The sequence below is a fragment of the Anastrepha obliqua genome, chromosome 6, assembly GCF_027943255.1.
Source record: "Anastrepha obliqua isolate idAnaObli1 chromosome 6, idAnaObli1_1.0, whole genome shotgun sequence".
NCBI lineage: Eukaryota > Metazoa > Arthropoda > Insecta > Diptera > Tephritidae > Anastrepha > Anastrepha obliqua.
In genome coordinates, this window is record NC_072897.1 from 34,094,333 (window position 1) to 34,166,421 (window position 72,089).

Here is a 72,089-nt window from a genome sequence, read left to right on the forward strand (position 1 = left end):
CGGAAGAGATAGTAATCGGATGGCGCAAGGTCTGGACTATACGGCGGGTGGGGTAGGACATCCCATTTTAGCGTTTCTAAGTATGTTTTGACCACTTGTGCAACATGTGGCCGAGCATTGTCATGTTGCAAAATAACTTTGTCGTGTCTATCGGCGTATTGCGGCCGTTTTTCTCGCAGTGCTCGGCTCAAACGCATCAATTGTCGTCGGTAGACATCCCCCGTAATCGTTTCATTCGGTTTCAGTAGCTCATAATACACAACACCCAGCTGGTCCCACCAGATACACAGCATAACCTTCAGGCCATGAATATTCTGCGCCGACGTCGATGTTGAAGCATGGCCAGGGTATCCATACGTTGCCCGACGTTTTGGATTGTCGTAATGGACCCACTTTTCATAGCCAGTCACAATTCGATGCAAAAAACCCTTTCTTTTGTGCCGTTGAAGCAGTTGTTCGCATGCCATAAAACGGCGTTCAACGTCTCTTGGCTTCAATTCATACGGCACCCAATGGCCTACCTTTCGGATCCCATGGCTTTTAAACGTTTGGAAATGGTTGATTGATCAACTCCCAAAGTTTTTGCAACCTCTTCTTGCGTTTGAACCGGATCTTGATCGAGCAATTCCTCCAATTCGGTATCCATGAACTTTGGCGGCGCACCCTCGCGTTCTTCGTCTTCCAAGCCAAAATCACCACTTTTAAAGCGTGCAAACCACTTCTGGCACGTTCGCTCAGCTAGAGCATGCTCACCATAAACTTCCACCAAGATACGATGACTTTCGGCTGCTTTTTTCTTCATATTAAAATAATGAAGAAGAATTCCCCGCAAAAACACATTATTTGGCACGAAATTCGACATTTTCAAGTGTGGTAAAAATATTGTTGTTTACGCTTCAAATAAAAAACTTATACTGACGTTTGTGCCTTACGACAGTAGCTCTCCAATGAATGTTTGGAAATGTGGATCGATGGAATAATAATCAAGTTACGCCATCTGTTGTAAAACCGCAAGGAACTTATTCATAGTCCTATTAGAAAATGTTGTTTGTAATAGCAGAGGCTCCTCGACAGGCAATGGCACACCTCCGAGTGTATTTCTGTCATGAAAAAACTCCTCATAAAAAGCCATCTGCCATCAGGAGGCTATGATTAGTTACATATTGCTAAATGAGCTCTTGTTGGTAACTTATGTATCTTTAAAGTAACGTAGTAAGTACTTCCCCCCCCTGTATTTGAAAGGCATTGGACTCAAATTGTCAAAACGTCCACCTTTCACGTTCATTGCCCCAAAAAGATGTTTTGTGATATCCTGATCTAAGCTGTATGTCAGTATGTTTTCCATATCGTCTTGGTTATTCACATACGTAGCAACTGCTTATACACGCTTTTGAAAACGAAATGTTTTTCCTACAAGTTTTACACTTCTTCCACTTTTGCTAAAAATTTCTAGATTTAACAACCCAGTGTCTTGCTAAGGGAGCCGATTTGTCAAGAGGGAATGAGAAAGCTGCTTACTGAGCAAAACTTTTATTATTGAATCATGATATCCATCCAGAAGGCCAAACGCGCATACACACATATATGATGTATATAAATATGCATACAAACTTACAACGAACGGAGAATGTATGCCTATAAAAAACAACAACTGCGACCGTCTTCTTGTCCGTCAGTGAAAAGTTGGGATATGTATACCCTACGATCAAAAAGTACCGAGAAGGTGATGTTGACTGTTTTCTTCAATTGCCTAGGCGTATTGCACCATGAGTACCTTCCATCGGGCCAGACACTCAATAAAGAATATTATTTATCCGTTTTGAAGCCTTTGAGAGATGCTGTATGTTGCAAACGGCCGGAAATGTGAGCAAACAATTCTTGGATTTTGCATGATGATAAGGCGTCATCGCACCGATCAAAGAGATCAAAGAGAATACGACGAAGGAGCTTAAGGCCATGTCGGCCTGCCGGGGGTGTTTGGAGGAATGAATTAAACGTTGGCACATGTCACTTTATCGCGTTGGCAATACTGAATATATATTCATGACAAAGCCTCATCCCTAGGCTTTGTTTATCAGTATCTGTCATTTCGCTGAAGTATAAACAACGCAGTGTTTTCGTGCTCCGAGTATGTCAACTTTCGTGCCGTCGAAACGCAATTTGCGGGAAGCTTTGCTTTTCTGCTTCAATTTGAAAAAAAATACAGCCCAAGCCCGTGAATTGCTGCAGGAGGCCTACCCAGACCATACTCCGTCGATTTCAACATGTGAGTACTGGTTTCGACGATTCAAAAGTGGTGATTTTCACACCGAAGACAAGGAGCGTCTTGGCCAGCCCAAAAAGTTCGAGGACGCGGAATTGGGGGAATTGGTAAACGAGGACTCGTGCCAAATCCAAGAAGAGCTTGCTGAATCATTGGGCGTTGATAAATCAACCGTTTGCAAGCGTCTAAAAGCGATGGGAATGATCCAAAAGCAAGGACATTGGGTCCCGTACGAGTTGAAGCTGCGCGACGTCGAACGGCGATTTTTTACGTGCGAATTGCTGATCGAGCGACAAAATCGGAAGGGTTTTTTGCATCGGGTGGTGACTGGCGACGAAAAATGGATCCACTACGATAACCCAAAACGCAAAAAATCACGGGGTTTGCCCGGCCACGCATCAACGTCGACGGCCAAGCAGAATATTCACGGCAAAAAAATCATGCTCTGCATTTGGTGGGATCAGGTCGGCGTCGTATATTTTGAGCTGCTCCAAACGGGCGAAGCAATCACGGGGGATCGTTACCGACTGCAATTGATGCGTTTAAGCCGGGCATTGAAAGAAAAACGGCCGGAAACGGTAAAAAGGCACGACAAGGTTATTTTGCAACATGACAACGCTCGGCCGCATGTTGCTCAACCTGTCAAAAAATACCTTGGAACGCTTGGCTGGGAAGTGTTACCCCACCCGCCGTATAGTCCAGACATAGCTCCCTCCGATTATCATTTGTTCCGGCATATGAGTCTCGATTTGGCGGACCAGCGGTTCTCCTCGTACGAGGCTACAAAAATATGGGTTGAGTCATGGATAGCCAAGCAGCGGCCAGAATTTTGGAGAAACGACATCCGGAAATTGCCCGAAAGATGGGCGAAAGTTGTAGCTAGCGATGGCCAATACTTCGAATAAAATATTTTTTACCGTTTTTTCACAATAAAGCCCCAAATCTTCGAAAAAAACCTTTAAAACTAATTCAACCTCCCAATAACTCTGTTTTGTTTTATTTAAACATTCCCGGTACTTTTTGATCATAGGGTACACATATGCGGCTTTGCGGACAGAAAAATGTGATTCGCTGGAATTGTTTAAGGAATCTAACTCGCATTCAACTCGCGGCTGTTGAACAGCTAGAAGACATCTTTACATACATATGTATATGCTGCATGCATATATACGGAGCCGCGGTCACTCGACATGACAAAAATTCAAGATTTACCAAATATTGGTAAATAATTTACGCGAAATATTCCAGTATTGACTATTTTCGAATGGTCGCGAAAATTGGCATATGGGCGGCTCGTTTTATGAATAAAAGTACTTTGCTCCTACAAATATGAGCTCGTTTTTGTTGTGTACCATATAATATTCTAAATTGTTCAGCGCCGTCGCGACTAAAAGAATCATGGCCGATGCAACTGCGTCTACGAATGTATTTTGTTTTTGTAGTCGCTAGGCTTAGATTTTGGGTATGGACGACATACGCATGTTGAGGCATGTGTTTTGGTTGTGTTCTAGAACATTTAAGAATGTGTGGTAGCAAAGCGGCCATCGCGTTGCGCTTGCTGCTGCTTTTAAGCTAAATACACACCGGGCAACCGTTGAAGCAACGGTTGCAGCAACGTGTTGCCTTTGTTTAAGAAACACGTTGTGACCGTTGCTTCAATCTCAGTATTGTGTATAACTGTGGTGCAGGAAAGGTACAAGCGGAAGATACGTAAAATTAAATTTTTGAAATGATCGACAAAATGCGTAAAATTACTTCTCTTATTATAATTGTACGAAAATGAGGAAGAAGAGATGCAACAAAAGAAGAGAAAAAAAATCTGGTCCAAAAATTGGCTTTTAAAAAAATCGAATTTTCGAACGAGAGGCTGCTGAAAGAATTGAAGGAAAATGAGCCAGCGGACTATAAAAATTACATGAGGATGGACGAAGCCCTTTTAAGAAAATTGTTGGACTTCGTAAAGGCCAAAATAACGAAACAAGATACCATAATGAGAGAGGCAATATCAGCAGAAATTAGACTGGCAATAACTTTGCGGTATCCTGCAACAGGAAACGCTTTTGCGGACTTGAAATTTTTATCAATTTCATTGTATTCATTTTTTAATTGTTCGTATGCTTTTTTTCTAAAATTTTTATTTTTATATTGTATTTTTCACTACTTATATCCCACAGCTCTCTCAAATTTTTATATTCGTTAATAAAATTAACATAATTTTCATTATTTTCAATTGCCATTTTTTTCTTTTTGACTTTATTTTACTCCGCACGAACCTTCTTCTTTGTTTGTGTTCAACGAACTGAACGAGTAAAAGCAGTAAACAATGATACACACGAAGCAACCTATCCCAAAAATCAAATTTATTTGATATTTCAGGCAACGGTTGCAGCAACACGAAAATCATTTGGCAACACAGCTACACACGAGGCAACGGTTGTTTCAACATGGCCGAGTTGCTGCAACGGTTGCCTGGTGTGTATTTAGCTTTACGTCTATCAAAGTCTTGTGTTTTTGTAAGTACAATATTAGGAATATCGTCTGCCGGTAGACAAAAGTACACGGAAGCAAGAAGGGAGCGCTGTGCTCGCGCATATATGCATGTATGTATGAACGTGCGTAGATGTAGTTACATATAATATAAATACAATTATTTTGTAGAAAGTTGAGAAGGTAAGTAGGTATATGTGTATGTATGTATACTAGGACGTAAAGTGGGTATATATCCATACACACCTACTTAGACTTTAAATCAGAATTGTTTTTGCACTTGTTAGGAAGAAACTCGCTCACTAGTGGGTATTTATCCATACACATATTTGACTTCTTGTGATGTGCTTTGACATGTGTAAATACATAAGTCAAGGTTATTTCGGCATACATGAAAACATAGATGTATACATGAAAGGAAGATGTTGTTGTTGCACTTGTGCATTATTGTTTTTATGTACAAATGTACATACATACATATGGTTGTGTTGTTTTGGTTTTTCTTATATTTTAATGTTTACTTTATTTTAGATATATAAAGTATTGTAATGCGAAACTTAAGAAAAGTCGAAGGCGGAATGAAAAAACGATCGTTGCGTCCACGTCCACGAGAATTCAACTGCTGACAAGTTTTGCTCACTCTCTCTACTACTCCTCGTTCCCACATACATATGTAATATGCTGCTGCATACATAAAGTATAAATTGACATACATCATAAAATAAGTGTTGGTTTATCATAAATCATTATTTTATTTGTGAATATATCGCACCCTAAATACAAAAGGGTCACAACTCAAAATTTTCCACACTCGAGCTTGACTTGTGTACAGTAGCACAGAAAACAAGCTATGTGACATATCACGCTGAAATTTGCCATGTAAGCTTATAACATTCCTACCAAAAAACCAAAAATTTATTTTTGCCATATGTCATCCACGGACCGTTTTATTGATAACGTCTCGTTCATATTTGAGCAGAAGGGACATTTTGAGTTGTGACCCTTTTGTATTTACTGTGCGATATGTACATACATATGTATGTATTACATTTGATATATGTACATATGTGCATTAAGTAAATACTTAGTTTGTACATTCATTTATGTATGTATGTAATGAAAACACGCTATGTCGCTATGTCGCCGTGTCGCGCGCTCGCGTATGTACAGGGTTGGCCATATTAAACTGACCCATGTGATTATTAAAAAAATATGGAAAAAGAAACATTTTTTTGTGTTTCATTGTGAAAAACATTTAATTTAGTTCAAGGAGATTCGTTTACATCACTTTTTGAATATGATATCGCGCAAGTGGTCGCCCTTAGCTCGTATAGCGTAATGTGCCCGTTTTTCGGCGTTTTCCATAGTTTTGGCCAGCGTCTCGGCCGATATGGCGGCTATTTCCCGTCGGATATTGGCCTTAAGTGCGCCTAGTGTCTTTGGCTTGTTGACGTAAACCTTAGATTTCAAATTACAGTAAAAAGTTATAGGGTTACTCAATGGGTCAGTTTAATATGGCCAACCCTGTACATACATCTATACTATAAAGGTGAATGTCTGTACGTTGTCCGCGCATCACTACGAAACGACAACACCAAATGGCGTAAGTAAACATTTTTATGCATTCATATTTTCACCCAATGAAGGTTATCGGCATGTTTTTATGATGGAACTCCCTTCCCACAGCCCCCAGGCCGCGCCACCTCATTTTTGTCACCTCTCATTCGTCACTAATAATCGAATATTTGCTTAAATTTAATCTAAAAAATCTTAGTTTTTCCTATTTCCCACTATTTATAGCACACTTTAGACTTCATAATCGGCATAAGCTGTTCAACTATGACCCAAATGCAAAGTTCAAACGGTAGAAAATTATTCAACGAGCAACGGATGCCGGGTGTTGATATATTATGTCTATTAATAAAAAAATATTTTCTGTGAAATTATTGTTTGTAATTCTTTTATATACATATCCCAAATCCCTCAAAACTACTCCTACGCGAGCGAGGACGCGGGTTAAAGCTAGTATGTACATAAACATCACAAAACCTTGGTTCATAACGCAGTCGCAGAAGCAAACACACTGAGCCTCTATCCCTTTCCAAATGCATGACATGACATCAATTCTCGGCGCCAAAGTTTTTTTTTTCAAAGTTTTTTTTTTATTTATTCCTTTTTTAATGTAATAGTAAAAAAATTTGTAATAAATTTTATGTATCCGCTTATCATTTCAAAAGTGACAAAATAGTAAAAAAAATAAGCAGTCGAAGAAATAAACGCACCGCGTATATTTCCTCGCCATATGTTAGACTCGATATCAATTCCCGGCGCCAATTTTTTTTTTTTCATTTTTTTGTAATGAATTTTTTTTTTTTAATGTAATCGAAAAAAAATTGTGTAATACATTTTACGTATTCTCTTATTATTTCAAAAACTTTTGTAAGTAGTAATAATTTAATTGGTTTAATGTCGAGGTGAGAAATATGTTTTGTGTTGAAGTAAAGATGTGTGGTGATTTCAATTTTTGTCCGGCAAAACTCAGTGTGGTGTCTATATAGTTGGTGTTCTAAAATCCCTTACTACAAATGTTTCAAATCTCAATTGTTCTAAAAAAAGTTAACAGCAACATTTGCTCCTTCTCATTACATTAACATTCTCTGGTAACAGCGAGCTATTGTTGATAGTGCAGACCGTTTAGAATTTCTGGTGCTTCCAAGGTGTGGCGCTAAGGAAAACAACAAATTATCTTTAAAGGGATCCCATGTGAGTCCCAACGTTTTCGTTATATTGCTACCGTCATCGAATTTAAGGAAGGTTTCCCTTTCTGCATCAGAAATGTGATGAAGAACGTCTAGGTTGTTGGAGCACCATTTCCGGAGATGAAAATTTCCACGGGCAAGGAGACTGGTGGTTTGATGCATCATCTCGCGTACTTCTTCAACTAAATTTCCTCGGGAGATCAGGTCATCTACGTAAAAATCACGTTTGACAATTTGTGAACCCAAGGAGTAAGACGAGGACTCATCGGAGGCTAGTTGATGCATTGCTGCGGGCTTCGTTCCATACGTGACCGTATCCAGCTTGTAAACCTTGATGTATGAAGAAGTTAGTAAATAGAAAACGGTGCAGGTTAATTTTTATCCGTAAATATAGGTTGCGGTTTTAACTGCTTTGTTTTACAAGTCCCGCACAAAGTTAACAAACGGTTTTATTTATTGGGTAGGTATTAGAAACGACTACGCGACAATAATTAACTACCGTAACAATATTTTCGAAAGGTTAACAAATATTATTATATTGAATAATAATTTCTATCTCACACAAGCAAAACACGAATATCACGTCGGGGTCACCAAAAATGTTAGGCCACCAAGTTTTTTTGGCAGCTATTAATTTTCGAATTAATTAAACACACAGAAGTACATACCTCTGCATCATTGACCGATTCCTATTCAATATACGACTTCAAATAAATTTTCAAAATTTTATCTAACATATATTCTATTTTATCATATTCTATTTTAATCACCTTTTTTATTTAAAATTAAACTTTGACCCAATTCGCAAATTATAATTATTCTGTATGTTTACATTGTACTTAGCTGTTTTTCTCACTAGCAAATCTTACAAATAAAAATTTATCCAGTACAAACTTGCACCTTCTCCTCATAATGAAATGTCATTTTGCTCTCTCACTTCCCCCTTGTTGGTTGGTTGGTTAGAGTGGTGATTCATCCAGAATCCAACTAGCGCTTCCGGACCATTTTGTTGCCATATGGAAGATTGTTTCCTTTTTCTCCGGTTGTTTACAACTATGACAGTATGTGTTATGAGACATGCCCATTTTGGCGGCTTGTTCTCCGATAGACCAAAAGCCAGTTATAACTGCCGTTAGTCTACAGGCGCCCCGTCGTTTCATGCTTATCAATGTCGACGATTGCTTGAGGTTGTAGGTAGGCCATAACGTCCTGCTGATTTTACATTTCGTCTGGTCTCTCCATCAACAATCTGCAATTCGAAGTTATTCTAGGGCAATTGCATTCTTCACTGCCCCTAATGGTGTGAATACACATCTTGGGTTGAGGGAGTTTTTTTTAACGAAGTTTACGTCTTCGGCCTGTGTGGTTCGCGGGAGACCTACTCTCCTACCTTCCATATCTGAGAGGTGTTCCTCTATCCACCACCGCGGGACGCGCCCTCTAGGGATAACAGGCTCCCCCTACTTTGCAAGTTTTTTGGGTATATGAACACCAAAAGTGATAATTTGTAACAATTGTTACAAATTAATTGCTTCATCAACAGACCTTATCTATACTTCTATACTAATATTATAAAGAGGAAAACTTTGTTTGTTTGTTTGTTACGAATAGGCTCAAAAACTACTGGACCGATTTTAAAAATTCTTTCACCATTCGAAAGCTACATCATCCACGAGTAACATGGATCATATTTTATTTTGGAAATAGGGCTCGAGATATAGGTCAAAACGTGGACCCGGGTAACCTTCGGATGTGTATGTACAATATGGGTATCAAATGGAAGCTGTTGGTGAATGCTTTAGTCCAGAGTATCTTTCATGCCGCTCCGTGACTAGGGTCTCGAGATAGAGACCAAAACGTGGACCCTAGAATGTGTTTGTACAATATGGATATCAAATTGAAGCTGTTGGTGAATGCTTTAGTACAGAGTATTTTTCATGCCGCTCCGTGACTGGGGTCTCGAGATATAGGTCAAAACGTGGACCCGGGTAACCTTTGGTTGTGTATGTACAATATGGGTATCAAATGAAAGCTGTTGATAAGTGCTTTAATACGGGGTAATTTTCATACCTATTGATGACTAGGGACTGGAAATATATGCCAAAACGTGGACCCGCCGTGTCTTTGAACCGAATTAAACCAAACTTACACACATTGTTAAGGAGGTATTGAAGATGGTTTCCGTATAGTATGGATACCTATTGGTAGATAGGGTCTCGAGATATAGGTCAAAACGTGGACCCGGGTAACCTTCGGATGTGTATGTACAATATGGGTATCAAATGGAAGCTGTTGGTGAATGCTTTAGTTCAGAGTATTTCCATCCGCTCCGTGACTAGGGTCTCGAGATAGAGACCAAAACGTGGACCCTAGAATGTGTTTGTACAATATGGATATCAAATGAAAGCTGTTGATAAGTGCTTTAATACGGGATAATTTTCATACCTATTGATGACTAGGGTCTCGAAATATATGCCAAAACGTGGACCCGCCGTGACTTTGCACCGAATTAAACCAAACTTACACACATTGTTAAGTAGGTATTGAAGATGGTTTCCGTATAGTATGGATACCTATTGGTAGATAGGGTCTCGAGATATAGGTCAAAACGTGGACCCGGGTAACCTTCGGATGTGTATGTACAATATGGGTATCAAATGAAAGCTGTTGATAAGTGCTTTAATACGGGGTAATTTTCATACCTATTGATGACTAGGGTCTGGAAATATATGCCAAAACGTGGACCCGCCGTGTCTTTGCACCGAATTAAACCAAACTTACACACATTGTTAAGGAGGTATTGAAGATGGTTTCCGTATAGTATGGATACCTATTGGTAGATAGGGTCTCGAGATATAGGTCAAAACGTGGACCCGGGTAACCTTCGGATGTGTATGTACAATATGGGTATCAAATGGAAGCTGTTGGTGAATGCTTTAGTTCAGAGTATTTCCATCCGCTCCGTGACTAGGGTCTCGAGATAGAGACCAAAACGTGGACCCTAGAATGTGTTTGTACAATATGGATATCAAATGAAAGCTGTTGATAAGTGCTTTAATACGGGGTAATTTTCATACCTATTGATGACTAGGGTCTCGAAATATATGCCAAAACGTGGACCCGCCGTGTCTTTGCACCGAATTAAACCAAACTTACGCACATTGTTAAGTAAGTATTGAAAATGGGTTTCGTAAAGTTTGGTTGTAATTCGGAGCACTGGCAACGGGTACAGCGTTCTTTTGAGCCAGCCATAATGTCGCTTACTTTTTTAACGCTTGGGGCGGAACTGAACTGTCAAATTGACAGTGTGAGTTACAATGTGTCAATATTTCTTTCTGATTTGGATGCCATAAGGAAAAAGCGTAAGTGCAACATGTAAAAATTGTTTGTGAATTTTTTTGGAGTGGATTTTGGAACAGTGAATAATTTCTTACGAAATTTGAGAATTTAATGTGAAATCCGAATGAAATTATGTGTTCGTGGAAAAAAAAATTTTTTTCGTTTTTTTTTTTTGAAAAATATAAATGGATAATGGTTAAAAAAGCTCCAATGCTTAATAAAACATATAAATTGAAACGAAAAATTCATGGATGATCAGGAAAAAGACGGTTGTTTCTTAGTTATTCATTTGCGTTGATTTGAAATTTGAAAACAATCTTCTTTTTTCCTGATTTTCAATTTGTATTTTATATTTACTCAAAAACAAATAGAAAAACAAAAAATATTGTTTATGCCAAAGCGATTGAATAAAGAAATAAATAATATGAAAACCATATATTTTCTGTTCTAAACCATATCTATTCTATTTTAGTGTGCCCAGCGAAGGGGGCGGGGTTTGCTAGTGTTTAAATATTTTTCTATTGCCTCGAGTGCAAAGGGTCAGTTGCCGACTGGATTCAAAAGTGCGCGCAGTGTATGGCAACGAAAGTTCCAAAAGAGAGAAGTCGTGGAAGCAATCTAATGTGGGTTCACCATTTGTACTAGTTTGTTTGCAACTAGTGACTCTGGAAACAAATATGTACTCGTTGTTATGGCCTACTTCAACAAGTGACCAGAAGTGACGCTCTACCAAATCAAGAGGTCAAAATTTCTGATGTTTTTGTGCAGAACTGTGTGGCTCGATTTGGAGTACCTACTGAGTTAAATTCAGACCAAGGAAAAAACTTCGAGTTCGCAGTATTTGAAGAGATGTGATGTTCATTGAGTATTAAAATAACTCGTGCAACACCCTTGGACCCGCAATCGGATAAAATGAAATGAAAGATTCAACCGCACTCAGGAGAAACACTCACGGAAGGTACTGGGAAAGTTCCAGCGGAATCGGAACAAACACATCCAAGTGTTTCTGTTGGCCTATCGCTCAGCTGTACATGAAAATATCAGATCATCTTTGGAAGAAATTTAAGGCGTCAGGTTGATTTAGCGTTCGGGAGAGGTGCCGTTCCTGCAATGGCCATTGTAATGGCAATGGAAGGTCGCCATTAGGAAACAATTCAGCGCAACATGCATGAATTCCATGCAATTTACTAGTCCAGACTATATTTAAAGGCCCTATATAACGCCCTGGGTTATATTTTACCTCAGACGTGTGCAGTTTTGCCAGCTACGAAAATTATTACATAGTATAGTTGATACTTTGAAAAGTATTATTACTTACTTATTATTATTATTTATTTCTTAGTTACAGTTGAAAAAATAACAATAAGTCAGTAATAATACTTTTCAATGTTTCAACTATACTATGTATACTATGCGCTCACGTTGAAATGAGTTTTGTTAATAGAAGTACAAGCTTTCTGCGATACCACTCGAACTCATTGCCAGCCGCACTCGTTTTGCTTCGTTTCAGTTCGATTATGCCCTGCACAGATATCGTTAATGTATAGAGAAATCTTAATGACAGGAACGTAAGGAGTTTTGAGGGGCACACGTCCCACAAAGACTAATCACCACAGGCACATTTTTCATCAAAAGTTAACAGTAAGGGACTGAATTATGTAAATTTAGAAGCAGTCGATTAGAATTTATTGGTGATTGAGGAAAGAATGTTAGCTAGCTTTTTAATATGATCTATATATATATTTCAGTTTCTTCCAAATCATCAACTATATTATGTCTGTCTGTTTGTTAAACTTTGTTGAATTTCCTTCAACCAAATCGAGCGGCTGCGTGCACTTGCCACAGCAAAAATATTACAATTCGCTTAAACTTTTCAAGAAATCCAGGATTGTGCCAAAAAGTATAAATTATGAAGCATTAAAACAATTGTCTCATAATTTACTTAAACAACTTTTTAGGTTCGAAGTCGGGAGTGTATGTATATTACATTAACCTCCAAAATAAGCCGCACTCTGATTTCAGAGTAAGTTTCCAACTTTGCAAATGTATGCATATGTTTTTTATAAGCATATACTTTTTATAAGCTATGCATAACTTTTTATAAGCTACTTTTTGCTGTCTTCTGCATCTTACTGTTCGCTCATGCGCGCACTAGACCGACAATAGCTGCGGCTCTCGAATATTTAGAAAACATATTTAGCTACAAGGTGAAGACCGAAATAAACAAGATTGGCGTCATAAAAGTGTTTTTGATGGCACCATCCTTTTAATCATTTAGTTTATTGGAAGTTACATCCTTAGCTGACTTCCAGTGAAAGTTTGGTGATATTCGGTTCAGTGGAAGCGAAGTTATTGCGTCTAAAGTGTCAGTATTTGTGTGTCATCGGCACAAAAATGAGTTTCGGACAAAGAGCTAATATCAAATTTTGCTATAAAATCGGTAAAACGTTTACCGAAACATGTGAATTGCTGCTATCTCGTGACATAATTCATGAGTCGTTAATACGTTTCAGAGATGCTTGTGAGGACATAATTGACAATGAACATGCCGCCCAAAATAAGTAATCAACGAAAACTCCATCGAAATCGTTCGTAAATCAAAAATGAGCCAAATTGAAAATGAGCCGTATTTATCAAAAATGAGCCAAACTCACAATTAAAATTCATAGAATCGTAGGTGAGTATCTCCAAAACATCGATTTATGGCATTTTAAGTGATCATTTGGGCCTACGAGAAAAGACGAGAGCTTCCTTTAGAACATTGCATCGCATTCGTCGAATTCGCCCTGAATACCGCGAGAAAGGAAGCTGGCGCCTATTGCATCATAATGCACCATCTCATCGATCCACTCTTCTGACTGATTTTTTGACTACAAATCGCATTTTAACCATTAATCACTCACCGTATTTACCTGAAATGTCTCTCTGTGACCTCTACCTAGTCGGGAAATTTCATATGGTCATGAAGGGAAATCGTTTTGCGTCCGTTGCGACCATGGCTTGTACCGACATCTTGAATGACATCCCAGTCAATGACCTAAAATACTCTTTCGAACAGCTTTTATATAGATCGAGCAAAACAGTGTAGCGAGGCCAGAGGGGACTATTTTAAATAAATAAACTCGAAGTTATCAGAACAAAGCTTCTGTCGTTTCTGTTTTAGCTCAGTCTTGTTTATTTTGGACTTCACCTTGTACATATATGCGTGCTAACATATACATATACGGAGTCGCGATCATTCGAAATGACAAAAATTCACGATTCACCAAATATTGGCAAATATTTCTGTAAGAAATGTTCCAGTATTGCTTATTTTAACTTTATTTCTTCAATCTCACCATATATGTAAATTTTTGTCATCGTTGAGAAAAATTGGCACATGGGCGGTTCGTTTTATGAATGAAAGTAGTTTGCTCTTAGAAATATGAGCTCGAACTTACCAATGCATTCGTTTCTGTTGTGCTGTATAATATTTGAAACTGTTCAGCGTCATGGCAAGTAGAATCATGGCCGCTACGGCCGCGCCTCTAAATGTATTTTCTTCTTGTAGACGCTAGGCATAGAATTTTAGCATTGGACAACATACGCCTTGTGAATCCGCATACATGTAAAGGGTTCTCCAATAACAGGTGTTATTTTGAGTAGCCCGCTATTTCGGTAGATGTCACTGAAGCTATCATTTTTTGATATTTGTCAAGTAGAATCTACGCCATTAATAAAAATGGAACGATACACGCTAAAATACGCATTGAAATTCTTAAAATTCAGTATAAAAATGGTGAAAATTTGGCAGAGACGGTTCGTAAAACTCGAACATTTTTGGGTCATCGTGAAGCACCTTGTCAGAAATTGGTGAAAAAATTCGAGCTGTTGAGACAAGTTAGTGATATGAAGAAAAAACCCCTGCCCGTCGCTCAAGAACAGCCGAAAATATTGATGTTGTAGACGAAAGTGATGTAGTGATAAAAGATGACGTTGCTCAACACCAGCAGCGCCGTTAGAATTGGGAAGGACCTCTCCGAGCCGTTTGATACCAAACGAGGTTTCAGACAGGGTGATTCGCGGTCGTGTGACTTCTTTAACCTGATGTTGGAGAGCATCGTACGAGCCGCAGAACTTAATCGCTCAGGCACAATTTTTTATAAGAGCGTACAATTGTTGGTGCATGCCGATGATAATGACATCTTCGGCCTTAACAACCGCGCTGTTAGTTCTGCCTTCTCCAAACTAGATAAAGAGTCAAAGCGAACGGGTCTGGTGGTGAACGAGGACAAAACGAAGTATCTCCTGTCTTCAAACAAACAGTCGGCGCACTCGCGTATCGGCACCCACGTCACTGTGTACAGTTATAATTTTGAGGTTGTAAAAGACTTCGTTTATTTAGGAGCCAGTATTAACACCGATAACAATGTCAGCCTTGAAATCCAACGTAGAATCTCTCTTGCCAACAAGTACTACTTTGGACTAAGTAGGCAACTGAGCAGTAAAGTCCTCTCTCGACGAACAAAACTAACACTCTACAAGACTCTCATTATGCCCGTCCTAACGTATGGCGCAGAAGCTTGGACGATGACAACATCCGATGAAGCGACGCTTGGAGTGTTCGAGGGAAAGATTCTGCCTACGATTTTTAGACCTTTGTACGTTGGCAACGGCAAATATCGTAGACGATGGAACGATGAGCTATATGAGCTTTACGACGACATAACCATAGCGCAGCGAATAAAGATCCAGCGGCTACGTTGGCTGGGTCATGTCGTCCGAATGGATACAAACGCTCCGGCTTTGAAAGTATTCGATGCGGTACCAGCTGGTGGTAGCAGAGGAAGAGGAGGGCCTCCTCTGCGTGGGAAAGATAAGGTGGAGAAGGACTTGGCTTCACTTGGTGTGCCCAACTGGCGCCGGCTAGGACGGGAAAGAAACGACCGGCGCGCTTTGTTAAACTCGGCCAAAATCGCGTAAGCGGTTATCGCGCCAATTAAGAAGAAGAAGAAGCCGAAGGTGTTGAAGAAAACCCAGGTTTGTCCATTCCTCGTCGTTCTTTGGAATTAGGTATTCCACAAACATCATTGCACCGCATTTTGCGTAAAGAATTGGGTCTCAAGGCTTATAAAGTCCATTTAACACAAGAACTCAAGCCGGCCGATCATCAACAAAGTCGTGTCTTTGCTGATTAGGTCGTTGAAATGCATGAAAATGATCCGGAACTCCATCGAAAAATCATCTTGAGTGATGAGGCCCATTTCCACCTCGGTGGCTTCGTCAAAAAGCAAAATTGTCGGCTCAGAAAATCCAGGAGTTAGTCGAAAAGCCTCTCTATCCTCAACGTGTGACTGTTTGGTGCGGTTTGTAGTCCGATGGAATCTAGGACCTTACTTTTTCGAAAATGAAACTGGAGCAACAGTTACGGTGATTGGATTGCGCTATCGAGAGATGATTACCGTTTTTTTATGCCGGAATTGGATAGTATTTATCTGAACAACGTTTATTTTCAACAAGACGGCGCTACGTGCCCCACAAGCAACGAAACTGTTGATCTTTTATCTAAATAACACCGGATATGCAAAAGAGAATTGTTTTAGCATATCTTGACTTATTTATTCATTCTTTTATCAATTAAAGTACAACTCAAATATAATACAGGGTAGGCCATTTAAAGCGGGCCCATCTGGCAACCCTATAACTTTTGACAGGAACGTCAGATCGACTAATGACATAGCGCGTTGGAAGCGTCAGTCCAAGACAATTTTTACCATGGAGCAGTACACTCCAAAAGAACGCGCTGAAATAATTCAGCTTTACATCCAAAATAACTTCTCAATTGTGAAAACTCAACGTGTGTTTAAAAAAAAAAATAAAGTTAAAAGTGCGCCATCCAAAAGCACTTTACAGCGTTTATACGCAAAATTTATTAACCACGGTAGTCTCAGCAATACCAGCCACGCATCCAGACAACGTACACGACGTTCTGCTGAAAATATCGAGGCTGTACGAGCCAGTGTTGAGGAGGCTCCGCGAACATCGAGTTATCGTCGTTCTCAGGAATTTTGTTATGCCAATCATCGAAGAAAATGACATGGAAGGCTACTGGTTCCAACAGGACGGGGCTACATGCCACACTTCACGCGCTACAATCGATTTTTTGAAGCCATTGTTCCCTGGAAGGTTGATTTCGAAAAATGGTGATTTTCCGTGGCCACCGAGATCACCAGATTTGACGCCACCGGACTTTTATTTGTGGGGTTATCTGAAATCCAAGGTATACATCAACAAGCCAAGGACTCTAACTCAACTTAAAAACAATATCCGACGCGAAATCGCCGCCATACCGGCCGAAATATTGGCCAAAACGATGGAAAACGCCGAAAAAAGGACACATTTGGCCATCAAGGCCAGAGGTAAACATTTGAAGGATATCATTTTCAAAAACTAGCTGGAACAAATCTCCTTGAATCAAAATAAATGATTTTTCATATCAACACAAAAAAAAATGTTTTTTTCAATGTTTTTTTTCAGAAACAAATGGGCCCGCTTTAAATGGCCTACCCTGTACTAATACTAAAGCTTAAATATCATATAATATATGATAAACAATACAGTGAGATACATTAGTCACAATTCAAAAGTGTATCTCCAGATTAAGTTTTTATTTGAAAGTATCTCGTGTGTTAGAGAATATTTCTAAATTTTTGTATAATTGGTTAGACTGCCTTTTACAACGTGCAAGCGGTTCATTTCGACTAAAATTGGTATTGTGATAAGGTAAATGGAACATATTGCTAAGTCTAAGGTTACGAGTGGGACAATTAAAAAGTATTAGCTCCAGCAAGAAGTGACATTTGATATGGTTCGTAACTATGCCCCTTAAAAACATTATAGATGATTTTTTGACCGCATTTCTAAAATTGGCAATGCTAATAGAAGGGCAAAAAGTAAGGTGAATTTGGTTGAAAAATGAAAAATCTTTATTTATTCTTGTAAATCAATTTCATCTTCAAAATAATCCCCTCTCGATGAAATACACTTATGCCAACAATTTTTCCAATCCCCGAAACATGCCAAATAGTCCATTTCCGGTATAGCCATCAGCACCTTCTTCGATTCAGCTTTTATCTCCTCAATCGACTCGAAGCGCGTTCCCCGGAGTGGTCTCTTGAGTTTTGGGAATAACCAGAAGTCACACGGAGTTAAATCAGGCGAATACGGTGGTTGCGGAACGATATGCGTGGAGTTTTTGGCGAAATGGTCACGAAGAACGAGTGCAGTGTGAAACGGTGCATTATCGTGATGCAAAACCCATAATTCTGGTCTCTTTAGACGAATTGCTTCACGTAAATGACGCATAACGCTCAAATAATATTTTTTATTAACAGTTTGGCCAGGTGGAAGGAATTCATAGTGCACCACACCACGAAAATCAAAAAAAACTGTCATCATGACCTTTATTTTTGAACGACTTTGACGTGCTCTTTTCGGTCTGGCCTCGCCTTTAGCACGATATTCGCTTGATTGGTCGGTTGTTTCAGGGTCGTAAGCATAAATCCAAGTCTCATCTCCCGTAATGATGCATTTGAGCTTATCCTGATGGTCTGAAAGCATTGTTTCACACACATCAAAGCGACGACTTTTTTCCAAGAAATTGAGAGTTTTCGGTACCAAACGAGATTTGACATTTCGTAGGCCCAAATGGTCTTTCAAAATGGTTTTCACAGATCCTTCTGATATTCCGATCATATCAGTAAGGTCCTTAACAGTCAACCGACGATTTTTGATGGACGTCCGGAGCGCTCCAAGTCATCAACACGTTCTCGACCCTCTTTGAAGTATTTGCACCACTTATAAACATTTTTCTGCGACATGGTCGAATCACCAAATGCCTTCTGCAACATGCTAAACGTTTCCGCAGCCGAAATTTCATTCCGCAAACAAAATTTGATGGTACTTCTCTGCTCAATCAAATCAGACATTGTAAAAATCGAAAAATGAACTCTTGGTCGTTTGGTAAACACAAGCGTAAATATATTACTGATAATGACATTCACATGAAAGTTGGTCCAGATGTTATTAGCAGTGCTCCTAACTCATGAAAAAAATAACTAGAGCGAAATTTTAATCCCGTGAAGCTTGACAAATAAAATAGCCTTACTTTTTGCGCAAGGCCAACAAAGTGAATGAAAAGTAGACATTAGCAATAGTGAAACGTTTCTGAACCTTCTCAAATTTTAAAGATAAACCTATATAGAATGGATCCCAAATAATGCTCAAATTTTCAAGGTTTGATCTCACAAGAGAAAAATACAAATTCCTCAGCGTAGAAAGATCCTGGAACTCCCTTGAATTCCTTATTACAAAGCCAAGCATAGATCTAGACTTTGTGTAAATATGACCCACAAGTCTTTATTTTCATAAATTTTCTTGAGGGTGGTAGTGCCGAACTTGTAATCGAAATCAATCGCAACTTTGCGTTTACTGAAGGACATGTGCTGGCATTTACCAGCATTAAGAGGTAAGGAGTTTTCATTATACCAAGCTTCCAATCTTGTTAAGTCTTCTTAAAGTCTTATGCAGTCAGTTTCGTCCTCTATCCGACTGTAAATTTTCAGGTCATCTGCGTAAATCAGGAAACGTAGTGTCTCAGGAACTCGAGCATTCGGGAATTTAGTCCCTAATTATTGTATGTAAATATGATAAGGGGATGTCTCGTGAGGTATGTCATGGTTGCTTCAGTGCATACATATGTGTGCAGCACTATATATAATAGAGATGCAATTGAACATAGTTGTCCCATATATGCAAATACATTTCTATTAATTCTTCTTTTATTTCTTTCAAATTTCAAAGTTTTATACTATCTAGAAAATACATACATACATATATTACTCGCCGTAATAAAATGTAAATTGAATAAAATTTCGTTTGTCAAAGGAACAAATAAATACATATTCAAAAGCGTTAGAAAATGCCGTCGGCAATTTGATTTCATACAGAAGCCAAGAACTGTACAGAGCCAGTGTACTTAGACAGAATTCACTGTAATCAGCTCTGTTAAGAACTTCTCCGCTGTCGATTTGTTCGAGGTGAAATAGTCTTCGCGGTTACTCTTCATTTTTGACAATTCACTTTATTCGTAGCTCATGAGACTTCTCTAAATCATTAACGTTCTCTGCACTGCATGCACTGCAGTTGTGTCGTTCTTGTATCAAACGTGCGGCACACTTGCACTTTTTTGTTGCTTCGCACATATATATTTTTATTAAGTTAATGAATTAAAATTAAATAGTAAGTTGAATTCGTGTAAAGATAAGTTTGTCGGGCATTTTAACCCTGAGCCGTCATCCTTCGCCAAAATGAGGACGCCCGTTCTTATTTACCAGTATGAAAAAGGCTTTCATCGTTTGTTTTGCTCTAATTCTTAAGTTATAAAAGCGACGGAATTATAAGTATTAAAGTAACTTAACATAAAAAAAGGTGCACCATCTTTTATGTCGGTATGAAAACATTGAATAACTTTGAAAAAAAAACAACAACTGATTTGTATAGGTGAGGTCTTTTTATTTGGTTTGGTTATTTACAATATATTAAAACTATTTTTTGAATATAATATCAATCAAGTGGCCACCTTTATTATCAATCACAAACTGCGATCTTTTTTCTGCGTTTGTCATCGCTTTGTCAAGCATTTCGGGTTTTATAGCGTCGATTTCGGCACGAATGTTTGCCTTAAGCTGGTCAGTAGCTTGCGGCTTGTTGGCGTAAACCTTACTTTTCAGATAACCCCACAAAAAGAAGTCCGGGGGGGCTAAGTCAGGTGATCTGGGGGCCAGTCGATGTCGCCTCTTTTTGACACTAGACGTCCCGTTCGTTGCAGAAATTCAATTGTTGCATTCGCAGTGTGGCATGGCGTACCGTCTTGTTGAAACCAGTAACCGTATAATCCTTTCTCACGCATTTGCGGGCAGACATAATGAGCCAACGTCCATCGATATCGGTTTCCATCAACCGTTTCGTTTTCTCGGTAAAAATATGGCCCAATGAATGTTTTGGCGCAAATGCCGCCCAAACAGTTACTTTCCGGTCATGCAATGGCGTTTCATGGATTTCGTGTCGATTCTCAGTTCCCCAAATGCGGAAATTTTGTTTACTCACACTGTCAGAGAGGTTAAAAGGTGCCTCGCCAGTCACTAAAATTTGCTTCCGAAAATTGGGTTCAGTATCAACCATTCGAGCGAATGTGTGGCCGTATTCCAAGTGGCGTGAATGGTCTGTCGGCAATATTATTTGTGTCAATTGCACTTTATACGAAAACAAATTTAAATCATCCTTTAAAATGCGCCGCATTGTGGTTTCACTGACGCCAAAATGCTGAGCGCGAAGACGATACGACACTGTTGGCTTCTGGGTAACTCTCTCCCTCACTGCTTCAACAAGTTCATTAGAACGTCTTGGTCGTTGATGAACCTCATGTTTACGATCTCCTACTGTCCCGTGCTCAAAAATATTCGACACCAAACGACGAATAGTATTGTCAGACGGTGCCTGTTTGCCGCGATACTTTTTGCGATATGCGCATTAAGTTAGAACAATAGAACGACTATTTTCGATGCATAGCGTCACTATTTCAGCGCGTTGTTTCGGTATAAAGCGATCGATGGTTGAAATTGTACTGAATTGACGTGTCGAAAACATGTATGTTGAAGTCGATCGATTGATAAATGACAAAGTTATTCAGCGCTTACATACTGACATAAAAGATGATGCACCCTTTAAAATCCATTGTGGATCATTGTGATTTGGATTTGAAATAGGTCATCGCCAAAATAATGATGACCTTAGTATACTTACTATACACAATAAGTAATCAACAACAGCTTTTTTATTAAATGGGTAGATTTGTAACCAAATATTTTATAGGAGATAATAGAAAACGCTATGGAGTTTGACAGCAATACAAGTAAACAAGTTTTTTCAAAATAAATGAGCAAAAAGAGTAAAGGTGAGACTTTCGGTAAAATTATGAAACATAAAGGCGCGGAATCAGAAAATCTCATGTAGCGTCGAAAGTGCCACAAAATATTTGTTTTTAAAATCAATAGAAGTTCGAATTTAGTAAAGCGTAGATGTTATAACGGGTGATTTTTTAGCTATAATCTTTTTAAACAGTTGGTTTAAACAGCTGACGCACGTTTCGTGTTTTGTTTCACTGTCAAGCATCTTCAGTTTGGTCTATAATTTAACCATGAATCGTCTTACAAACGAAACCCGCTTGCAATTCATTGAACTTTATTATAAAAATGCGTGTTCTGTTAAGAAAATTTATCGCGCGCTTCTTCCATTTTATGGTCAGTTTAATCGACCCACTGAAGCGGCTATTCGAGCTATTGTGACTAAATTTAGAACCAAATTTACATTATTGGACATCAAACCACCAACACGCTTACGTAGAGTGCGAACTGAAGAAAATATCGCAGCTGAATCGGCCAGTGTTAATGATGACCATCAATTATCGATTCGTCGCCGTTCGCAGCAATTGGGCCTCTGTTACTCAACAACGTGGACAATTTTGCGAAAGGATTTAGGTTTGAAGCCTTTCAAAATACAGCTGGTGCAAGAATTGAAGCCAAACGACCTACGGCAACGCAGAATTTTTGGTGAATGGGCTCTTGGAAATTTGGCCGAAGATCCACTTTTTTATCGAAAAATTGTGTTCAGCGACGAAGCTCATTTTTGGATCAATGGAGTGAAGATCAGCCAGAAGAATTGCAAGAGCTACCAATGGATCCAGAAAAGGTCACAGTTTGGTGCGGTTTACGGGCTGGAGGTATCATTGGACCATGCTTCTTCAAAGATGCGAATCATAACGTAACTGTGAATGGTGAGCGCTACCGTGAAATGATATCCAACTTTTCTTTGCCCAAAATGCAAGAGCTTGACTTGCATGACATGTGGCTTCAGCAAGACAGTGCCACATGCCACACAGCACGCGTAACAATAGACTTGTTGAGAGGCGAGTTCGGTGAACATTTTATTTCACGTTCGGGTCCTGTGAATTGGCCACCCAGATCGTGCGATATAACACCTTTAGATTATTTTTTGTGGGGCTATGTTAAAGCTCATGTCTATTCAGACAAGCCTGTTTCAATTAACGCATTGGAAGACAACATTAAAGCATTTATATGTGAGATACCGGCCGAAACATTGGAAAGAGTACGCCAAAATTGGACTAAGCGGATGGACTATTTGAAGCGCAGTCGCGGTCAACATTGGCATGAAATAATCTTCAAACATTAAATTATGTGGACTGTACTATCGATTTAAATAAAAATTTCATGAATTTTTCTGAATTTTACGTGTGTTTTTTTGAAAAACTTTCCTATAGCTCTTAAAAAATAAGCCTTTATAAGTAAAAAAAGTTGATGACTCGACTCAGGATGAAACACTTTAGGCCGTTTGGGGAAAAATATGTACTGGAAAAATTACACAGTGGAGTGTAGAAAGTCGCTGACCATTCAAAATAGTTGATGAGTCCGGATTACAAAATTTTGCGGAATGTTTAATAAGCTTTGGTGCCAAAATTCGGTCTAAATTTTAATTTGGAAACTTTTCTGCCTCAACCAACTACGGTTTCCAGAAATATCGAAAGTCTTTATGAAAGTTTGAAGATCTTAAAGTGGAGGATCATACCGTAAAAGACAATAGATATGGCCTTACATCAGATATTTGGACCGAAAACTACTACCAAACTTCATTTGTTTAAAAATGTAATTTACTCTCAGAAATGATTGAAAAGCTCTTTTGTAATAAAAAACGACAACATTCCCTTTCATATATACCACCCTAGTTACAATTAAAATGTACTAATATATTTAAAATTTATTATATACATGTGTGCATTTAATTTGATTTCCAGGTGTAAACGTTAGAGAAATAGTATGCGACTTGGTGAAACCGTTTAACTACGAATTGAATGACCATGTCATTGTTTTAAAAGCGTGTGTATGTTAGCAGCCATAACCACATACATGTTTTCCACCATTTGTTGCACAGTACTGTTGAATAATAAAAAAAAGAATTACCGGAAGTGTCAGAGATGTTTAGCACGTATACAACGCTGGTGAAATATTTTAAAAAATTTTGTGCTAGTTCCCTTCTAAGAATTTCTTTGAAGTGCTTTTCACCTATGTATAAGTTTTGCTCAATGCGAACAAAGCGGGTTGAAATACCTAATATTTTAAGAGAAACAAACGAAATCAATAGATATAATGATACAGATTTAAGTATTGGGAATGAAATTGCTAAAATATTGGAAATTTTCGCTGAGTCATTAGAAAAGCTGTAAGGTTCGTCTTATATAACTCTTCATTTAACTTTGGTTCAAGTTTTACATTTGAAATATTTAAAAGCAAAATTGCTTAAAATGTTAGAAGTGGTTTAAAGAAGATAATGTATTGATGCTTCAGAAATTGCCTTATTTTTACGTGGCATACGCCGATGTTATATGCTTGCTCGCATACAAGCTTTTCTATCTGAAGCTACTGGCTCAAGCCATGCAGAGGAAGTTAAAAACAACCGGCCTTAAAGTAAATGCTTAGAAAACAAAAGCCCTGTACCTTAATGGCACTGTATTGCGCCGGTGGTAGTGAGTGCGCAGCAGTTTGAAAACGTTGGCAAATTTTTCTACCTTAGCAGCATGGTGAATGCAGAATTACAATGTGGAAAACCATAAAATCATTCTTCGCACAAGGCTGCGCATATTCAACTATGGTGTCAAGTCACTGCATCTGTATGGCTGCACCACCTAGAAAGTAACTGCGATGATCACGAAACGACTGTATGCGAATTTTCTGGCCGCGAACAATAACCAATGCCGATTTGTTGAGGAAAGCCTCACAGGTGTACCGAAATACGGCAAAAGAAATTGCAGCGGATCGGCCACACGTTGAGAAAGAGCGATGACAATGTTGCTGCGTTGGAATCTTTTTCAGCGAGCCGGCTGCGAAAATGGCAGTCCGCTTACCACCCCTCGGCCTAACATGGAACGAATTGAGATCAGTAGCACAAAATGTTGACGTCCTATACCCCAGATAGGAGTTCAGGGAACCTATATATATAAATTTAATGTTTGATTCCTATATATAGATATAAATATATATTTATTTTCCGTCAGCTAATAGCTCTAAAAACTGGAATCCAATTAGTCAAAAATGGAATCAAACATTTAATGCGAATATACATATGTATATGTAATAATTAGAGATCGGATTTTTATGAAAATTGAATATTTTATTATAATGAGTTTCTACCTAGGTGCGAACTTCATGTGATGTTAAACAAAAATATGCACTTGCATAAGAATCCAATGTCTAATGATGAGTTTCTACCTAGGTGCGACCTTCATGTGATGTTAAACAAAATATGCACTTGCATAAGAAACCGATGTCTAGTAATAATCCTGAAACACAAAACTATCCTTTGAACTTAGAACGTTTTCTCAGAACGCCTGACTTCTACAGTATTTTTCTGAAACTCCACACCTACTAATAATACATTTCTACCACAAACAAACCCAGTGCTTTTGCCAATTGTTTCCACTGCATATCTAAATGTCTATCCATGTTTCAATAAGAATGCAATGATAAAAGAGAAAAAATTATATAATTCAACAATATTGCCACATTTAACATTAAAATTCATGCCAACCCAACACAAACACGCTGCGAAAAATGGGGTTGTATGCGATTTCACAAGTGTTCTGGTTGATGTTTGCGCTAAACACACTAGCAGCAGCAAACCCAAAAGCCAACTGCGGGGGAAAAGTTACATAATGTAAACTGCATATAAAATGTTGAATAGACTGCAAAGTTACAATAATACCAGTGCACTATGGGGTTTTTGGCGTTTTTTTTTTTTGGCATATATTATATATGGGGCATTCTTTCTGAACGTGAGACCCCCTGCCCCCAGAACAGATTTTGACGAAAAGAGGTCTATGAGGGCTTAAAATGTAGGTAATTATGTTTACTTTCGAAAGCAAAGTGGCACTTCTTGAAATTCAAAATGGCGGATCCAATATGGCGGATTCAATATGGCGCAATTTTGCAGTTCGTGCATCAGATTTATGCTATGAACTGATGATAAAAAATGTGATGAATAATCAGTGACCAATAAAAATAAATAATTAACTTGGAAATATGTAAAATTAAATCCAATGCAACAATTTCACTTAAAAATAAATAAAGAAAACACGAAATAGCATAAATCTGATGCACGAACTGCAAAATTGCGCCATATTGAAACCGCCATATTGGATCCGCCATTTTGAATTTCAAGAAGTGCCACTTTGCTTTCGAAAGTAAACATAATTACCTACATTTTAAGCCCTCATAGACCTCTTTTCGTCAAAATCTATTCTGGGGCAGGGGGTCTCACGTTCAGAAAGAATGCCCCATATATATGTAATTGCCATATGGCGGCGTAGATTTGACGGACGGCTCATTGGCCGTTACTATATACGTGTAAAAACTAGAAAGTGGACAAATCGCATCTATTATTATATCTTTGATATGGCCATGGTAAATGCGAATATTTTATACCACCGCTTACATAAAGGAGACACATGCTAACAACTGCCTAACTATCCTATTGAAGTCGGTGAATCAATGTGTTTATTTGGTGCTCTCCAGTCCCGTGGTCGTGTTCGTCCACACTATTTTCCCACAAATGAGGTTCGTTACGACCAGATTGGTCTCTCCTGTAAAATATTAGATCAATCGGGCAAAAAAGTTACAAAAGTAGCGGTTGCAAGTCTAAAACTCAGGCAATTTTTTCAAAATGTAGCCTTTATTTGAGCAATTCAAGTACAAAACGTTGTGTTTTTAAGTATCACAACCAAAAATAAAGTATAACATAAGAATTACTATCCAATACAAAAAAATTATTTGTTTGAAAAATTTAAGCATAAATATCCAATCCCGCCAAAAGTCGGGGTAGGTATTTTTACTTGTGCAAGGTAAAGTAATAGTCTTAAAAAAGGGTATTCGGTAATTTTGACCAAAAATCAGTCTAAAATGATTTTTTGAGCACAATAGAAAAATCAGGCATTTGAGAGTTAAGCTAATGGCAGCTTTTGTTAACATCATGATTATGTGTATGATTCTGCACGCTACGACTGTCGCCATTCTTTCGGGCACTTAGAAAACATATTTACATAGAGATGTATATGTACTTTTCTCTCAACGAATTTACCAGATTAATGGCAATCGCAACTTGATTTGGCATTTTTTTGTTATTTAGCCTCAAAGTTTTAGTTCTTTCTCCATGACATTTTTCTAGCCTGTTCTAATTAAAATGTAATGTTTATCATTGTGTAGTTGCAGTTTTATTTAGCTATATTTTATTTTTTAATATCTGGTCGCATTGCCCGCGATGGCTGTTATTGTTGGTGTTTTTCTCCTTTCAGCAGTCAAATCTCTCCCTTCCTATTGCAGTGTTGCGTAGCTTTGGATATAAAAACGTACTAAAATGAATTAAATAGATTTAAAGAAAATAAAATACCAAATTTTTATTGAATTATAATACTTAAACAACTTTGTATGCGAGAGAAATTGTCTTTAAGATGTTCGTTTTTTAAATAAATGTGTTAAGGTTATGTACAATTTAACCCTCTAACCCAGTGGTCGCCAACCTTTTCAATGTGTTGAGCTACTTTCAAGATTTTGATATAAACAGCGAGCTACTTGCACAAGCCAACATAAATTAAATAGTACACAGTTATATTCGAGATACAATACATGTATTTATTTTACTAATATACGTTCTATATATAATAAACTTATGACTTATAGTGCTTATACTTATGCATAACTACATCCATGTTCACACCTATCAATCGTAAGTCATAATGGCAAATCACAAGCGACTTAAAAAAACAACAAAACAGTAATAGTACATTATTATATAAATAAAATATGGGCAGATAAAAAAAGCATATTTAATGAGAAGGTTGACATTCTGACTCATCGATAATTTTTTTAATATTTGCATTATAATTTGATACAGTCATTCGAATACAGTCATCCAAATGTATATCTGTAAGCCCATTGCGGTATTTTTTTAAAATAAATTTCATATTGGAAAAAGAAGATTCACACAAATAAGTTGAACTGAATAACGCTTTCACTTTCAACGCAACACGACATAAAACTGAATACTTATCTTTACTTACTAAAGTCCATATACATTTTGTATTTGAACCTAAAGATTTTAAAGTCAAGTCACTTTGAAAAGCAATCAGTTCCATTTCTGTCACAGCAATGTCTTCGCCAAAGTTGTTCATAACACAAGTTGCAAACTTTTGTATATCAATGTCCATGAAGGGTGAAACAACAAATTGCGTCACTAAAGCAATTTTGCTGAAATCCATGAAACGATTTTTGAAGTTTTCCTTCAAGTTAGAAACTATTTCCATATGATATTTACTGTCATAGGGCTCTAATAGATTTTTGGATATCTTTTCGGAAAGAATAGGAAAATGCTTAGTATCGCGGTTTTTTGGTTTTGTTCCCAAAATTCAAGTTTTGTAATAAATGCATTTATATCAGAAATCATTTCCACTAATTCTTTATCCCTGCCTTGAAGCTGCAAGTTAAGCTCATTTAATTTCTCTGTAATGTCTGTAATCGGTTCATCGCGTCCTTTGAAAAATTGGAGTATAGCAGGCAGGACATCATTGAAACGTTTGAGCACTCGTCCTCTGCTTAACCATCGCACTTCAGAGTGAAGAAGTAGCTCTCCGTATTGACAGTCAATTTCATCAGCCAAGGTTTTAAATAATCTTCTTTGTAACGCTTGAGCTCTAATCTTGTTCACAATTTTCACCACCAGTTTCATAACGTTGTTCAAGTTTAGAAAATTTCCACATAATGCTTGCTGGTGTATAATACAGTGGTAACTAAGAAATTGTGGAAAACTTTCATCCTTATGACATAGCGCCACGAGCCCCTTATCACAACCCACCATAGCTGGAGCACCGTCAGTTGTCAGGCCTACCATTTTTGATATTGGAATTTTCTCAGAAGAGATAATATTTTTTAAATGAGAAAACAGCTCTAGCCCAGTAGTATGTCCTTTGAGTGGAATAAACTTCAAAAGATCTTCTTTAATTGTAAAATCACTAAAAGTCATCCTGACAAATATGGCCATCTGTGAGGTGTCAACTACATCTGTTGATTCATCCAGTTGCAGTGAAAAATAAATACAGTTATCTAAGTCACTTCTTAACTGTAAAAAAATATCATTGCTCATTACTTCTACTCGCCTCATCACTGTATTAGCAGAAAGTTGCATAGATTTTATAGCAGACACTATTTCGTCTTTATTTCTAAAGTTGGCGAATAAAGAATCTGCAGCTTCCAAAAATGCTTGTTTTATGATTTCCCCGTCTTCATAAGGTTTTTTCTTTTGTGCAATTATCTGGGAAACACGCTAAGATGCCTCAGTTGCAGCCTTATTTTTGTCGATTGTTTTCAAAAATATTGACTGTTGTCCAATTAACTGGATTTTTAAATGTTTCAGTTTTTCTTTTCTGGTTGCAGAATTTAACGGGAATGCCTTCTCAAAATTCGAATGTACAGTTTTATGATGCCTCTCAATATTTCTTTTTTTAGGAACTGACACAGATGTATTACATAACAAACAACCACTTTTGCCTTTAACTTCTGTGAAAAAGTATTGTTCTTCCCATTCCGAATGGAAATGGTATGTCTTCGCCTTCTTATTACTGCTTGCCATAATGTTTCGAACTCTAACCCAACCACTGCACGCAGAACGTTGATAATGCCATTCAGTATTAAACTGAGCGCAATGTCAACGTGCATTGCGTATATATAAAGCCAAAAAATTCTCGAACACGCTAATCGGTTCCAGCCGATCCTAGAACGGAGACGCGACTTCGCGTCGTGTTTGTCGGCGCGAAATCGCTTACCGCAGTGTTGCCGCTGTTTATCTATTTATTATGAAAATTTCTGAAATTTGATAATACTGGTATGATTTTCAGACTTTTGGATTTTTTGCAACGTGAGCAGCGCGAGCTACCAGAATTGCCTTTGCGAGCTACCGGTAGCTCGCGATCGACGGGTTGGCGACCACTGCTCTAACCGTTTAGACCGTCTGTAGACGGTCAATAATTTTTTGCCAACAACTACGCCTTAAATATTATTTTAGAATAAAAAACCGTTACTCCGCACTGTTGTGAGTATGCTTTTTATGATGTGAAGCTAACAATCTCAGTTTTCTCTCTATTTTGAGCGCACACGCTAGTGGAGTGCCGCAGGTCAGTGTGATAAGTGAAATAAATTATTTTGAAAACTGGTGAAGTTACGATTCGAAAGGAATTGCAACTTGTATTTATGCTGATGCTTTAAAATTTTATGGTAAGCTTAAAATAATATATATTTTGATAATTTATCATGTTCCTTTGAGTAAGCCGAAGGTTATATGTATTATTCTAGCATTTGCTGATGACCGTCTGTAGACGGTCATAACGGTTAATGCGAAATTTTACATATTCATACCAAATATGACTTTCATTTATATATTGGCTATTTTGTAACGTATTTTGTCAAGTAATGGACAAAATGAGAAAATGAAAGTTGTCTACGATGTCGGATGAGGAGATAGAAGCGTATATCTGTGGTCATAAGCAATAATCGCCTAAGTCGACTTAAGAAAGAAATGAATTATGTGTACTAGCATATTCAACTAATAAAACTGTATATTTACGCGAAGTTCCTATCACTCTAACTAGTTTTTTTAGGGTAAATATTATTAAAAACATATTAGCCTAACTCGCAACGAAGCGCTATTGCATTTACTATATGAGTCTAAGTACACTTAAGAAGATGGTCAATTACAATAATGTTATATTTAAATGGCCTATAATAACTTAAGTTGTTTTGGCACCTACATTTTTTTTAAGTTTGTCATACACAAGAGAGCTGACATAAGAGCCAACGTGAAGGTGAGTGTTTATTACAAATTGAAAATATATATTAGCATGCACTATCTCTTCAAAAGTTGTTAATGCATTTTTGTTGTGAGTTTTTAAGAGAGCTATATCTTCATACGCGACAAATGAGAATGAGATATGCTCTTATTCTTTTTTCAAAGTGCAGTTAGATTGGTATGCCTAAAGCGCCATTTTAAAATCATTTGAGTTAAGCAATTTCCTGTGGTTAATGCAGAGGTTATAAGAGGTCAGAAAAAAAAGTTCCGGTAAAATTGAATATTTTCTGAACTAAAAAAATATAATAAAGCAATTAATAAAAATATTTAAAATTAATGAATTGGAAAACGAAGTATGTCGTTTGTAGAGGGCAGTGGGGCTGATTTATTAACAAATGTTTCTAATACTCCACTATGCAGTGAGAATGAGGCAGATAAATCAAATTTACAGGAAAATCTCCGTTTTGACAGTGATGACTCAGTCCTAGATTCCGACTATGAGGACTCAACTTCTACTAATAATGGAAATAGTAGCAATTTAGATGATGATGAACTGCTCAACGAGGCCCCGACTACATCCCAAAGAGCTTATTCGAGGAAACAATCATGCACAAGACGGAACTTGGGAAAGGCATACGTTAATGTAAAGGATGTTGATGTGTCGGAAAGAAAATTGAGACCTCTTATTATTGATTGTCGCATGAAGTGCAAATCAAAGGTTCCGCTTGCATTTCAGAAAAGCATTTTTAATAAATAATGGTCGTTGGGTACGTACAATCAGAGAATTTTGTTCATTGGTTCCTTAATTGAAATCACCGACAAAAAAACTCAATATATGCAAAAACACCCTGAAAGGCCACGTGAGCGAAAATTTCAGGCTGCTTATTATGTTGAGTTTGAAGGCCAAAGAGTGCAGGTATGCCAAAAATGCTTCCTTCAGTGTTTTGATGAGAGTACCAGTTTCGTCAAAACTGTTTTGAAGAAGAAATTACACTATCCTAACAGTGACCTTGTTGATAAGCGTGGATCAGGTAGAGGAAAAAATATACTTACGGATGATAAAGTTCAACTTGTAAGGGACTACATAAACAGCTTTCCAAAATACGAAAGTCACTATACCAGGAGAGATACAAATTGCCAATACTTACATGCGGTATTATCCCGGGCCAAATGTATACTTTGTTTTGCGATAAATACAAAGCCAACGTAGTTAGTGTTTCCTCATACAGTGGTATTTTTAAAAGTAAGTTACATCTTTAAGGCCTTTTTACACGATATGGTTTCTACATATGACTTGTCATTCTTTCTACACTCACGTATTGTCGTATGACTTCCAATGCTTTAAGTAGTTCAATTTATTTGCTTTTTTCTTACAATAAATAAATAACTCCAAAAAATGTTGCCAACAAATTAAGGAATAGGTTAATGTAGTTATGTGTCAAGCGAAAATAGAATCGTTTCTATTTTGTATCTGCATTTTTCTAAATAGACATACATATACATATGACAAAACATATAGTGTAAGAAGCCTTTTACGCTTCTTATAATTATTTAATAAAAAAATGTTTTACAGCCTGTTCTACGTGCGAAAAATTTAAAGCTAAAATTGCTATTGCTAAACAGGAATCCGATGATATTCTACTACGTGATTTAGAAAAGGAACTCTTAGCACATCAGAGTAAAGCAGATTTTGCATATGAGTCAAAAAGAAATGACAAAACTTGCGCTTCCGATGATCCCAAAGTTAAAGTGTATACTTTTGATTTGCAGCAGTGCTTGCCTATCCCATACTTAAGAAACTCAATAAGTTTCTACAAAAGGTAGCTTTGGACCTATAATTTAACCGTACACGACTGTACAACTGGCACCCCACATTGCTTTATGTGGCATGAGGCACTTTCTGCCCGTGGCAGCAATCAAATCGCATCATGCTTATTCAAACATATAAACAATCTTCCACAAGTAAATCATGCAATCTTTTACAGTGATTCCTGTATGGGACAAAATAAGAATTCATTCGTGTGTGCAATGTTCACATTGGCTCTTGAAATTAACCCCACTTTAGAAATTAATGATCACAAATTTTTAGAACCTTGGCACACGCACATGGAATGCGATGTGGATCACGCTGTGATAGACACAAATACATCATCCACGTGACTGGTACAATTTTATAAGAAGTGTACGTTGCAGAAATCCGTTCAACGTAATTTAAATGAACTTACAAGATTTTTTTTGATTTCCAGCTTTTCTTAAAAACAAAGCTAATGTGGAGAACCAATAATCTAGATGGGGGAAAATTCGTTTGGAAAGATATTAGATGGCTAAGATTTACAAAGAGAAATTTTGCAAAAATTCTTTATAAAACCACTTTAGACGAATATGCTCCTTTTAAAACATTGAACTTGTTACAACGTGGTGTAAATTCAATAGCAATAAGCGACATATCAATGCTAACACAAGACATTAAGATCAGCTCAAAAAAGAAAAAGGATCTCCTTGATTTACTACCATTTGTAAATCCATGCTTTCATCCTTTTTATAAAAGTTTGTTAACAGATAACTCAACTGATGTACATCCAGATTTAGTAGAAGGTGAATCAGAAACGGAATAACTTCGACTGATATATTATACTTATACTTTTAAATAAATATTACATATAAATATTACAAAAATAAGTTTTCGGAAAATGTCATTTAGTTTTAAATAATGAATTTGTAAAATTCCTTTTTTTTTTAAATAAACTCGTATTAGTGAAATGGACTAACTCTTTATCTTGATAAATTTATATATGCAATAGTTCCTTAACTCAATATGTGCCACACAAACAGCAACCAATTCTTTTACAATAAAAGCCTTAGTCAACATAGTCATTCTTATATCATATGTTATGTTTGCAATAAACACTTTTATTTCTTTTTATTAAATATCTCCTAAACAAAGGCAAGTTTCATTATAATTGTTTAACTGAGCACTGTGCTTGAAATGATCAATAATTATGTATTTACAGTTTTTTAAAGCTTCTTTCTACATTTCTCAGAAACGCTTCTGAATATAAAAAGCTATTTATCTCGGAAGCAAAGTTAACGACTTAGGCGATTATTGCTTATGACCACAGATATGATGTCAGTTGATGAGCAACTCAATGATGATGGCTTCGGTGGTGACGACGATATTTCATTGAGGAGAGTACCGAGGAGAGTACCGCTAGGGCAATATTGGAGTGCTTAGATGAAATGGAGGAAGCTAACACAAGCTCTGCATTTTTGAATGCTTTGGATTTGTCTTTGAATGTCAGCTCTGTTGAACAAGGTATATCTGAAAACTCTGTACTTTCCTCTACATTGAATTTCGATTTAATTTTTAAGAGAAACTAGCCCCTACCACCTCGGCAGCAACACCTTTTAAACCATCCAAGCGACCACGATCTCCACTTCCTGTGATTGAAATCGAGGGACCTTTGTCAATTCCATCTAACGGAGGAAGAAAAAGTCATTACAACTTCACGTTAACGACATCGCATTTCCAGGCAATACATCTTTGCCAGCATTCATTAATAATTTAGAAACGCCATTCCAATTCTTCAAATACTTTTTTTCTTCAGAAATTGTCGACCTAATTGTTATGGAAACAAATCGTTCTGCACATCAGGAAAATGTCAATACTTCGTTTTCAGCTACAGAAGCAGATATTCACAAATTTGTAGGAATTTTGTTGTATATGTCACTGTACCGATATCCAAACATGGAAAGCTACTGGAGCAAAAACGCATTTAAGCCAATACGAAAAGCAATGTCTTGCAGGCAGTTTGAAAATATTTATAAAGCGTAACTTATCATTTGCTGACAAAGAGCAACGCGCTGAAAGAGGAACTGCTGGTTACGATCCGTTGTATCGTATCAGACGTATTGCGGAACGGTTTAATGAAAGGTTTGACTCTGTGCCAAAAACAGCACGCCTTTGTGTTGACGAACAAATGTGTGCAACTAAAACTAAGCATAATCTACGTCGATATATGCCGAATAATCCACACAAGTGGGGTATAAAATTGTTTTTTTTTTTATGCGATACTTCTGAATATGCGTATAGGTTTGAAGTATTTATCGGAGCGAGCGATAACACTGTTTTGCCAGGAGAACCGGACCCCTCGGTCCCACAGCAAAAGTAGTAGCTCGCCTAAGCCAATCGATCCCTGAATTTCAAAATCACATTTTGTATTTTGACAATTTTTATACCTCACTGCCTCTTTTAGTTTATCTGCGTGCAAAAGGAATTTTTTCTTTGGGAACTATTCGCTCTAATCGAATTCCAAACTCAAAGTTGCCAAGTGAGAAAGACGAAGAATATTCAGTTTCGAGCAGGGGATATTCCGTTGAGTATGTTGGTGCAGCATATGGTGTGGACATTTCAACAGTGACATGGAAGGATAACAGAGCAGCTCGACTTGTATCGACATATGTATGTATGTGATGCCGTTTTTGAAGACCAACCCCACAGCAGTCTCAACGAAATTACCACGTTACGATCGTAAAAAAAATCGTATATCGAAGTAGACTGCCCACAAATAATAAAAGAGTACAATACCCACATGGGAGGGGTGGATTTGAGGGATGGACTGATGGGACGATACCACATCCGACTTAAGACACGCAACCCAATGAACCGAATATTTTACCATTTCCTCGATATGGCCGTAACAAATGTATATATGCTCTACCATCGGGTCAATCCAAGCGATAAAATTAATCTTCCAGACTTCCGCGAGAAAATCGCTTGCGGCCTTTGTTCTTTTTCGCTTCCAAAGAACGTAGGAAGACCATCAACAACCTCCTGTCAGCCAACTACAAGCCAGGGAAAAAGGTGTATCACACCTATAGATGACATCAGATTTGATAACACTGGACACAATCCCGCTTTGTTTGATAAATCAGGAAAAAGGAGATGGAAATATTGCAAACAGTCCGATACTCAAATATATTGCTCGAAATGTGAGATAAACTTGTGTTTGACGCCTAACAAAAATTGCACACGGTCAAACTTTTTTCCTCTCTAATTTCCTCATTTCGGGAATTTTATTGATCTGCAGTATTACAAAATTATTCAGACTGCTAAATTCACCGGAAAATGAAACTCGTATGCATTTCAAATCGTTATTTAAAAAAACGGTTAGAGGGTTAATTTATGAAATTCGGATGCATTTCAAATCGTTATTTAAAAAAAAAAGAGGTTGTCTGTAAAGTCGGTTTACTGACGATAGTTTAACGTGATAACGTCATAAGAAAATACTGATTGAATGGTTGCATTTTTCAAAAGAAAATTTTAATTTTATTTGTTTGATTGATATTTTGTATGGATATAGAGAATGAGGTAACATTAACATAACATAATATACTTGAACATAACATAACGTAACATAACATAACATAACATAACATAACATAACATAACATAACATAACATAACATAACATAACATAACATAACATAACATAACATAACATAACATAACATAACATAACATAACATAACATAACATAACATAACATAACATAACATAACATAACATAACATAACATAACATAACATAACATAACATAACATAACATAACATAACATAACATAACATAACATAACATAACATAACATAACATAACATAACATAACATAACATAACATAACATAACATAACATAACATAACATAACATAACATAACATAACATAACATAACATAACATAACATAACATAACATAACATAACATAACATAACATAACATAACATAACATAACATAACATAACATAACATAACATAACATAACATAACATAACATAACATAACATAACATAACATAACATAACATAACATAACATAACATAACATAACATAACATAACATAACATAACATAACATAACATAACATAACATAACAAAACATAACATAACATAACATAACATAACATAACATAACATAACATAAAATAACATAACATAACATAACATAACATAACATAACATAACATAACATAAAGCATTCACCAACAGCTTTCATTTGATACCCATATTGTACATACACGTCCGAAGGTTACCCGGGTCCACGTTTTGACCTATATCTCGAGACCCTATCTACCAATAGGTATTCAAACTATACGGAAATCATCTTCAATACCTACTTAACAATGTGTGTAAGTTTGGTTTAATTCGGTTCAAAGACACGGCGGGTCCACGTTTTGGCATATATTTCGAGACCCTAGTCATCAATAGGTATGAAAATTACCCCGTATTAAAGCACTTATCAACAGCTTTCATTTGATATCCATATTGTATAAACACATTCTAGGGTCGACGTTTTGGTCTCTATCTCGAGACCCTAGTCACGGAACGGATGGAAATACTCTGAACTAAAGCATTCACCAACAGCTTCCATTTGATACCCATATTGTACATACACATCCGAAGGTTACCCGGGTCCACGTTTTGACCTATATCTCGAGACCATATCTACCAATATATACCCAAACCATACGGAAACCATCTGCAATACCTCCTTAACAATGTGTGGAAGTTTGGTTTAATTCGGTTCAAAGACACGGCGGGTCCACGTTTTGGCATATATTTCCAGACCCTAGTCATCAATAGGTATGAAAATTACCCCCTATTAAAGCACTTATCAACAGCTTTCATTTGATATCCATATTGTAAAAACACGTTCTAGGGTCCACGTTTTGGTCTCTATCTCGAGACCCTAGTCACGGAGCGGATGGAAATACTCTGAACTAAGGCATTCACCAACAGCTTCCATTTGATACCCATATTGTACATACACATCCGAAGGTTACCCGGGTCAACGTTTTGACCTATATCTCGAGACCCTATCTACCAATAGGTATTCAAACTATACGGAAATCATCTTCAATACCTACTTAACAATGTGTGTAAGTTTGGTTTAATTCGGTTCAAAGACACGGCGGGTCCACGTTTTGGCATATATTTCGAGACCCTAGTCATCAATAGGTATGAAAATTACCCCGTATTAAAACACTTATCAACAGCTTTCATTTGATAGCCATATTGTACAAACACATTCTAGGGTCCACGTTTTGATCTCTATCTCGAGACCCTAGTCACGGAACGGATGGAAATACTCTGAACTAAAGCATTCACCAACAGCTTCCATTTGATACCCATATTGTACATACACATCCGAAGGTTACCCGGGTCCACGTTTTGACCTATATCTCGGGACCATATCTACCAATAGGTACCCAAACTATACGGAAACCATCTTCAATACCTCCTTAACAATGTGTGGAAGTTTGGTTTAATTCGGTGCAAAGACACGGCGGGTCCACGTTTTGGCATATATTTCCAGACCCTAATCATCAATAGGTATGAAAATTACCCCGTATTAAAGCACTTATCAGCAGCTTTCATTTGATACCCATATTGTACATACACATCCGAAGGTTACCCGGGTCCACGTTTTGACCTATATCTCGAGCCCTATTTCCAAAATAAAATATAATCCATGTTGCTCGTGATGTAGCTTTCGAATGGTGAAAGAATTTTTAAAATCGGTCCAGTAGTTTTTGAGCCTATTCATTACAACCAAACAAACAAAGTTTTCCTCTTTATAATATTAGTATAGATATGGTAAATATTACCATACATTTTTTCCTTCATATATAATAAAAAAATAATAATAATAACATTAAAACAACAGGTATTATTAACAAACTTGGTTTTATTTTAAATTCTTCAAGTAAATCAAATTAATAATAATCAATAAGAAGGCATATGCAAATACAAATACGTGAATTTATATATGTACATATGCGCATATACATACATATATACGCTCACTTAAGTAGGGGAGAGCAAGATGTCGAACGTTGCCGTTCGTTTGCTTTGTTTGCTTTGTCGTTCCTTCCGCGCTTTCGCTTGCAGTTCATTCAATGCAATGAGCAAGGTAACTACATATGAGCAAGGTAACACTAATATGAGCAAGGTAACACTAATGAGCAAGGTAACACTAAAGAGCAAGGTAACACTAATGAGCAAGGTAACACTAATGAGCAAGGTAACACTAAAGAGCAAGGTAACACTAATGAGCAAGGTAACTACATATGAGCAAGGTAACACTAATGAGCAAGGTAACTACATATGAGCAAGGTAACACTAATATGAGCAAGGTAACGACACATTTTTTCGTGCGTGCAGCCTGTTAAATCGAATTATAAGACGTTATCACGTCAAAACGGTTAGAGGGTTAATTTATGAGTTTTTTGTTAAGACAAACTCTTTTGTTAAGGGAAGGACTTTTGACGTGATAACGTCTTATAATTCGATTTAACAGGCTGCACGCACGAAAAAATGTGTCGTTACCTTGCTCATTAGTGTTACCTTGCTCATATTAGTGTTACCTTGCTCATATGTAGTTACCTTGCTCATTAGTGTTACCTTGCTCATATGTAGTTACCTTGCTCATTAGTGTTACCTTGCTCTTTAGTGTTACCTTGCTCATTAGTGTTACCTTGCTCTTTAGTGCTACCTTGCTCATTAGTGTTACCTTGCTCATATTAGTGTTACCTTGCTCATATGTAGTTACCTTGCTCATTGCATTGAATGAACCGCAAGCGAAAGCGCGGAAGGAACGACAAAGCAAACAAAGCAAACGAACGGTAACGTTCGACATCTTGCTCTCCCCTACTTAAGTGAGCGTATATATGTATGTATATGCGCATATGTACATATATAAATTCACGTATTTGTATTGGCATATGCCTTCTTATTGATTATTATTAATTTGATTTACTTGAAGAATTTAAAATAAAACCAAGTTTGTTAATAATACCTGTTGTTTTAATGTTATTATTATTATTTTTTTTATTATATGTGAAGGAAAAAATGTATGGTAATATTTACCATATCTATACTAATATTATAAAGAGGAAAACTTTGTTTGTTTGGTTGTAATGACTAGGCTCAAAAACTACTGGACCGATTTTAAAAATTCTTTCACCATTCGAAAGCTACATCACGAGTAACATGCATTATATTTTATTTTGGAAATAGGGCTCGAGATATAGGTCAAAACGTGGACCCGGGTAACCTTCGGATGTGTATGTACAATATGGGTATCAAATGAAAGCTGTTGATAAGTGCTTTAATACGGGGTAATTTTCATACCTATTGATGACTAGGGTCTGGAAATATATGCCAAAACGTGGACCCGCCGTGTCTTTGCACCGAATTAAACCAAACTTCCACACATTGTTAAGGAGGTATTGAAGATGGTTTCCGTATAGTTTGAATACCTATTGGTAGATAGGGTCTCGAGATATAGGTCAAAGCGTTGACCCGGGTAACCTTCGGATGTGTATGTGCATTATGGGTATCAAATGGAAGCTGTTGGTGAATGCTTTAGTTCAGAGTATTTCCATCCGCTCCGTGACTAGGGTCTCGAGATAGAGACCAAAACGTGGACCCTAGAACGTGTTTTTACAATATGGATATCAAATGAAAGCTGTTGATAAGTGCTTTAATACGGGGTAATTTTCATACCTATTGATGACTAGGGTCTCGAAATATATGCCAAAACGTGGACCCGCCGTGTCTTTGAACCGAATTAAACCAAACTTACACACATTGTTAAGTAGGTATTGAAGATGGTTTCCGTATAGTTTGAATACCTATTGGTAGATAGGGTCTCGAGATATAGGTCAAAACGTTGACCCGGGTAACCTTCGGATGTGTATGTACGATATGGGTGTCAAATGGAAGCTGTTGGTGAATGCTTTATGATATGTTATGTTATGATATGTTATGTTATGTTATGTTATGTTATGTTATGTTATGTTATGTTATGTTATGTTATGTTATGTTATGTTATGTTATGTTATGTTATGTTATGTTATGTTATGTTATGTTATGTTATGTTATGTTATGTTATGTTATGTTATGTTATGTTATGTTATGTTATGTTATGTTATGTTATGTTATGTTATGTTATGTTATGTTATGTTATGTTATGTTATGTTATGTTATGTTATGTTATGTTATGTTATGTTATGTTATGTTATGTTATGTTATGTTATGTTATGTTATGTTATGTTATGTTATGTTATGTTATGTTATGTTATGTTATGTTATGTTATGTTATGTTATGTTATGTTATGTTATGTTATGTTATGTTATGTTATGTTATGTTATGTTATGTTATGTTATGTTATGTTATGTTATGTTATGTTATGTTATGTTATGTTATGTTATGTTATGTTATGTTATGTTATGTTATGTTATGTTATGTTATGTTATGTTATGTTATGTTATGTTATGTTATGTTATGTTATGTTATGTTATGTTATGTTATGTTATGTTATGTTATGTTATGTTATGTTATGTTATGTTATGTTATGTTATGTTATGTTATGTTATGTTATGTTATGTTGTGTTGTTTTGTGTTGTGTTATGTTATGTTATGTTATGTTATGTTATGTTGTGTTGTGTTGTTTTGTGTTGTGTTATGTTATGTTATATTATGTTATGTTAATGTTAACTCATTCTCTATATCCATACAAAATATCTATCAAACAAATAAAATTAAAATTTTCTTTTGAAAAATGCAACCATTCAATCAGTATTTTTTTATGACGTTATCACGTTAAACTATCGTCAGTAAACCGACTTTACAGACAACCTCTTTTTTGCTATATTTCATGTTAAGTAACAAGATAAGGTATTGTTGTTGTAAAAATGTCATCATGGTTTCTTCAGTATTTTCTGGTATTTTATTGCTTATTTTTACTATGAATACACCTCTTGATGCCCTATGTCCCACTAAAGATTGAGGAGCGGAAGAAACGACTGCACCTCTATGGTTTCAAATGCTTTTTAAAATGTGTAGAAAGGTTTTCAGTGTTCAGAAGAGTTGAGAGAAGAATACTAAATATTCTCACATAACCTTAAGGGGACAAAAAATTAAATTTTCACTTTCAAAATATCAAATTTTATACGAACTATCAAATTTTCATTAACACTAAATTCAGCTATTGCAGAACGCACGGTGTCCATGGATATTGACGTCGCTGCTCGAACCAAAGGTGGTTTTAGATTCTCCTAATTTCTGTGAGGTCTTCGACAGGCCACTTTTTTCAGTTCTGACCTTAAATTGTGGTCAAATGGGTTCAGATCTGCACTTTCTGACGACCAATATTCTGCAACTATGAACCGAGAAATATTGTTTTTAAGCCACTGCTGGCTGTTGTCTTATGGGCTGGAACGGAATCTTGCTGGAAGATTCAACGCTCTCCATTGAAAAGAGTACTGCTCGACTGCCTCACCACGCTTTCTAAGACATCCTTCTGGTACACTTTTATCCCGGTCGTAACACCTTTTTAAAGAGATCTAACGCCTTTGCTAGACACTCCGCACCGAACCATTACGGAAGCTGGATGGTGGCCAGGCTCATTCCTTAGAACAACATTTTTTGCGTTATTAGAAATTTTAGCATACAAAAATTTTATATCAGAACTACATTCAAAAAATTCGTAAAATTTTGCAGATTTTTTCGATCTGTTTATGTTTGTCAATCTGACACCTGAATAAAAAAATACCTTTTTTAACAGCTCACGAACAAATAAAGGTTTCCAGCTCTCATTTAATGACCCAACTTCTGGAGAAGATGACTTCCCTCCTATATTATTACAAAAACTGTGCTACATCGTTAGCAAAACCATTAAAAATTATCTTCAATAAACAATTGCAACAATGCCAATTCAAGGCAGAAATACGCTCGAGGTTGGCCAGTTCGTGCCGAGTGACGACCGCTATTTGAAAAAAGGTTTTCTATCCTTTGTTATTTCATGTCCGAAAATTCGAATCCGTGCACTACCGAATAGTAGTTACGCACCAATTCATTCGGCTACGGCGGCCGTGGAGTGGAGCTTTTGGGAAACCCTTTAAAATTATGTTACAGTTTGGAGTCCAATTTCGCAATGGAAATCCTGAGGACTACAAAATTTGCGAAATTTCATTCTTAATGGTTATTGCGGATACGATAATGTGTCTCCCTGCAGGAACGTCGTAAAAGGGCTTTCTACATCGTCAGCTAATAGAGGTAATGTCAAAGTGGTGCTTTAGTATTTCTTGGGGAGTGCAATTTATGACGAAAGTGGCAGTTTTTATTTTGTATAGACAGATTAGAACTTTTGAGTAGACTTTTGTATAGACAGATTACAACTTTTTAGTAGGTGCAAGAAACTATTCTCTGATATTTTTTGATTCTTGCTGATAATTATTTGACGGGACATTTTCTCAATATCGCTATTGAAGGCATACTTCAATAATTGCCAGCGGTGAATTAGGGTCATGGAGTAACCTTGGATCTAGGAGTACCGGACCTGACAAAAAGACATCATTGTGGCTATTACAATTGGCAGTCAGGGATAAAGCCTTGAGTAAACCCCTAGTTTGGTGGAGGTGCGCTTTTCCTTCATGATAACGTGGTGAAGTAAAAAATAGTTTTCATAGGACACTGCAGGTATATTAATTGTAAATTTGGTCATATATCCTAGTGGTTCATATTCTGATACCACTCTAATGTATTCCTTTTGCAGGGACGGATTTTTCGCAATACACGTCTCATTCCGGAAGAATTGAGAGAAACATTCTTAGTCCAGTCAAAAGAAGATTTAACTTAGTAATTTTAGGAGTATGCGAGTTTATGGTTTTATTATGTAAAGCCCATCACTGTGAACTTAAGTTTGAGTTTTCGGGGGCGGGGGTTATGTCCCGCGGCCGCCATCTTGGAAATATGGGTGACACTGGTTTTTTGCGTTTATCTCGTGAATTCCGAAAGTTACGAACATTTTGTAAGATACCTTTTTATAGACAATAATATTATCTACAACTTTCATTCAAAACTTTTTATTGTATAATAAAATTAATAATAAAAAAGTTATAAACAAAATTAAGCGAAAAATTAAGGGATGAATTGTTTTAAAGCGTAATAACTTCTTTTTTATAGATTTTATGGAAAATATACTTAAGAGCTTTTTTATAGAGCATTCTTTTGTGAACATTTTTGTCTATAAGTTTTTTCCGCTATCTTTATTTAGTCGTATGATATAGTCGATTACTAATTTTCTTGGGTTTGAGGGCCTGAAATATATGGATTAATAGTATGTAAATTTGGAGTTTGTGGGTAAGCCTGCTTGCGGTTAAGTGGGTTAGCCTGCTCGCGGTATGATAGGGGTGGTTTCTAGGGGTTAGGACTGTGTGTGACTCGGTACCCAAAGGTTAGATAGTGTAGGGGTGTGGTGAGTCAGCACACTTATGATGTGAGACAAAATTTTAAGAAAAATAAGACTCAATTCAAGAAAATTAGTAATCGACTATATCATGTCTATGTTATCTTAATCGATTTTCAGGTGTAGGAAAATTTAGAAACATGAAAATTTCAAAATGCGATATCTCTGCGAAAAAAAAGGATATTTGAGCAAACAAAACGCCATTTGAACAAAGAAGGCTTGTATTTAAAGATGCCATCCTTTAATTTTGGTGAAAGAAAGGCTCCATAACCGCAAATATGGGCAAAAACGGTGTTTTTTGCACTTTTAGGTTACGATATCTCGAAGCTGAGCTGATAGAGAAATTCTGAGGCCAGATTTGGATTCAGCGCATCATAAGCCTTCGGAAATATATAGTCTGGTTTCTGGGTCTGAATGTTGGTTAAATTTTGTCGGCCTGTGTAATCATGTACGCGCTTCGCTAATGTATTGGTTGCTCCGCTTAGCAGCTCAAAATCATACGACTAAATAAAGATAGCGGAAAAAACTTATAGACAAAAATGTTCACAAAAGAATGCTCTATAAAAAAGCTCTGATGTATATTTTCCATAAAATCAATAAAAAAAAAGTTATTACGCTTTAAAACAATTCATCCCTTAATTTTTCGCGTAATTTTGTTTATAACTTTTTTATTATTAATTTTATGGGAGGTTGAATTAGTTTTAAAGGTTTTTTTCGAAGATTTGGGGCTTTATTGTGAAAAAACGGTACAAAATATTTTATTCGAAGTATTGGCCATCGCTAGCTACAACTTTCGCCCATCTTTCGGGCAATTTCCGGATGTCGTTTCTCCAAAATTCTGGCCGCTGCTTGGCTATCCATGACTCAACCCATATTTTGGTAGCCTTGTACGAGGAGAACCGCTGGTCCGCCAAATCGAGACTCATATGCCGGAACAAATGATAATCGGAGGGAGCTATGTCTGGACTATACGGCGGGTGGGGTAACACTTCCCAGCCAAGCGTTCCAAGGTATTTTTTGACAGGTTGAGCAACATGCGGCCGAGCGTTGTCATGTTGCAAAATAACCTTGTCGTGCCTTTTTACCGTTTCCGGCCGTTTTTCTTTCAATGCCCGGCTTAAACGCATCAATTGCAGTCGGTAACGATCCCCCGTGATTGCTTCGCCCGTTTGGAGCAGCTCAAAATATACGACGCCGACCTGATCCCACCAAATGCAGAGCATGATTTTTTTGCCGTGAATATTCTGCTTGGCCGTCGACGTTGATGCGTGGCCGGGCAAACCCCGTGATTTTTTGCGTTTTGGGTTATCGTAGTGGATCCATTTTTCGTCGCCAGTCACCACCCGATGCAAAAAACCCTTCCGATTTTGTCGCTCGATCAGCAATTCGCACGTAAAAAATCGCCGTTCGACGTCGCGCAGCTTCAACTCGTACGGGACCCAATGTCCTTGCTTTTGGATCATTCCCATCGCTTTTAGACGCTTGCAAACGGTTGATTTATCAACGCCCAATGATTCAGCAAGCTCTTCTTGGATTTGGCACGAGTCCTCGTTTACCAATTCCCCCAATTCCGCGTCCTCGAACTTTTTGGGCTGGCCAAGACGCTCCTTGTCTTCGGTGTGAAAATCACCACTTTTGAATCGTCGAAACCAGTACTCACATGTTGAAATCGACGGAGTATGGTCTGGGTAGGCCTCCTGCAGCAATTCACGGGCTTGGGCTGTATTTTTTTTCAAATTGAAGCAGAAAAGCAAAGCTTCCCGCAAATTGCGTTTCGACGGCACGAAAGTTGACATACTCGGAGCACGAAAACACTGCGTTGTTTATACTTCAGCGAAATGACAGATACTGATAAACAAAGCCTAGGGATGAGGCTTTGTCATGAATATATATTCAGTATTGCCAACGCGATAAAGTGATAAATAGCGCCATCTGTGTGTCACCTTTAAAACTAATTCAACCTCCCATACAATAAAAAGTTTTGAATGAAAGTTGTAGATAATATTATTATCTACAAATAAGTATTTTACAAAATTTTCGTAACTTTCGAAATTCACGAGATAATCGCAAAAACCAGTTGCACCCTAATTTCCAAGATGGCGGCCGCGGGACACAACCCCCGACCCGGAAAACTCAAATTTAAGTTCACAGTGATGGGTTTTACATAATAAAACCATAAACTCGCATACTCCTAAAATTCCTTAGTTGGCTATTTTTTTGTCTCTTTTGACTGGACTACAAGGTTATTTGGGTATACATGCATATGTACATACTAGCAAACCCGGCCCCCTTCGCTGGGCACACTAAAATAGAATAGATATGGTTTAGAACCGAAAATATATGGTTTTCATATTATTTATTTCTTTATTCTTTATTCAAGCGCTTTGGCATAAACAATATTTTTTGTTTTTCTATTTGTTTTTGAGTAAATATAAAATATAAATTGAAAATCAGGAAAAAAGAAGATTGTTTTTAAATTTCAAATCAACGCATATGAATAAACAATCGTCTTTTTTCCTGATCATCCATGAATTTTTCGTTTCAATTTATATGTTTTATTAAGCATTGGAGCTTTTTTAACCATTATCCATTTATATTTAAAAAAAAAAAACGAAAAAAATTGTTTTTTCCACGAACACATAATTTCATTCGGATTTCACATTAAATTCTCAAATTTCGTAAGATATTATTCACTGTTCCAAAATCCACTCCAAAAAAATTCACAAACAATTTTTACATGTTGCACTTACGTTTTTTCCTTATGGCATCCAAATCAGAAAGAAATATTGACACATTGTAACTAACACTGTCAATTTGACAGTTCAGTTCCGCCCCAAGCGTTAAAAAAGTAAGCGACATTATGGCTGGCTCAAAAGAACGCTGTACCCGTTGCCACTGCTCCGAATTACAACCAAACTTTACGAAACCCATTTTCAATACTTACTTAACAATGTGCGTAAGTTTGGTTTAATTCGGTGCAAAGACACGGCGGGTCCACGTTTTGGCATATATTTCGAGACCCTAGTCATCAATAGGTATGAAAATTACCCCGTATTAAAGCACTTATCAACAGCTTTCATTTGATACCCATATTGTACATACACAACCAAAGGTTACCCGGGTCCACGTTTTGACCTATATCTCGAGACCCCAGTCACGCAGCGGCATGAAAAATACTCTGTACTAAGGCATTCACCAACAGCTTCAATTTGATATCCATATTGTACAAATACATTCTAGGGTCCACGTTTTGGTCTCTATCTCGAGACCCTAGTAACGGAGCGGCATGAAAAATACTCTGAACTAAAGCATTCACCAACAGCTTCCATTTGATACCCATATTGTACATACACGTCCGAAGGTTACCCGGGTCCACGTTTTGACCTATATCTCGAGACCCTATCTACCAATAGGTATTCAAACTGTACGGAAATCATCTTCAATACCTACTTAACAATGTGTGTAAGTTTGGTTTAATTCGGTGCAAGGACACGGCGGTTCCACGTTTTGGCATATATTTCCAGACCCTAGTCATCAATAGGTATGAAGATTACCCCGTACTAAAGCACTTATTAACAGCTTTCATTTGATATCCATATTGTACAAACACATTCTAGGGTCCACGTTTTGGTCTCTATCTCGAGACCCCAGTCACGGAGCGGATGGAAATACTTTGAACTAAAGCATTCACCAACAGCTTCCATTTGATACCCATATTGTACATACACATCCGAAGGTTACCCGGGTTCACTTTTTGACCTATGTCTCGATACCCTATCTACCAATAGGTATCCAAACTATACGGAAACCATCTTCAATACCTCCTTAACAATGTGTGTAAGTTTGGTTTAATTCGGTGCAAAGACACGGCGGGTCCACGTTTTGGCATATATTTCGAGACCCTAGTCATCAATAGGTATGAAGATTACCCCGTATTAAAGCACATATTAACAGCTTTCATTTGATATCCATATTGTACAAACACATTCTAGGGTCCACGTTTTGGTCTCTATCTCGAGACCCTAGTCACGGAGCGGCATGAAAAATACTCTGAACTAAAGCATTCACCAACAGCTTCCATTTGATACCCATATTGTACATACACGTCCGAAGGTTACCCGGGTCCACGTTTTGGCATATATTTCGAGACCCTAGTCATCAATAGGTATGAAAATTACCCCGTATTAAAGCACTTATCAACAGCTTTCATTTGATACCTATATTGTACATACGCAACCAAAGGTTACCCGGGTCCACGTTTTGACCTATATCTCGAGACCCCAGTCACGGAGCGGCATGAAAAATACTCTGTACTAAGGCATTCACCAACAGCTTCAATTTGATATCCATATTGTACAAACACATTCTAGGCTCCACGTTTTGGTCTCTATCTCGAGACCCTAGTCACGGAGCGGATGGAAATACTCTGAACTAAAGCATTCACCAACAGCTTCCATTTGATACCCATATTGTACATACACATCCGAAGGTTACCCGGGTCCACGTTTTGACCTATATCTCGAGACCCTATCTACCAATAGGTATCCAAACTATACGAAAACCATCTTCAATGCCTCCTTAACAATGTGTGTAAGTTTGGTTTAATTCGGCGCAAAGACACGGCGGGTCCACGTTTTGGCATATATTTCCAGACCCTAGTCATCAATAGGTATGAAAATTACACCGTATTGAAGCACTTATCAACAGCTTCCATTTGATCCCCATATTGTACATACACGTCCGAAGGTTACCCGGGTCCACGTTTTGACCTATATCTCGAGACCCTAGTCATCAATAGGTATGAAAATTACCCCGTATTAAAGCACTTATCAACAGCTTTCATTTGATATCCGTATTGTACAAACACATTCTAGGGTCCACGTTTTGGTCTCTATCTCGAGACCCTAGTCACGGAGCGGATGGAAATACTCTGAACTAAAGCATTCACCAACAGCTTCCATTTGATACCCATATTGTACATACACATCCAAAGGTTACCCGGGTCCACGTTTTGACCTATATCTCGAGACCCTTTCTACCAATAGGTATCCAAACTATACGGAAACCATTTTCAATACCTCCTTAACAATGTGTGTAAGTTTGGTTTAATTCGGTGCAAAGACACGGCGGGTCCACGTTTTGGCATATATTTCCAGATCCCAGTCATCAATAGGTATGAAAATTACCCCGTATTAAAGCACTTATCAACAGCTTTCATTTGATATCCGTATTGTACATACACATTCTAGGGTCCTCGTTTTGGTCTCTATCTCGAGACCCTAGTCACGGAGCGGATGGAAATACTCTGAACTAAAGCATTCACCAACAGCTTCCATTTGATACCCATATTGTACATACACATCCAAAGGTTACCCGGGTCTATGTTTTGACCTATATCTCGAGACCCCAGTCACGGAGCGGCATGAAAAATACTCTGTACTAAAGCATTCACCAACAGCTTCCATTTGATGCCCATATTGTACATACACATTCTAGGGTCCACGTTTTGGTCTCTATCTCGAGACCCTAGTCACGGAGCGGCATGAAAAATACTCTGAACTAAAGCATTCACCAACAGCTTCCATTTGATACCCATATTGTACATACACATCCGAAGGTTACCCGGGTCCACGTTTTAACCTATATCTCGAGCCCTATCCACCAATAGGTATCCAAACTATACGGAAACCATCTTCAATACCTTCTTAACTATGTGTGTAAGCTTGGTTTAATTCGGTGCAGACACGGCCGGTTAGCGAACACACACAAAAAGTTGACTTTATTTTATATATAAGATTTTTTTCAGTTTGTGTCCTAAAAATCCAAATATCTTACGGAACCCTATTTTTTTCCAAAATAAAATGTAATCCATGTTACTCGTGGATAATGTAGTTTTCGAATGGTGAAAGAATTTTTAAAATCGGTCCAGTAGTTTTTGAGCCTATTCGTTACAAACAAACAAACAAACAAACAAACAAACAAACAAAGTTTTCCTCTTTATAATATTAGTATAGATATATTGCTCAACCAAATAAACATGATTTGGCTTAACATTTACTACGTAAAAATACAAATTAATTGCCTGCAGCATAGTTAAAAAAGTCAACTAAGTGTAAGGAAAGTGTTAACTAAGTTGTTGAATTTGCTTGTACCCATTCAAATCCTTAGGTATAAACATATCTTCTGCAACCATATCAAGTTTCTGGAACAACCACGCCAACAAAATTTGGATTTGGGACATACTGTTCTATTCGCAACTCGTTACGTGCTTGACAAATCGAAGAAGGGCAGGTAGTACTCATTGAACTGTTATGTGGTTTTAATAAACTTTTTACTTACTTATATATACCTACCAATCAGCTGCGTGTAGCATTTTCAATTATTTACTAAATCTAGGACATAAATTTTTATACCTATAAAGCGTTTTTCAGTAAGAGCGCTTCAACTTTTTTTTAATACAACACAAACGGTTTGACTTTTTTAACTAATTTTTTTTTATTATCGAGTTTGAACATATACATTTAAGTATGAAATTCGATTTCTTTTGCATGACCACCGCGTGCACGTTTTACGAAGTCCAATCGTTGAACCCAATTTTCGACCACTCTTTTGCTTAAATCGGCCGAAATTCCAGCAATTTCGCGTTCAATATTGGCTCTGAGCTCACAAATCGTCGCCGGCTTGTTACTATAGACCAATGACTTCACATAACCCCAAAGAAAATAGTCTAGAGGCGTCAAATCACACGAGCGCGGCGGCCATTCGACCGGTCCATTTCTGGAAATAATGCGCTCATCGAACTTACTCTTCAACAAATCAATTGTAGCGTGTGCTGTGTGGCTTGTGGCCCCGTCCTGTTGAAACCACATGTCATCTAAGTCCATACCATTCAATTGCGGCCAAAAATAATCGTTTATCATGCCGCGGTATCGATTTCCATTCACAGTAACGTGGCGATCGTTCTCGTCAACGAAAAAACGCCGGCATGTAAACCGCACCAAACAGTGATTTTTTCGGGATGCAACGGTGCCTCATGAATCACGTGTGGATTGCTTTCTGCCCAGTAACGCATATTTTGCTTGTTGACAAAGCCATTGAGCCAAAAGTGAGTTTCATCACTGAAGATGATTTTTTGGAAAATTTATAAATTTTCATAAAAAATTTGCACGATTATTTTCATAAAAAATTTGCACGATTTTCAATCGTTGCTCAAGTGTGTAGCGTTCCATGATGAAATGTATACTAATGAAGTTTACAAATGACAAGCGAAAAATAAAAAATATTGCGTCGTTCGCCCTCCCTATTGGAAAAAAGTTGAAGCGCACCTATTGAAAAACGCCTTATATTGTTCTAATATCTGGAAGCCATCTACAACAACTATACGCTTAAGGACTCTTTCTTTTTCTTCTTTACTTGTAGGTTTTCATTTGGTTTTCTTAATTTGTTTTATAAAAATACTAGCTTATACCCGTGGGTTTCACCCCACATTTCTATCAAAAAGTATGTAATGTAAATAAAACAACTTTAACTTTTTTAAGTCAGTTTAGGTATTATTTAAAACGATCGGATATACGACATTTTTTGTTATATTATTTTGAGTATAAATAAAAAGGTTTTTCGGAGGTTTTTCTGGAGCAGGCGACATATAACACTGGTTTACAGCCAAAATGCACCAGAGACGCCGTTATGAAATTCCTATGTAAAATCACCGTCTGATTCCGAAAATCAAGGTTATTTTTTATTCTATGGTAACGTTTTTGAGATATTTACGAATTACCGTTATTTCAATAAAACAAAAAATTGGGCCCACTTAATCATATATATCTCGAAAACGAATTGAGCGATTTCAAAACCGTTTAAAGCTTTTAAAAGGTAATAAAATTTCTTATAAACTGTGTGTAAAACACTTTTTGCTAGGTCCTGCAGATTCAAAGATAACGAACTATCATAACGGATTTTTTAAATTTTTTTTGTAAAAATATAAAAAAATTTGTACTTTGAGAGAAAGGATCTCGAAAACTGTTTACTTTTTCGTGTATTTTTTGTTTTCACTCTAAGCTCTGTTTTATTACAAAAAAAATAAACTTTGGTTAAACAAAATCGATGAACTAATACAAAAGTTACAAGCATTCAAGTAAATATATCCATATAGTAAAACTTAAGTACCCTACAAATAATAGCATATGTACATATGATTCTTAAACTATCTATTTAGGCGACATTTACACCAATGAAGTGGAGGGAACCAACTTGCCATTCAACGGACTGCTATATTTATATTTGAGGTTGGAAAGTCTAGAAAAGTAACCTATGCGAGCATATCTACAGTGTCATTACCAGAACTAAATTCAACGGAAGCTACATTGCCAGAATCAAATTTAACTTTAGTTTCGGCTCCAGTTTCATTGTCAACAGCAGTATCTGATTACGCAGCATCATGTTGTACTGAATTGCAAACGGAAAACGAAAGAAACCCTTTGTCACAAGCACAACTCACTGATTGGATAAGGGATTTGGAATTGTCAAAAGAAAATGCCGAACTACACGCCCCTCGTATGCAACAATTTAAATTTGTTTCATCCGATGTTAAGGTAACATATTATAGGACTCGTCACGAACAATTCTCCCAGCACTATACGAAGAAGGACAGTGTTTGTTATTGCAAAAACATTGCTGGTCTATTTAAACAGTTTGGTGAATCATATGATTCAAAAGAGTGGCGATTGTTCATAGACGGCAATTAAGGCCGTATTATTGCATATTGGCAACCAAAAGCCATCTATCCCGATCGCGCATGCAGTAAATACGAAGGAAACATATGAGACAATGCAAAAATTGCTTAAATTCATTAAATACGAAGAACATGATTGGAAAATATGTGACGATCTAGAAGTCGCTGGAAAGCTATGTGGTCTACAATCTGGATATACAAAATACTGTTGCTTTCTATGCAAATGGGATAGCCGAGCACGTCAAGAACACTACATCATAAAGGATTGGCCAGAACGAATCGAGTTTCAAGTTGGGGTGGATAACATAAAATACTCACCACTTATAAAAAAGGAAAAAATAATTCTACCTCCGCTCCACATCAATCTCAGCCTTATCAAAAACTTTGTCAAGGCTTTGGGCAAAGAAGGCGAAGCTTTTCATTATTTGAAAACAATCTTTCCACAGATTTCAGAAGCAAAAATATAGGAAGGGATTTTTGTGGGGCCGCAAATAAGGAAAATAATGGCCAATACCCATTTCAAAGAACTATTGTCACCAGTGGAGGCAGCGGCGTGGGACTCTTTTGAAAAGGTCGTTACTTCTTTTTTAGGCAAATACAAAAGTCCTAACTTCGAGCTGATAGTGAACGATTTAATCAAAAACTATGCAGAAATGAGTAAATAAAAAACACATATAAGACCGTTTTCTCAGTTAACTTTAAAACTAAACAAAAAATTTGAAAGCAAATTTTTAAATTTACATGAGAATATATAGCCCTTAATCTGAATTTATTGCCCTGCTCCGAACAAACAAGAACGACCAAAATTTGTTCTGAATTGGAAGATTAATGTGTCACTTATGTATTTATCTAATTCCCTTTTTAATTTTCTTTCAGGAGTAAATATGTCTTTAAAAATTCATTTCCTCCACTCCCATTTAAATTTTTTCCCGCAAAATCTTAGCGACGAGCACGGCGAAAGGTTTCACCAGTAAATGAAAATGATTGAAAGTCGGTATCAAGGATTCTGGGATGTCGCTATGATGGGTGACTACTGTTGGTTTCTCATAAGAGAAACCGATCCTTATATAAATTTGCGTCAAAACAAGACACATAACTTTTTCAATTATAAAATAAGATCATAGAGTTAAGACAGAGTCATATGTACATATGCTATTATTTGTAGGGTACTTAAGTTTTACTATATGGATATATTTACTTGAATGCTTGTAACTTTTGTATTAGTTCATCGATTTTGTTTAACCAAAGTTTATTTTTTTTGTAATAAAACAGAGCTTAGAGTGAAAACAAAAAATACACGAAAAAGTAAACAGTTTTCGAGATCCTTTCTCTCAAAGTACAAATTTTTTTATATTTTTACAAAAAAAATTTAAAAAATCCGTTATGATAGTTCGTTATCTTTGAATCTGCAGGACCTAGCAAAAAGTGTTTTACACACAGTTTATAAGAAATTTTATTACCTTTTAAAAGCTTTAAACGGTTTTGAAATCGCTCAATTCGTTTTCGTTATTTTTTATTCTATGGTAACGTTTTTGAGATATTTACGAATTACCGTTATTTCAATAAAACAAAAAATTGGGCCCACTTAATCATATATATCTCGAAAACGAATTGAGCGATTTCAATGGATAGTATGAATTCATCCACGCTGATTTTTGTGACTTATAATAAACCGGAAGGGAAGATGGATTCAAGTTTTTGAATGCCCGTGGTTTAGCAGACTTGCAAATAACGAAAAGAGGAATTTTATGAGCCCTGCTGCATTCGAACAAACGGCCACTGTAATACGTTCTTTGTTCTTTTTGAAGCCAGAGGCAGACTGTTTATGACTGCCTAGAAAAGTTGTTTCTGGTAACATTTTAATGTTTAGCCCGGTCTCGTCCATATTATAGACCTTTTCTGGAGATAATTCCTCTGTTTTAACCATTTCACCAAACTTAGTCTTAAATTCTGTCGCACCAGAAGTATCAGCAGACATTTTTTCTCCACTTACATGTGCGAAATGAATTCCGTGTCGCTTCTTCCATCGATTAAGCCAACCATCACTTGCCACAAAGTCACCTCCAATATTAATCTTCTGGTGGATAGCCAAAGCTTTTTCTTTCAAAATTGGGCCGCCAATCGGTGTAGCTCTCCGACGTTCCTGAAGAAACCAGATCCACAAGGCTTCATCGACGACCTCACAAATCGGTTTTTTTCTCGTACAACGGCTACCCAGATTTCTATCAGATTCCATTTTCGAGCAAAACTCCTCAATGGAACGCCTATCTCTTCGCCAGTTATTTACAGTGCTTTTTCAAACATTAAATTCTGCACATATTTTCGCTACGGATTCACAATTATCAATCCGCCTTAGCACTTTTAAAGGTGTATCCATCGAAACCACAATTCGTTTGTGCTTTGCACTCATTGTTAAGGAAAGGACTATGTTATGTCCGTACCCACAGCAAAAACAAACCAAATTGATCAAAACGACAAACGACAAAATCCTATCTAACATCGTTTATAGTTTACTTCGCCGGGATCTCCCCGTAATATCGGGGGAATCCCAGCCGCATCGCCTCGCCGGTGAATTTCTTGTAAAATATTGCATTGCGCTCGGCTGTTGTAAACAGGCCGGTTAATCCCTCGACCGGTTAATGCGAAGCCGGTTAAGAGGAATTATACTGTACTGAAAGAGTATAAATCAGCAAACCAAATATTGCTCGATCTACACACTAATATCACGGGTTTCCCCAAATTTTACGTTAGTGTAATAAGAGGAAAAGAGCCGCACATATATCGATATATCTATCATATCAGAAATCTATCGCCCCTTTCATCCAACACAAATACATATTTTCAAACCAATTGGTTGGTGTACCTGCTAAAAGAGGTCATCCTATAAAAGGCAGATGTCGAAACAAGATAATCTTGAGAAAAGAAAGGCTGACCAGCAATCCCAAACGGGATATCTGTACAATCACCAAAATTTCACAAAATGACTAGTCAAAAGTGAAATTTATAATAAAAGAGAGCATCAAGAAAATGATTGAAAAGCTGAATGATTTTTCGAGTGACGTCGCGGAGCTTAAAAAATAAAATATTGGTATGAAGCAAGAAATTGGGAAAATAAAATCGGGAAAAGAAATGAAAAGAAGAAGACTGCCATAAATAGAAGACAAAATAAAAAGAAATACTCATCGTCAAGCATTCGCCGCGATCGGTCACAAACGCTCTTCGATTGATTATTCTGATTCACATTCGTACATATAAATAACACTTTGAATCTTGAGTGAATTGTTATTGTTCTCATTTAGTGTTTTTTCAATTTACTAGTGTACCAAAAAATCTGCTGGGTATAAACCAACAAATTATTTAAGTGCATAATGGCAAATGGCGGCCGCCGTAGTTGAATGGGTTGGTGCGTGACTACCATTCGTATTTCACAGAGAGAACATAGGTTCGAATCTCGGTGAAACACCAAAATTAAGAAAAACATTTTTCTAATAGCGGTCGCCCCTCGGCAGGCAATGGCAAACCTCCGAGTGTATTTCTGCCTGTAAACGATTTGTGGTAATTAAAACTACAGACTCAGAAAAAACTTTCTCAAGCTACTCAATTTTTGCCGTTCACAAAGCTCTGCTTATTATATGTAAAGATATAAATAAAATCATACCAAACCCAGATAGCAGTCTGATACTTCTACTTAAAAATCAGACCATTGCAAAAAAATTCTTGGACACGAAAATCCTACCTGGAATATGTGGCATCACCGTCGGCTACCACGAAAACCTTAATAGTGTGAAGGGAACAGTGTACGCACCTTTCTTGCGCAATGCATCCGAAAACGAGATCGTAGAGGGACTAAAAGAATAAAACGTGACTTATGTATACAAGTCCAAGGGAAATCACAGTACACTGGTGTTGTACTATTAACCTTCGATAGCTATACTCTTCCAGACAAACTTAATATAGCATGGATTAACACATCTGTACGCCCTTATTATCCTACCCCAATGAGGTGCAAAAGCTGCCAGAAGCTCGGTCATACGCAGAAGCATTGTCGCAACACTCCATGATGTGTGTCATGCAACCTTCCTCCCCACGACCCGGAAGCCTGTATAAGAACATTTTGCGCCAACTGCGCAGGCCAACACTTGGCATCGTCAAACCTATGCCCAAGATACCAGCAAGCTAAGGAAATAATAAAAATTAAAACACAAGAAAAATGCGCAATGCGCGATGCTTATAAAATATATAAATCACGACATCCTATTCAACCCGTTACTATGTCAATACGGTAAAATCAACTGAACCAACCACCATAGAAAGGAAACTCACCTCAAACCTTTCAATAAGTTATACAAATAATCTAAACCAAAAGAATTCTACAAACAATAACTCAACAGAAAAAACAAAAGTAACAGAAACAATCACCAACAATACTTTAATACTAAAAACTACTAAAGGCAGATTTGATAAACGGTACAATGCATGCTCACTCTGCCTACAACACCAACAGCGATAGTGTAATCACAACAACACAATGGAAATAGAAACTCTCCCACAACAACAAACAGCCATTGATATCAGCAATGTAAATACTATGGATATTGAAACTCTCAAAACACAACAGCCAACAACATCTCAATTCTCCGGAGCCTCAATGCCATCATTCATCAACAGTACAAACCTCACTCCCACACAACCACTCTCCATCGAAGAATACTTAAAAACAAAATACCCAATTATACAACCAACAAATAACATTCATTCATACAATTATATTTTTAAGCCCAAACTATTTTAGTAATATACATTTATATACTTAAGTAGATATATAATAGTATACCTAACATTCATACTTAAAAGTCGTCTCTTACGCTCCTTATATTTTCTTGATTCCTCTTTAATTATTATTTTTATATATATATATGGGGCATTCTTTCTGAACGTGAGACCCCCTGCCCCCAGAATAGATTTTGACGAAAAGAGGTCTATGAGGGCTTAAAATGTAGGTAATTATGTTTACTTTCGAAAGCAAAGTGGCACTTCTTGAAATTGAAAATGGCGGATCCAATATGGCGGATTCAATATGGCGCAATTTTGCAGTTCGTGCATCAGATTTATGCTATGAACTGATGATAAAAAATGTGATGAATAATCAGTGACCAATAAAAATAAGTAATTAACTTGGAAATATGTAAAATTAAATCCAATGCAACAATTTTACTTAAAAATAAATAAAGAAAACACGAAATAGCATAAATCTGATGCACGAACTGCAAAATTGCGCCATATTGAATCCGCCATATTGGATCCGTCATTTTGAATTTCAAGAAGTGCCACTTTGCTTTCAAAAGTAAACATAATTACCTACATTTTAAGCCCTCATAGACCTCTTTTCGTCAAAATCTATTCTGGGGGCAGGGGGTCTCACGTTCAGAAAGAATGCCCCATATATATATATATATATATATATAATATATATATATATATATATATATATTATATTATTATATCTCTTTTTTGTTATTTGTTTTGCTTTTCTTTTCTTATGTCGTTCTTAATTGCACAGTGGAACATAAAAGGTTATTTTAATAATTACAATGAACTAGGCCTATTAATTAAAGACACAAATCCTATGTCTACAAGAAACCCACATTTCGTATCACACTAAACAGGTAGTAACTCACAAAAGCTACGTAGAACATTTCTTTAATTCTAATACCACATCCAAACAAGGGGTAGCCATACTCGTGAAACGAAATATCCCACCCAGGGTAATTTTTCAAAATAGTATCCCACAATCCATAGCCATAGAATTTAGCACATCACCTCCTTTTACAATAATAAACACCTTGCTCGAGGACTACAATGCTTGGAGCGCCTTTTGGGGCTCACCAAAATCAAATACTCGCGGCACCACCATCGCAAATGTTGCCATAACACAAAAACTCATTACTTTGAACAACGGGTCGCCAACGCATTTTTCCTCACACAATTCATTCACACACATTGATCTTACACTAGTGGAGGCACCTAGGGCTTAGGTGTAATTGGTATACTCTAAAAGACTTATATGGCAGACTAACCACATGTGACCTTAATAAATCTCCCAAATTTAAAACGGATTCGCAGACTGGAATCAATATTAACTTTTGTGTGAAAAAGTTTGTCTGATTGTAGCTTCACCAACGTTCATCAATTCACAGCAAAAATCACTAAAGCCATTAAATCAGCAGTCAATGAAGCTATACCTCAGAGCAATACTTCCAGTTAAAAAAATATTCTGCATGGTGAAACCAAGACCTTAACAATCTTCGAACCAGTAATCAATCCCTTTGGCAAACCTACAAATCTTTGCCTTCCAACTGTATTCTAATTGCCTATAAGAAAGCTAACGTCCTCTTTAAAAAACGTGTCAAAGAAGCCAAAAGACGATCAATAGCAACTTTCACTAAAGAAATTAACCCGTCTGCAACACCAAAAGAAAATTTGGTCCTCTATCAAAGCTCTTACTCTCATCCGGATTAATAACCAATTCCCTAGACATTGCTAACACGTTCGCCGAAACTGGGTCAGAATATTCTAGTGACTTCAATTTCCCTTCAGAATATCTTAAGGGGTAACACCACTGTACACGCGTAAAATAAACACGATTTTTAAAGAATTTTTTTGTATAGAAGGAAAGGGAAAACAATCACTCTGATTTGGGAAGTTATTACTTATATACTATAATACAAAACTACAAAGTTTGATCGAAAAATTTTACAAAATGGCGGCATTGGAGACATTTTTGTAATGTGGTTTCTCTTGAAGGAGCTTCGCGGCACGCAGCACAGAGGGTGCAAATTTTATTCTGGAACAAAGAAACATTTTTTTTCTTAATCTAGATAAGAATAGCTAGAGAAACACGTAGGGGATTTAAAAAATATTTATTTTTGTGGAATTAGCAAGCATTTGAAGGAAAAAACTCTATTTTGGACTAAAAAAACGGCACTTAAATAATTATAACAATCGTTTAAATTAATCTATCGAAAATCCCCTACGCTCTTCTCTTAAGAAGGTTATTATACAGACTTAGTGAAAAACCTGATTAAAAATATTTAAAATTGTTTGAGTGATGCTGCGTGCCAATTTCAGAAAACGTGTTTTGAGAAAAACGCGTTTAAAGTTTGGAAATTTGGAGAAGTCGTTAGGTAGCAGTCACAAACGCTTGGTTAAAAGCTTAAAATATTTATGAAATAGACTTCGGTAACGTATAAAACTTTTTGTTCTGTATTTTAAAAGGTTTAAAGAATTATTTAAGCTTATAAAAAAAGAATCAATTTTTTGAAATTTCTACAGTGGTGTTACCCCTTAATAAAAAAATAGTAATTCTGCAACAGTCGTACCTTCCGAGACAGCTAACAAGCGATGCTCTTGCATTGGAAACTGATTTTAGCCATATTGAACTAGAAACTTCACTCCAGCATGCAAAAGGGAAAACTCCAGGCAGAGACAGAATATCTTACCCCTTGCTACGCAACCTTCCTAGCTCCTGCAAAAGCACTATTCTATCACTCTACACCGACATGTTTAAAACTGGTAAATACCCCCGCACTACAAATCACCTCGATAACTACAGACCCATATCACTTCTCTCTTGCTTAGGTTTAACCTTTGGAAAAATGAAAGCAAAACGGCTTATGTGGTTCATAACAAAAGACGGGTTTGTGAGTCCTAATCAAGTTGCCTTTAAAAAATACCACAGCACCATGGAAGGTCTTATTCCTCTGCAACACTACATAGCAGATGCTCTCTCATCAACAAATCACGTAACGTTACTGTCGACAGATTTTAAAAAGGCCTTTGACCGCATTGTAGTCCATGTTGTTCTTGAACAACTGGCAGCGTGGCATATTGGCCCGAAAATTTACCAGTTGGTAAAGTGGTTCTTAACGAATCGTACATTTGAAGTCAAAATCAATGGTGTACCTTCCTCAATGCACCGCCTTGAAAACGGTGTACCCCAAAGCTCTCCCCTCTCAGTGGTACTCTTTATTATAGCTTTCGAGGAAATAAATAAAATTGCCTCCAAAAAAGTTTCGACTTCCGGATATATGCTGACGATGCTTTCTTTTACACAAAAGTCAAGGACATCAATAAAGTACAATCAATATTCGAAAAGCTGCTTGACGATATTAGCTCCTGGAGCAAGCATTCAGGAGCAATTTTATCTTACAGCAAATGCAAGACACTACATATCTGCCGGAAGAAACGATGTCCACAAATAGAAATTAATCATCAAAATACAAATATAGCTGAGGTTAATGCGCTGAAGATACTTGGTATTGTATTTGACAACAAATACACTTTTAGAGAACATTGTCTGTACTTCAGGAATAGTCTTACTAGCCGACTTAATATCATCAAATACCTCTCATCTAAGCACCTTCATATCCACATAAACACCCTCATTAACATAACTAGAGCTTTTTTTAGTATCAAAAATAGACTATAGACTGCCTATTTATGGAAATTCCGCAATCTCGAACCTAAAATTACTAAACAAGCCTTACCATACCGCAGTTCATAGAAGCCTTAACGCCTTTCCAACATCTCCTACTAAATGCATACTTTCCGAGGCTGGTCTACCCTCTATCCCTGATAGATACAGAATTCTCAACTTTAGGCTAATCCCGAAGCTTTTGACCACCACCAATAGACTTCTTTTTAATACCTTGAAGACTGCTTCCAAACACAAACGAACATATAAGATAAAGTCCGCTATACGAGAGCGCATTTCATCACTGTATAATCTGGGAATTCAAATCCCAAAAACATCGCTTAAATTGTGTCTACAAGCCCCCTGGACCTTCTCCCCCACCTCAATAAACTTTAACCTCCACAAGTTCTATAAAAATAACACTAGCTCCGAACTATTCAAACAACTCTACGGCGAACTAGTCAACAGAGAAGAGTTCGCTAGTAGAACTCACATATTTACAGACGGGTCTAAATCCGGCGATAGCACAACTTTCGCTGTAGTACACAATAATGGTGCACTGATAACAACAGGAGGCTTGTTACCAAGTCATAGCTCAATATTTTCATCCGAAGCAACCGCTATCCTAAAGCAGTTGCGTCGAAATCGAAAGGTAAATTTCCCATATTTACTGATAGCTTTTCGGTAATACAAGTGCTATCCAACATTTACGGTAGTGTCAAATTCTCTCCCAAATACGGGAATACTTAATAAAAAATGGAAACAAAATACGTATGGTCTGGATATCAAGTCACAAACGCATTCTGGGAAATGAGTAGGCAGATCTAGCAGCCAAATACATGCACCAATCCCCAGTCTTTCTATTTACTCCACTTGTCTCTAAAGACCTTCAAGCTTACATAAACAGCTATCTCCTTCGACAAAAATATGTACCATGGGCGCAATTCAGGCACCCGTATGAAGCTTTTAACCCAGAGTGTGAAAAAGCTATATATGCATCCTCATTATCAAAGAATCAAGTTTCTGTATTCGTGCGTTTAAGGATCGGTCACTTCAGGCTAACCCAAGAACACTTTCTTCTATCCACGTCTACTCCCACATGCCCTTTCTATAATAATCAACTTAACCTTATACACGTAATACATAGACATCTGTGCAAATTTAAATACTAAACATGTACCTATCTTTGGTTCCAAAAACCCCTCCGAACTTTTGAAAAATACCACAACAGAGAATTTCATTAAAATATATAACTTTATTAAGGCAATCGGCCCAATTGAAAGCTTGTAAAATTGTCATTTATCCTATACCTTAAAACTTGAACATAAACTCATAAGTACCAAGAACCGAAGGCCGAAGCAGCTAGTTTTTTTAAGTTATTGTAATATTTTATATTATTCTAATAAATAATAATAATAATAATAAAAAGAAATAATTTAATTTATAAAGGCTTAGAAGAAAATTAATCGAATTAAACAGAAGTAGCTAGGTTATGCTCACAAATATTCAATATAAAACCACCATTAGTGCAATCAACTAAATAGATTTTTCGAAATGGCAAAATGGTCGTAATTGTGGAAATAAGTTCTGGGCGAGAAGTTGGATAAATAGTTCAAACTACACATAAACTAGCTGGTACATCAATTAATATTGAGAGAGGTTTAAATTTAGAGCGACAGCAAAACAACAATATTACCTTATAACTTAAGAATCGGCAGCTAGCACAAAACATAAAGTTTGAGTCCGAGATGACAGATTCAAGGTGAGAACGTAGTGGTTAACATGAAGCAAGTAACACAGTAACCCTAAACGAATTATAGGGAGATGATTTAGCGAATGTTAATATAAATTACAATACACTCAATAGTAAAATTCATGTAAAAAACCAAAAAGCGTTTGTCATAATATAAAAGGTGATCCGATTGGAGGTACTATTTCCAATAGGGTTTATTTGACAGAAGGCCAGCAATTTTGTACATCGATGAAGCCCTTTTTGGCTTAATGGCTACCTCAATAAGAGCAACCCAAAGCCATTCAAGAACAGGCACTACATCCATTGAAAACAACAGTTTGGTGTGGCTTATGATAAAAAACTTTTTGATGCTGGAAATTGATCTCCACAATATTTGGATGGATTTACTACGTCGTCGTTTCGGTGAGCAATTTATCTTGAACCCTGCAACGTTCCAAACTTCATAACGTCCACACAATGGCTCTGAAATTCACCAAACGCGAATCCGATTGATTACTCTCTTTGGGTCATTTTGGAGAGCAAGGTCCGAACTAAAAGATTTACCAATCTCAAGACGCTAAAAAAACCATGGTCCGCGAGTGAGCCAAAATACCTGCAAGTCACATTCGAGCAGCTTGCGATGCGTTTCTGAACCGTCTCAAGGCCAATACAAAAGGTGGTCATATCGAGTAAAGGTTAATTATTCTTAATCTTGTATTATTTTCACACATTGTTTACTTTGAATAGAATAAAAGTAATTTTCCAAACTAAATTCATGGACTTTTTAATTGGCTACACTTCGAGTACCGGACCCTGTAAAGTTGCTGACACCATTAAATGCCAAACACACCATAGAACATAGCGAAAAGGCACTTGCAAATGCATATACAAATACTTAGACCAAACAAAGGGTTCAACTTACATAAAAGAAGGAATGTGGATTGAAGATGTCTCAATGATTTTCAAATCACGATGTGGCTTATGTTAAATGTCAATAAATTCGGAAACGCGTCAAAAATGTGCAGCATCTGCAATATGAACGAGGGACAAAATGTGAAGCATTTTATTGGAAGATGTCCTGTACTCGCTGAGTTTAGAAATATTTATTTGAAAAAATCAGAACTAACACACAAAGAAATTATAAGCACATTAAATGGAGAAAATGATGAAAATTGGAGGAATATATTAAGTTTTTTGTGTTCAGCTTTACGCTATAGAAATTATTTGATAGCGGAGTTTAACTAATTGGTTATTTTATCTATATCTATATAACGAAAATGACAGACGACAAATTGTCATGTCGTATTAACATATAATATAAACAAAATTGTAAACATTTTTTGAATTTCCGAAAATTAAATATATATTACTACTACTACTAATTTAACAATATTTAGTTTCGACCCGCGTTTTCAATGACCATCAAAAAGGCACAAGGTCAGTTACTTCAAGTGTGCGGATTGAATTTGGAAATCCATTCTTTTTCACACGCCCAGTTGTATAAGTAAGATATAATGCTCACGTCACGGACAGCCAAAAAATTTATTCGTTTTTGCTAAAGACCGAAAAATTAAAAATATTGTATAGGGTTATTCAATAGGTGCGCTTCAACTTTTTTCCGATAGGGAGGGCGAACGACGCAATATTTTTTTATTTTTCGCTTGTCATTTGTAAACTTCATTAGTATACATTTCATCATGGACCGCTACACACTTGAGCAACGATTGCAAATCGTGCAAATTTTTTATGAAAATAATCGTTCTGTTGCTTGTACTTTAAGAACATTACGGCCATTTTACGGTCCATTTAACAAGCCGTCCCGTTTTGGGGTTATGTGGAGTCATTGGTCTACAGTAACAAGCCGGCGACGATTTGTGAGCTCAGAGCCAATATTGAACGCGAAATTGCTGGAATTTCGGCCGATTTATGTAAAAGAGTGGTCGAAAATTGGGTTCAACGATTGGACTTCGTAAAACGTGCACGCGGTGGTCATGCAAAAGAAATCGAATTTCATACTTAAATGTATATGTTCAAACTCGATAATAAAAAAAAAATTAGTTAAAAAAGTCAAACCGTTTGTGTTTTATTCAAAAAAAAAAAGTTGAAGCGCTCTTACTGAAAAACCCTATACATATATGCTACAGTATTTGAATAAAGTCCCATTAATATAATGATTTATAAATTAGTCAATTCCAAGAAGTGTACTCATTAGTAGTAGCTAGTACTGTATAAATTAAAATATATTTATCAATACGTGAGTTCGATGACGCGAAAAAAATGTTGAGAAGTAATTCGTATTGACAACAAAAAGAGATTTCTCTTATGTAATAGATATCACTTAGGAAAATATTGACCGGATTAACCTATTTCACGATTTGCATTATCAATGAGTGTTGTCTTTGAATTACTTTTTAATACTAACTAGACTCCAGATATTTCGTTCTGATTTCCCAATATCATATTTCAGAGTACTCCAATGTATTACTCATGTTCAAACATGAGTCTTGGCTCCTACAAAATATCGTGCGTCAACACACTTGATCCGCGTTTTTTGATACCTTATCTGGAAATATTAATTGAATTTCATCATACAGCTGTAATACAAAATTTTTGATTAAAATATTAAATAATATTTAATTTAGCAGCATTGCATTGATGCTGTAACAACCTTTACGGTTATAAAAAAAAATTTCGTTGAGCGGATGAAATTATTTCTTCTCCATTAGGGCCAAACATCTTGAGCACTGTAGGCACTGTTCCCCGTTCCGACATCTTGGTTCCACCCAACGCCATGCTGGTTTCACTCTCAACCAGGAATAATAGAGTACCTACTACTGCTTCACGACATTTCGTAAAACATGTTTTGTATTGAAGGCGTGCTTACTTCAGACAAAATTTTTTTATAACACTACAAAATAATTTTATTACAACTTAACTCGGATACTGTTCACATACAATAAATAACCCTGAAATATTAACACGCTATTGCAGTATTTGTCAAAGGTCATATGTTTATATAATATATTATATAACATAATATATATTATACATAATATTGAATTTTCAATTGTTCATAAAATTGGTTATAATAATGCGATTTAAGTCAAATATGCGCCGTTTTATTCGATGACGAGTTCCTAACGAGATGCCAACTTCATAATGCCCCTCTTATAGAAGCTCGCTTCCCTATTGTCAAAAAACTCGGAGAGCCAATTTTCACAGGGCTCTCTTATGGACAACTTCCGACTACCAAGCTCGTTCGCCATGGACAGAAATAGGTGGTAATCACTTGGTGCGAGATCCGGACTATACGGTGGATGCAAAAGAACCTCCCATCTGAGCTTCAGGAGCTTCTGGCGCGTCATCAAAGATGTGTGTGGGATGGCGTTGTCCTGATGGAAGAAAATTCGGCCTCTGTTGATCACAGATGGCCTCTTCTGCATGAGTGCTGCATTCAAGCGGTCCAGTTGTTGGCAGTACAGGTCCGAATTGAGCGTTTGGCCATAGGGGAGCAGCTTATAGTGGATGATTCCCTGCCAATCCCACCAAACACACAGAAGAACCTTCCTGGCCGTCAATCCAGGCTTGGCCACCATCTGGGCAGCTTCACCGCTTTTCGACCACGACCGTTTGCGCTTCACGTTGTCGTAAATGACCCACTTTTCATCGCCAGTCACCATCCGCTTCAAAAACGGGTCGATTTTGTTGCGATTCAGAAGCGATTCGCATGCATCCATACGGGCAAAAATGTTTTTTTGCGTCAAGTCATGTGGCACCCGTACATCGAGCTTCTTTTTGAATCCAAGCTTCTTCAAATGGTTTATAACGGTTTGATGACTCATGCCCAGCTCTTGGCCGATGCTACGGCTGCTACTATGCCGGTCTCTTTCGATCAATTCAGCGATTTTATCGCAATTTTCGACGACAGGCCTTCCGGACCGTGGCGCATCTTCGATCACCTCTGCACCAGAACGAAAACGTTGAAACCATCGTTGTGCAGTGGAAATGGAAACTGTATCGGGTCCATAAACTGCACAAATTTTATTGGCAGCATGAGATGCATTTTTGCCTTTATCGTAGTAGTACTGTAAAATATGCAGTATTTTCTCTCTATTTTGCTCCATGTTTGCGACGCTATAACTCACGAACGACTAAAAGCAAACAACAATTAATCAAACACGTGTTAGCACGTGAAAAGAGCTTTCCAAAAAGTTCTAGCGTGAACCGATGCGACGAATACAACTAGAACTACGCGCTTACAAAGACAAGCTTGCGGAAATACCGCAAGACTTTTTTGCCAACCATATATGAATAATATATAATATATAATATACAATATATAATATACTAGCAAACCCGGCCCGCTTCGCCGGGCAAATACACGGTGGATCCACGTTTTGGAATATATTTCGAGACCCTAGTCATCAATAAGTATGAAAATTACCCCATATTAAAGTACTTATCAACAGCTTTCATTTGATACCCATATTGTACATACACAACCAAAGGTTACCCGGGTACACGTTTTGACCTATATCTCGAGACCCTAGTCACGGAACGGTATGAAAAATAGTCTATACTATAGAAATCATTAACAGCTTCCATTTGCTACCCATATTGTACATATACGTCCGAAGGTTACCCGGGTCCACGTTTTGACCTATATCTCGAGACCCTATCTACCAATAGGTATTCAAACTATACGGAAACCATCTTCAATACCTACTCAACAATGTGTGTAGGTTTGGTTTAATTCGGTTTAAAGACACGGCGGGTCCACGTTTTGGCATATATTTCGAGACCCTAGTCATCAATAGGTATGAAAATTAACCCGTATTAAAGCACTTAACCACAGCTTTCATTTGATATCCATATTGTACAAACATATTCTAGGGTCCACGTTTTGGTCTCTATCTCGAGACCCTAGTCACGGAGCGGATGGAAATACTCTGAACTAAAGCATTCACCAACAGCTTCCATTTGATACCGATATTGTACATACACATCCCCAGGTTACCCGGGTCCACGTTTTGACCTATATCTCGAGACCGTATCTACCAATAGGTATCCAAACTATACGGAAACCATCTTCAATACCTCCTTAACAACGTGTGTAAGTTTGGTTTAATTCGGTGCAAAGACACGGCGGGTCCACGTTTTGGCATATATTTCGAGACCTTAGTGATCAATAGGTATGAAAATGACCCCGTATTAAAGTACTTATCAACAGCTTTCATTTGATACCCATATTGTACATACACAACCAAAGGTTACCCGGGTCCACGTTTTGACCATTTTCCCGGGAATTATTCGAATTTTTCTCACCTTTTAAACCTTCCCTAGACCTCCACGAATAATTCAAGACCAAGATAAGATAAATCCGTTCAGCCGTTCTCCAGTTTTAAGCGAATATAGAGACAGATTTTCACATTTATATATATAGATAATATATAATATATAATATATAATATATAATATATAATATATAATATATAATATATAATATATAATATATAATATATAATACATAATATATAATATACAGTCCTGTGCAAAAAAAAACCGGACAGCTAATTTACCCTATTTAAATTTCTATAGCTTGATTATAAAGCTTCTTGGCGGTAAGTAGCTTTTTTTTTGTATATAAATAGAACAGTTTTGAATTAATTTGTATCATAATTTAACCAATAAGTGAAATAGTTGATACGTGGCAAGTGTTAATATCAAAAATATGCCAAGATCGAAGCAAATGGGAGCTGTCGTTACGGGGCAAATTATTGCACTATCACAGCAAAAATTGTCCGTACGTCAAATTTCTGCTAAAGTAGGCTTCAGCAAATCATCTGTTGCCGATTTTTTAAAGAAATTTGCAGAAACGGCTTCAACGGAGCGAAAGAAAGGATCTGGGCGACGAAAAAAGACGTCGCCTGCTGAAGACCGGATGATTAAGCGGATGTGTATCCAGGACCGTTTCAAATGTTCGGCAGACATCAAGAAGGAGTTCTTGGATGCAACTGGCGTCAAAATAGATTCATCTACTGTGCGTAGGAGATTGATAAATGGCGGTTTTGTAGGAAGACATCCCGCAAAAAAGCCGTTTTTGAACGAAAAAATGCATCAAAAACTATACCGATGGGCCAAAACTCATGAAAACTGGACTGTCGAGCACTGGAATAATGTGATTTTTTCGGATGAATCCAAGTTTAACCTCTTTGGATCGGATGGTATCCACCATGTGAGGCGCAGATCTGGCGAAAGATATAAAACTGGATGCATACTAGACCGGAGTGAAATACGTAAATTTTTTCAAATCATATCGTAATAGCAGGGAAAAGTTGCTACATATCAATACAAATTCAGGAAAAAAAAGAAATTTCAAATCGGTTAATATCTTCCGTTCGCGCATTGCATTTAAAATTTAAAAATTTTATCCCAAATCTAGCTGATTTACGAAAACTTGTAGAAGTGGTAAATGATTAAAGATCGAGCTCCCTTTTTATACATAGCACTTTCAGCATTGAGTAGTAGATTTTTAATTTACTAATCTATCCATTTCTGTGGTTCTGAGCGATTAACTTTTACCAATTTTACACCAAATCTACTAAGGAAGCCTATGCCAAATGAGGCTTGCGTGAAAGCGGCTTACGGCTACTACAACACGTCTGTGCTTTAGATCGTCTTCCACTTGGTTACTTGTATTCCATCGTCTTTCTTTTCATTTTGCTTTTGATTCTGGCATACCGATAAACGAAGTGCACGGAAGAGCTAGTACTCTCTGGTCATTACCAGTTCTGCTTTCACTCTTGTCGAACAGCGCTGTTTGGTCAAAAAAAATTCTATTCGATGTTCTTTTGAATTACATAGTTTACACAATTACTTAACATTAAATCTCTTGAAACATTTTATTCATGTCTCTTACTCGTAAGGACATACACTGCCCATTTTTTGGTGCACCTAAACCACTGCTGTCATCGGTCCTTCCCACTAATACCGACATTATACAATGTTGGCAAGAAGTGAGGTACAAAATGTCAGTAGAATCTTCTGCTGCCAGTTCTGGTCAGAAGTTAAGCTTCACAGTTGTAGCAGATACTGTAGCTCATCAGACTGAGTCCCTTTATTCCAAGGCTTCGATTCCAATAGTTTCCCACACAAGAGTTGTACAAAAGATTAAACATCTACATGATCGATACTACACTCTTCGTAAATCTTATTCAAGGGACAAAGACACACCAGAGAAACAAAAGAAGTACAATGATTTTATTGAACAATCTTCAAGTACATTATTTGACATTTCGTCCTGCAAGTGCGAGATGACACTCAATTGCTTTTGTCAAAGAAGCTTTGACAAGTGTACTTGTCCCAGGCCGGTAACTATCAACTGCACATGCCCTAAAGATAGAAAGATACCGCCATTAGAAATCAAATTTCTATATGCTCAAAGATATCTCGGACAAGGAAAGATTGGGACAGTAGATACCAAAGAAACTCAAAAGCTTACATTAAAATTGCAGAGAAAAGCTCGTCACTTAAGTCAGACCTACTTACCTGGACCTTCTTGTAGTAGTATTGATTCTGAAACAGAGATAACTCCTGAAGTTGACAATGATAAGAATGATCCCGATTTTCAGACCCCACGCTCTATTTCCTCTCAGTCAGCAAGTTCAAAAAATGCACAGATGCGCTTATCACTTCCAGCAACGGCCTTAACAAGTGATCGTTTTGGAGTATCTGATAGAGCAGCAGCAGCTATTGTGTCTAGTGCATTTAAAGACGTTGGTCTTATAACGGACAAAGATACTTCTTTTGTTGTTGATCGAAGCAAAATGAGAAGAGAAAAAGAAAAATGTAGACTAAAACTTATCGAAGCGGGGAATGCAATAGAGCAATTAAACGATCCGATGTGTGTGTATTTTGATGGCAGGATGGATGACACTTTAGTTTTAGTTGAAAAAGGAAACAAACGTTATCAATCTATAAAAAAAGAAGAGCACATTTCAGTAATAGCAGAACCAGGCTCAAAGTACCTTTGCCATTTAGTACCTACTTCAAAAAGTGGAAAGGACACAGCATACAGCATTGTAAATTATTTTGAAGAAAATGGTATAAATAAATCTAATGTTGTAGTGATTGGATGTGATGGTACGTCAACAAATACTGGGTGGAAGAATGGTGCAATAAAATTCATTGAAACGCGTTTAAAAAGACCAGTACAATGGGCTATCTGTCTCCTCCATTTTAATGAATTACCTATGAGGCATCTTCTGAAGATATCTTGGATAACATTATAATGGACACTTGGCACAACGATATTTCGGAGGAATTGTTGCAAACCCTGGTTACATCAATGCCGAGACGTATTAAAGCGGTAATTAAGGCAAAAGGCGGTGCGACCAAGTATTAAAACTTCAAATTATAACATTTATAATGAAATAATTAATTTTGTTTTGAATTAATTAGCTGTAAGATTATATAATATAATAAGGATGAACTAATAATAAAACATTCGTTATTGACTATGCTAAAACAAATAAAGTATGAAAATATTAAAAACACGTACGAAATTTATTGGTTTTATTTCATACTTTTGTATTAAAAACACAATGGAATATAACCACATTCAAACATATTTGATAAAATCCATACTACTTCAAAAAATGGAGTTTTCAGACTGTCCGGTTTTTTTTGCACAGGACTGCATAATATATAATATATATACATATATACGGCGGCCGCCGTAGCCGAATGGGTTGGTGCGTGATTACCATTCGGAATTCACAGAGAGGTCGTTGGTTCGAATCTCGGTGAAAGCAAAATTAATAAAAACATATTTCTAATAGCGGTCGCCCCTCGGCAGGCAATGGCAAACCTCCAAGTGTATTTCTGACATGAAAAAGCTCCTCATAAAAATATCTGCCGTTGGGAGTCGGCTTGAAACTGTAGGTCCCTCCATTTGTGGAACAACATCAAGACGCACACCACAAATAGGAGGAGGAGCT